At 42.3% G+C, this 68,332-nt stretch overlaps 8 protein-coding genes, 2 non-coding genes and 1 pseudogene across 19 annotated transcripts; 8 read left to right on the forward strand and 3 right to left on the reverse strand.

Moving 5' to 3' along the window:
- Positions 1–11,089: 11,089 nt before the first annotated feature.
- LOC133924812 (uncharacterized) lies at positions 11,090–16,515 on the forward strand. 2 transcript variants are annotated; one of them, XM_062370529.1, is made up of 10 exons: positions 11,090–11,358; positions 12,384–12,424; positions 13,170–13,247; positions 13,358–13,382; positions 13,478–13,510; positions 13,636–13,757; positions 13,859–13,989; positions 14,093–14,319; positions 14,878–15,134; positions 16,229–16,515. In XM_062370529.1, the coding sequence occupies exons 2-10, from the start codon at positions 12,422–12,424 to the stop codon at positions 16,313–16,315; spliced, it is 963 nt and encodes a 320-aa protein (XP_062226513.1). In that variant the 5' UTR covers positions 11,090–11,358; positions 12,384–12,421; the 3' UTR covers positions 16,316–16,515. The 2 variants fall into 2 exon arrangements, with proteins under 2 accessions (XP_062226513.1, XP_062226512.1); XM_062370528.1 differs by having other exon boundaries at positions 12,387–12,424.
- A 3,552-nt stretch (positions 16,516–20,067) lies between these two features.
- LOC133924814 (rho GTPase-activating protein 5-like) lies at positions 20,068–24,080 on the forward strand. 2 transcript variants are annotated; one of them, XM_062370530.1, is made up of 5 exons: positions 20,068–20,709; positions 22,120–22,258; positions 22,346–22,465; positions 22,787–23,017; positions 23,095–24,080. In XM_062370530.1, exons 1-5 carry the CDS (start codon positions 20,333–20,335, stop codon positions 23,701–23,703), a joined length of 1,476 nt encoding a protein of 491 aa, XP_062226514.1. In that variant the 5' UTR covers positions 20,068–20,332; the 3' UTR covers positions 23,704–24,080. The 2 variants fall into 2 exon arrangements, with proteins under 2 accessions (XP_062226514.1, XP_062226515.1); XM_062370531.1 differs by having other exon boundaries at positions 20,071–20,709; positions 22,138–22,258.
- A 144-nt stretch (positions 24,081–24,224) lies between these two features.
- Positions 24,225–26,029, forward strand: LOC133924815 (GDSL esterase/lipase At5g41890-like; annotated as a pseudogene).
- Positions 26,030–28,087: 2,058 nt separating this feature from the next.
- On the reverse strand, positions 28,088–30,849 carry LOC133924816 (uncharacterized). 5 transcript variants are annotated; one of them, XM_062370534.1, is made up of 9 exons: positions 30,364–30,848; positions 30,198–30,273; positions 30,050–30,129; positions 29,789–29,861; positions 29,527–29,636; positions 29,300–29,400; positions 28,876–29,029; positions 28,610–28,798; positions 28,088–28,519 (listed from the first exon to the last, which is right to left on the reverse strand). In XM_062370534.1, exons 1-9 carry the CDS (start codon positions 30,520–30,522, stop codon positions 28,469–28,471), a joined length of 993 nt encoding a protein of 330 aa, XP_062226518.1. In that variant the 5' UTR covers positions 30,523–30,848; the 3' UTR covers positions 28,088–28,468. The 5 variants fall into 5 exon arrangements, with proteins under 5 accessions (XP_062226518.1, XP_062226519.1, XP_062226517.1 ...); XM_062370535.1 differs by having other exon boundaries at positions 28,088–28,798; positions 29,586–29,641; positions 30,364–30,849; XM_062370533.1 differs by having other exon boundaries at positions 28,088–28,798; positions 30,364–30,847.
- A 4,304-nt stretch (positions 30,850–35,153) lies between these two features.
- LOC133924817 (uncharacterized) lies at positions 35,154–36,829 on the forward strand. Of its 2 annotated transcripts, none has more exons than XM_062370538.1 (2): positions 35,154–35,719; positions 36,072–36,829. In XM_062370538.1, exons 1-2 carry the CDS (start codon positions 35,274–35,276, stop codon positions 36,205–36,207), a joined length of 582 nt encoding a protein of 193 aa, XP_062226522.1. In that variant the 5' UTR covers positions 35,154–35,273; the 3' UTR covers positions 36,208–36,829. The 2 variants fall into 2 exon arrangements, with proteins under 2 accessions (XP_062226522.1, XP_062226523.1); XM_062370539.1 differs by having other exon boundaries at positions 36,079–36,829.
- Positions 36,830–39,663: 2,834 nt separating this feature from the next.
- On the forward strand, positions 39,664–41,000 carry LOC133924818 (transcription repressor OFP1-like). Its single transcript, XM_062370540.1, has one exon. The coding sequence runs from the start codon at positions 39,780–39,782 to the stop codon at positions 40,878–40,880; it is 1,101 nt and encodes a 366-aa protein (XP_062226524.1). The 5' UTR covers positions 39,664–39,779; the 3' UTR covers positions 40,881–41,000.
- A 4,940-nt stretch (positions 41,001–45,940) lies between these two features.
- Positions 45,941–48,092, reverse strand: LOC133924819 (protein FATTY ACID EXPORT 4, chloroplastic-like). The gene is made up of 4 exons (XM_062370541.1): positions 47,792–48,092; positions 47,622–47,686; positions 46,360–46,447; positions 45,941–46,284 (listed from the first exon to the last, which is right to left on the reverse strand). Exons 1-4 carry the CDS (start codon positions 48,009–48,011, stop codon positions 46,175–46,177), a joined length of 483 nt encoding a protein of 160 aa, XP_062226525.1. The 5' UTR covers positions 48,012–48,092; the 3' UTR covers positions 45,941–46,174.
- Positions 48,093–51,870: 3,778 nt separating this feature from the next.
- LOC133924821 (1-aminocyclopropane-1-carboxylate synthase 2-like) lies at positions 51,871–55,343 on the reverse strand. Its single transcript, XM_062370542.1, has 4 exons — positions 55,035–55,343; positions 54,711–54,842; positions 54,469–54,629; positions 51,871–53,252 (listed from the first exon to the last, which is right to left on the reverse strand). Exons 1-4 carry the CDS (start codon positions 55,191–55,193, stop codon positions 52,250–52,252), a joined length of 1,455 nt encoding a protein of 484 aa, XP_062226526.1. The 5' UTR covers positions 55,194–55,343; the 3' UTR covers positions 51,871–52,249.
- A 7,988-nt stretch (positions 55,344–63,331) lies between these two features.
- Positions 63,332–64,790, forward strand: LOC133924822 (uncharacterized). 3 transcript variants are annotated; one of them, XM_062370543.1, is made up of 5 exons: positions 63,333–63,764; positions 63,864–64,018; positions 64,123–64,189; positions 64,322–64,373; positions 64,504–64,790. In XM_062370543.1, exons 1-5 carry the CDS (start codon positions 63,392–63,394, stop codon positions 64,586–64,588), a joined length of 732 nt encoding a protein of 243 aa, XP_062226527.1. In that variant the 5' UTR covers positions 63,333–63,391; the 3' UTR covers positions 64,589–64,790. The 3 variants fall into 3 exon arrangements, with proteins under 3 accessions (XP_062226528.1, XP_062226530.1, XP_062226527.1); XM_062370544.1 differs by lacking the exon at positions 64,322–64,373 and having other exon boundaries at positions 63,332–63,764; positions 64,374–64,790; XM_062370546.1 differs by lacking the exon at positions 64,322–64,373 and having other exon boundaries at positions 63,332–63,764; positions 64,409–64,790.
- Positions 64,791–66,087: 1,297 nt separating this feature from the next.
- LOC133925739 (small nucleolar RNA Z199) lies at positions 66,088–66,162 on the forward strand. The gene has a single exon (XR_009911006.1). It is a non-coding gene; the product is annotated as a small nucleolar RNA Z199 (small nucleolar RNA).
- Positions 66,163–66,391: 229 nt separating this feature from the next.
- LOC133925742 (small nucleolar RNA R64/Z200 family) lies at positions 66,392–66,487 on the forward strand. Its single transcript, XR_009911009.1, has one exon. It is a non-coding gene; the product is annotated as a small nucleolar RNA R64/Z200 family (small nucleolar RNA).
- The last annotated feature ends 1,845 nt before the right edge of the window (positions 66,488–68,332 follow it).

The following is a 68,332-nucleotide window of genomic DNA, read 5'->3' on the forward strand; positions in this document are numbered from 1 at the left end:
CGCCCCTCAAATGGGTTCACCGTCGTCTCCTCTCTGAGTTTCGTTGCTCATCGTCGAAGACCGGCCATCGGAGCTCAACTCCAGTGATTTTTCGGCCGAACGCCGCCGCACCAAGCCCTGCGCCATCGTTTGTGTCGCCGAGAGGAAGATGACCCAAGGTGAGCCGCCTGATTTGATTTCAACAGCTAGGATTAGATCTCACGTACCCCTTCATTTGGTCACAGTCAGCACTTCGTAATCCGACATGGTGCGTCTAGTCAGGGCCACGCAAGCCGCCATGTCATCGTTTTGTATGACGTGGTCGTCCAGTTAGCAAATCAGAGCTGAGTCAACAGTCCCGTCAGCTAGTAACCCAGCACAACAACGCAACCACGAGACTTACATGAATACGGTCTGGCTATTTAATTAGATATCCTCCTTATTCTGTATGCACCAGTTGGTTGTTTAGTGGCATAAGATGGGGCATCTACAGTGGATAGAATCCCTGTTAGCGGTGAAACCTCAGCGAGTGTACACAAATTAGTAGGCGCAATGTAAAGTTATTGTAGTGAGATCTCGGCTCTACAACCTGAAAGTACGAAGCAACACGGAAATCACGACTCATAGGTAAAATATGCAACCACTACAGAGTATGTAAAACTGATATATCAACTATACTCACAGTCAAAAGCGGGCTTAAATTTCTTCATAATTAGTGAGGATCTGGGATGTTTAGTCATGTTAGGTGGTGGTAACCCGATGAGTTGTTAGCCAGGTTGTGAGATACCTCGTGAGTTTGGTAGTCGGATGAAATTCGATGAGCTGTTTTTCTTAATGCTGATGTCATCACACATAATAAACATGACTGCTATATTTTTTTTAGTCATAGGTTATGATGGCATAGCTGTAATAAACTCGAGTCGCACTTTTTTATTTTAAGTTCTCATGTCATACTTTATCATACTTAATTGAGTATGATATATACTCACACTTGCTATTACAATAATAAATATTGTTCAGTTAAAGAAGATTGTATGAAGATTAATGAAGCTGAATACTACAAGAAAGACGAAGCGTCTTAGATCGCGTTGCTCCTAATCGATTACATGTAGTGTGCTTTGAAGCTTTTATCGTAGTTTTCTCTTTTTTTCACTACTGTTTAAAACTCTAATATTTATTTCAATAAAATTATTTTTATACAATATAATACTATTTATCACTAATAATGTCTATAATAAAACTGATTCTATCACGCACTGAATACACTGAATGTGCATGGCGTCTCCGTACTAAAGATCACCAGTGCAATACCCGCGCGATCAGTTCAAAGGGTAGGGCACGACGACTGGCACGCACTACGATTCCGCTGCTCCTTTCGATCCGACCCCCACTGTCTTCAAGCCGGTAGACCTGCTTGCAGCTCGGGATGCCACACCCTGCGCGTCTTTTAAGCATTTCTGACGCGAGCTTTTCGAAGTCAGGACCTGAAAGAGTGACACCATCAGTAGGGAGAGATTGCAACCCATGGCACCTTGTCTGCCTGATTGGCTACCATGTGATGTGTAGTCTATAAACAAACTGAAGGCATGGCACCAAGCCACCAACTACTCAATCATACAACTACCTCCTTGGAGTAGATGCCCTCCATGGCTCCATGGCTCCATTTGCTTATCGCCGAGTAGGAAGAGCACCACGAGAGCTACTGCTACTAGTAGAATGTACTTGCCATGTGGCTGGCTGCAGGAACGGGCGGAGAGGGGAGGCCGTCGACAACAGGCATAAATTTGCTCTGCGCTCTGCAGAACGCAGTAAATTTGGCTGTCAGAATTGGAAAGGTTGGCTACTGAATTATTGGGGGAGACAGCAGTTTATGGAACGGAATGTGGTGTGCAGTACCCGCTCAGTTTTTTTATGGCGTATTATAATTTTAAAAAGTATTCAAAAATATACTTTAACTATTATTTTCTCTTTACAATATATTATCATTTGCTGCAAATTTAATATCATATTAAAAGATATATGAAATACAAATCTATGGATATAACTTCTGTATACTAAATATCTATTATACTAATTGAATGTTCATACGTTGCAACGGAAGACGAAAATTTGCTCTGCGCTCTGCAGAACGCAGTAAATTTGGCTGTCAGAATTGGAAAGGATGGCTACTGAATTATTGGGGGAGACAGCAGTTTATGGAACGGAATGTGATGTGCAGTACCCGCTCAGTTTTTTTATATGGCGTATTATAATTTTAAAAAGTATTAAAATATACTTTAACTATTAATTTCTCTTTAAAATATATTATCACTTGCTGCAAATTTAATATCATATTAAAAGATATATGAAATACAAATTTATTGATATAACTTTTGTACACTAAATATCTATTATACTAGTTGAATGCTTATGTGTTGTAACGAGAGATGAAAATTTTCACAAGATAATATTATTAATTAGGTGAAATATATACACAAATATCTGTCATATCCCGACATATGTTATAACAAATAGTCAAATGCCCGTGCATCGTAATGAGAGCTAAAAAATTTCAACATACTCACCGTACTTCACAAATTTGTCACATATTAACAAAAATAATTTTGCTTGCACAACTAAATTAGCATGTTATTTTGCCAAATCTCATGTTTCCTCTTGTTGTGGTGTCAATCTAGGTATTTACTTTCATCGGAGTTTAGTATGGTGCAGTTAATTTGTTTTACATTTGGGGAGTGCTAACTTGAAAAGCAAAGCAAACTCTACTTAGGAGATGCTAACAACTCAACGTATCATCCTTTTATACAAGTTAATGTCTCAACTCAAATTTCTCATGAAAGGGCAAGATTATCAAACCATCATTTCCAAAAATATCCAATAACATCGACATTGAAAATTGCAGGTTTACTTTGACATAAACTCCTTGATAACATCTATCGGAGGGTGAACTCCTGTCGCAGGGATCCCGAGAGACCCCTTTTTAGAGATTCGGCCGGGGGGATGATCCTGGAAAAGCTTGTTTGGGAAATAAGCGGGAACGGAAACAAATGCGATGGCTGGCGGGAGATGATCGCCCTAATGCGAGAAAAAAGTGGGTGCACCGGGGTTTAGACAGGTTCGGGCCGCACGGAGGCGTAACACCCTACTCCTGTGTGAGCGCTATATTTATCCTTGAAGGGAATTCTTCAAGGATGTATCTGGTTCTAAGGGGAGAGCCGTTTACAAAGAGCTTGAGGCTCTCGTGTTCTAGCTTGGCTTGAGCTGGTTCGAGCATCTGCGTCCTCTTTTTCACACACTTTCGGTTCCTTCGGTCTTGTTCGTCGGGGGGTCCTCTCTTTTTTAGTGTTCTCCATCCTTTCCTTTTATAGGCGCGCCGATCTCAACATATCCTGAATGGGAAAGAGGGGATGCGAATGCCAAGGTGCCACGGAGAAAGGCGTAATCATTTCATCTCGACGAAGTGACAGGGGCGGTGGAGAAATGCGGCGCGCATCCGACCACCCGCCACTGTGGAAGCCCTCGGGCGCCATAAAGGGGGCCCGCCGGGCAGCCTCAGATGTGTCCGGGGCGCCCACCCTATCTTGTTCTTCCGCCATGGCAGGGTGGCAGATGGAGCACTTCGATCTTGGCAACGTTATCCCGAGGCACCCGGATGAAACGGGACGGGACCCGTGCATTTAATGGACCCACGCCCCCCCTCCTGCCAGTGCATGGCAGGGTCTGACACTGGGGCGTGGGCAGCTGAGAATGTCAGGATGTCAGGATGTCAGGCCGCGCGTGCCTATTAAATGCGGCATTGGGCCTTTGACTGGATGACACCCTGACGACGGGACCCTTCGGGTAGTCGAATGATCTTGCGCGAACCTTCGGGGAACCGAGTCCTCGGGGGCTGCCACGTGCAGCCCCGAGCACTCTCCCCCGAGTACTTGAGTGAGTCCTTCGGGGAACCGAGTCCTCTGGGGCTGCCACGTGCAGCCCCGAGCACTCTCTCCCGAGCACTTCGGGGGACCTTCGGGGCACCGAGTCCTCGGGGGCTGCCACGTGCAGCCCCGAGCACTCTCTCCCGAGCACTTCGGTGGGACCTTCGGGGCACCGAGTCCTCGGGGCTGCCACGTGCAGCCCCGAGCACTCTCTCCCGAGCACTTCGGTGGGACCTTCGGGGCACCGAGTCCTCAGGGGCTGCCACGTGCAGCCTCGAGCACTCTCTCCCGAGCACTTCGGTGGGACCTTCGGGGCACCGAGTCCTCGGGGGCTGCCACGTGCAGCCCCGAGTATTCTCTCCCGAGCACTTCCTTCTTGGTATTTGGGCTCTGCGGATCATCGGGGAACTAGGGTGCTCGGGAACCAGAGGCGGCGGCCTCGAGCACCTTCTCCCGGGACTTAGCTTCTTCTTACCTTGCAGGGTGGTGACATGTGGTGGATGACCGGCCTGGTCTCGGAACTTAGGGACCCCTGGTTCTGAATACACCGACAACATCACTGTAACTTGCTCTATCCAGCTCACTCTGCTTGATTGACCATTCCCACACTTACGTGTTGTTGCTCCTTGTGATCCTCTAGCAGCATTCCTGCATAATAGAATATGAGGAATGCATTTTAATAATTAATATAAAAAAGTCTTGCATTTTTTAGATAAAGATTACAAATAAAATAAAATAAATAGTAATTGAAATTAAAGTTAGAATAGGAAAAAGAATGATCCATTTCAAATATAGTCTTAGAAAAAAATCAAATTGCCAATTTTTAATCAAAGGTTACAGTGACAAAATATTGAAGTGAGGCTAGCCACACTATTAATATGGGTCATCTTACTAGTTCATATAATTTAACTAATTATTGGTCAAACCTTACAAAGCTTAACTTTTTAAATTCTAATATGCTATATGAAAAGAAAGAGAAGAAGTAGTAAAAACTTTTCTGGAGCTATGTTGTATGGCTGACTAGTGGAATCACTTGGCAACATGTTGTTTTCTGCAAGTTGTTCGCTTTCTGCGTGGATGCAGAAGTGCTACTAATATATAAAGTTATGGATGAGCTACACATGGAGCTACATTGTCCACGTGCTTTATTGTCACATTTTTACACCTTTACTTTTACTCTCCTTTTGTTAAGGAGAAGGAAATTCTAGAGAACGGATCCGCCTGGATGAAACCTCCATGGAACCTTGAAACTCAAAGTTTCAAACTCGAAGTCTCATTTACCACCCACGTTGCCCAGTACTTCCCCCGCCTATCACCACCCAGCAAGCTTGAATCTCAGCCACCAGTCATATCCGGCTCGAATCTCAAACAGCCCGAAGCACTTTTCGAGCCGCTACCTAAGATTGGCTCAAAAGGCCCAACCTGCAGTTCAGGCCGGGACAGCCTGAACTTCAACCGAGCTAAGCCGGATTCAAAGAGTCAAATTTGAGCGGCGGACAGCCCAAAAACCAGGGCTGTATCCAACCCGATATCCTTGGCCCACCCAGGTTCGCATAATCTCTATCTCTAATTCTATTTCTACGAGTTTTTTGTAATTTCTAAAAAATAATTAAAAACATATTCGAACGAGAAGAATTACGAGACTGGACACCTAACACACTCTAAAAGGGCTGTTGCAACCCTTTAAGAGGACGGTTAGCCTTCTGAGGGTGCCACCGTAGCGGGTCCGTAGGCCTTATTGTCGTCCTATAAGGGGTGGGTAGTCCTCACCCATGAGTAGCGGTAAGTTCAAGTATATATTTTTATATAAAAATAAAAAAATTCTAGAAATTATTTAAGATAAAAATAATAAAAATCTTAGAGAATATTTAAGTGAAGATATAATAAACGCATGTCAATGAAATGATAAAACTACATTTAATGTAAGATAGAATATGTATATGAGAAGTATATATGGAGTTTAAAAATTGTTAATGGCATGTAGGTTACATTTGAGACACATACATGCTTCGGGTAATAGATTAAAAATGATTAAAACCACTTTAAATTCAACAACTTTAACTATTAGTAGTATAAACATTACATATAAAATAACCCTTGAAGTTGTTTATGCCTTGTCTCCTGGTCCATCTATCGGTAGTCGTATTCTATGGATTTTGGTCAATATAGTGTCGGTGTATTAAAAAAATAATTAAAGTTAGGATCTCAATTATCTGCCTCATCGTCAGAGAATTTGCAACGACGTGAAATTATTTGAGGAGTTGGTATGAAGTCATCATCGCTGGAACCAACTCATTCAGTTGTGGTGAAAGTGGTAGAAGCATATCCTCTTGTGGTGGTTGTAGAACGATCATCTCTTTTGCGGCGGCTCGAACCACCACCTCTTTCAAAGGCGTCGAGGTCTCGAACGACCACATCTGCGTCTCCAGTTATATCTGGGTAGGCAACCGTCACCAAAGAGCAGATGCAAAAGAATAAAGTTCTTGATGGGTTTGTTCAGCAACTCTTCATCATGAGGAAACATATAGTACAGAAAAAGAGCATATGAAAATATAAATGTATCTTAGAAGTGTAACCTAACAAATAACGGGGACATATAATAATGGTGAACGTACTTGTGCTCCTCGTACTACTTGAAAGAACAATAATGTCATCTAGAGGGAGTTGAATATGCGTTTTTATAAAAGTTTGCCCCTTTTACCATTGGTCTAAATTTGCAGCGAAAAATAAATAAAGGATTTTTCACAAGTAAAAACTTAAACATGTTATGCTTAACTAGTGCACAATTATCCTAAATAAGTGTAAAAGTTGCAATCCTAGAGTGACAAAGATTATTCAAAATTAGCAAAAGATATGCAAGAAAACTCTAGTTGAAAATCCTGAAAATACTCTTCACTAGATAATCCAGGTTGACCCAGAACCTCCAGGTTCATAGCTGATTGTACAGTATATAGGTTAAATCTAGAAACTTCCAAGTTCAGTAGAGAAAGAACTCGAAACTAAAATTAAAGTACGTCTAAAGAGTTCTAATTCAAACCAAATAAAATTGTGTGTTCCAAGTGATGATTCCAAGTAGATTCACGAAGTACCTGGAATCAATTTCACACGAACAAGTAGATCAAGCAATATGTATAAATATTAAGCAATGACACAATAACAAGAAAATAAGAGAGGAGATATAAAATTTGTTTTATGAAGTTTAGACACCTCCTCTAAAGGTTCCTACATCTTCGTTGAAGCGCTCGATCATATTTGAGACAAGTCTCTCTCAATCATTTTTCTCTCCAAGCTTGGTCATACTTAGCTTGACTTCCACTCTTGATTTCTTCCCTTACGGAGATAAAATCGAAACCTTCATAAACTTCCATTGCACACCACAACCTTGGGTGCTCGCTGGTGCCACCTAGCTACCTAGGAGCTATAAGCTCCAGGAGAAACAAACGCTACACAAATTTCTCGTCGATGAACTCAAGTGCTCAAGAATAGAGTTTAGCTTACTTGCACTCAATCTTTCGATCTCTCAATCCAACTCACTTTTCTTCTCAAATCACACATTAGATCAGAGTGGGAGGGAGTTCTTTTGGCTGTAAAGATGTTCTTTTTCGTGATCTTGCATGAACAACAAAGGATGAGAGTGAGAGGGTATATGTACTCAATCCTAAAAACTAACCGTTACACAGCTTTTTTACTAACTCGGAGTATCTGGGTTGACACTAGAATGCTTAACCGAGAACCCTGACCGGATCTCATCCTGGAGACTCCGGATAGAACACCGAACCTTGGAGTATCCGGGTGAACCTAGAGACTCCAAGTGAACTAAAGAAGGCCCAAATCGATACTCAACCCGGAGCCTCATCCGGAGGGTCTGGAACCCGAAAAATCCAGATTCCACTCGGAACCTCCGAGTTCAACATAACTACCCCTGAAAAACAACGATAACTTTTGATCCCGAAATCCAATTTTGATGATTTTGGACTCTATGGAAAGCTTATTCAGAGGGCTGCATATCCCAATTGAATTGATGATCTCAACCACATTGGATTAAACTAGAAACACTCTAAAACCCAATTCAGATACTTTCACACTTTCTGCACCGGGTTACTTAAGCTAACTCTCACTTTGGGTTGGTTGGAAAACTCTTAAGCACTGAGATATGATGATTAGCTCTATGTTGCATCCATCTTAATAGTACGACATACCTATACTCAAATTTAATTGTAAAATTTGTTTGAACCAATTTGAACCTTTGAATATTTTCAAGTACCACTTCTTTCTTTCATACCTTGAAAGTTGCCAACTTCTATATAATCTTCACTCTATCTCTTTTTTATTCTTCATATGATTGATGCGAGTCACCCATAGCTTCCCATGGCCTCACACGGTGTATTGGTATAAAACCTTCACTCGCTCTTCAACACCGCTTTGGTCCTTCAGCGTCAAGCCATTTACTTGCCCTTCACTAACGGATGATCCATCGCAGCCAAGTCTTGCTTGCCCTTCACCGTCTTGCCATAGAAAATCATTTTGTATCCGACATCTTCAATAAATTCATTTTATCATATATTAAGTGTAATCTTGTTTTTCACTCTGCTAACTCTAACTCACTCTCAAGCACAAAACATATGAATTAGTCCATAAAACTCTATTGACAATAACATATCTTTATTTACTTGATCTCCACAAGTAACTTAGTCTTCATTCTTCAAACTTTTTCTTCTTCTTATGAACATAACTAAGATCTCAATGACTTTGATGCAATTATTTTAACTCGTTGCATTTTTCAATGAATCCATATTTCATTTCTTATGCATATTCTATGGAATAACCTAATAACAATTCTTAACATCATTGTTAGTCCATAGGTATTGTTATCACTTACTTGAGTATCACCTAGAGCTCATTGATTTTGATGCATATCTCTCCTCTATACATAACTTATGAAATATCATACTAACAATTCTTAACGACATAGTTAATCCATATGTATTGTTATTAATTACCAACACCACATATAAAAGCTAGATGCACTTTCACCACCGAGGGTGCATAAATATGGTGTGCGCTCGCTTGCTAAAATACTTTGCTATGTCGGCTAGTTCGCATACCTTGATATATCTCTGACGACACTCTAACAAGTGCGTCTTTAGATCCTTGGAGGTCACAAAGTTTAGCGTTCATCGTCATTCCTCTATGGTGAAACATGGACAATAGGTCATTGTCTGCCCATTTTGATATCACTTTGTTCAAGTTCTTCTCCTTGAACACATCCCTATCTTTTGCATGGGTCTCTTTCATAGTCTGTACGACTATCATTGAGGATTTAGATGTCCATGAGAAATGTCTACTTGAGGAGCCACCTATGGTGTTGTATAAGGTATCAGATGGTAGTGGTATTTTGAAAAATTGCGATGTCATGACGTTCGTATTACCCCAGCCTCCTATTTTATAAGCAAGGACCGGTGGTGTATGGACTAAGTGTAGTTATGTAATTTGCAGACAGTGTATATTAAACATGGCCAAATGGGCCGTTCGTGCCGGCCCGGCACAGGCCCGACTCGGCACGGCCCGGCTACGGCACGGTCCAAACGGCCCATCTACAGTACAGGCCATGCCGTGCCGGCCCGCGTGCCTTCCCTTCGGCCCACGGCACGGCCCGTCGGTGACCGTGCCGTGCCGGGCCGGCCCGGGCACGATTTCGGCCCGACGGCCCGGTCGGCCCGACGGGCTGAAATAGATAAAAAATATATATAAAAAATGAAAAAATACATAAAAAAATATATAGAAAATAGATAAAAATATAAAAAATAGATAAAAATATTTAAAAATAGATAAAAAAAATATATTTAAAAATAGCTAAAAAGTTAAAAATATAAATAAAAAAATAAAAAATAGTGCTGGGCCGGACCGTGCCGGCCCGGGCTGGGCCGTGCCCGTGCCGGCCCGACTTGACCGGGCCGTGCCGTGCCGGCCCGTCGTGCCGCGCGCTCGGCCCAGGCACGGCCCGTGGTGTCGTGCCGTGCTGGCCTGGCCCATCGGTAATCGGGCCGTGCCGTGCCTGGGCCGTGCCTACAGTGCCGTGCCTCGGGCCGGCCCAGTAGACACGGCCCATTTGGACGTCTTTAGTGTATATATCGAATGCCTTCTTGCAGTTATCGGTCACTGGACTTTGAGTAGTTGGTAGCGTGCGATCAAATCGCTCTGAAAATATGGCTACATGCAGTTTCATTAATCTAAAAAGTTGACAGCTAGAGGTGACAGACATTTTGACTAAATTTCAACCTTTTTATAGTGGAGGAGGAAGCCGGAGGGGGCCTAACCGCCCTTTAAAAGAACGAAAGGGGGCTAACCGCTCTCTGAGAGTGTGGCAGAGCTACCCGCCTCCTCAGAGGGCAATACGGCCTATGGACCTGCTACACAGGCGCCCTCGGCGCCATGGTGGCACCTCGGGTGGATTACCGCTCTCTCACCATTTGAGAGGGCAGTAGGTGTCTAGTCCCGTAATTCTGAGATGGCAGTAGACGTCTAGTCCCGTAATTCTTCTTGTATTAGATATATATTTGTATCTTTTAGAAAATATAAAAATAAAAAACCCCTATTTTTAGGATATATAAAATACGAGTTCGTTATTACGTCACCTTTTCTCTCTATTCTCCTCTAATATAATAAAACCTCTAAAATTTGAATAGTTTATCTACTTTTGACATTTACCCTTGTCTTCCAGCCTCTCTATCTTATTATCAGCTACGAATATATGACTAATTTTACTAATAAAGATAAATAAATAAATAAAAATTAGCATATAATTTCATCCTATCTAAAATAAAACTACGACATTCTATCAACGTATTCGTTTAGAAGGCACCTATATCTCCATATGTATGTAGGCTTGTTCAAACGTCGGGTCGAGCTTTGAATTCCGATAGAAAACTCCCAGGCCCGAGCCCAACATCTCGCCAGATTGCTAAGCCTGTGCCGGACGCGACATTAGATTTTTGGGCTCGGGTTTTTTCGAGTTAGATTTTTCAGGTTTTTTTATTTAAACCTGTTTTGAGGGCCGAGTCCGTTCAGCTGGAACTGTAGATCAGGTTAAGTTACTCGGGCTGATTATCCATAAACAGGCCTATATGTACGGCATCGTTCCGGCAAACTATTCGATTCCCCCTCCAATCGGATGGCAACATCGATTCCCGATCTGGTCCCGGTTTCACTTCCACCACGACTCGGCATCGGGTGGGTCGGGATATATGCGCACCGGGCCCCCGGTTCGCACCGCCGCCCATCACCCGCGCCCGCGCCATCGATCACTCGAACTCGCCTCCAGCCTCCTTCCATCGACGCGCGCCTGCTTGCTCGAAGGAACTCTTCCCTCGTAGTGGGTCGTCCTCCTCCCCTCCACTGGTGTTGGATTGCCGTGGAGTGGAGATCCGTCCGGACTCCGGACCTGAGGTTGATTATTCTGCTGGTAAGGAACCCTAACTCGCTTTTACTTGGATGTTTTTTTAACTGCTTGCGAGCAACCAAATCAAGTTCAAATCTTTACTTTCTCTGCATCTGCTTGTAGTGGATGTATTAGCTATCTAGTCCATCCATCCATGTTTATGGTTCGGTTCGATTAGGGCCTTCTTCTAAAGCTCGCACGAGCGATCTCAGTTGACGCCGTAGGACTTGGATCTCACTAGGTGCGGGTGCAGTTTGTTTTCCCCACGCAAAGTCCGCACCTGGATTATCATAAGTTTGGTGTAGACTTGTAGTTGCCTCCTCCCACTGGCAGCAAAATGCAGATATCTCCGTTCCCACCCATCATATTTGTTTCGGGTCGAGTTAGTTTGGGATTACCTGAGGACATTACTTGGACCCGATGTTGGTGGACTACTAGATAATGCAACAATGTGGTTCTAGGTTTTGGTGACTTGTTCAGTTCATTGTGAATGCCAGTATTGTTGTCGGTGTTTGGCTGGTGTTTACTGGGAAAAGTTTTGAGCTGGCTGATGATTTTTGGACAATTTGGTTGGGTCCTTGGGGATAACTGTGATAAAGGTGTTATCTTGCATATCAAATCGGTTCTCTATTGTGATCAAAGCAGTGATTTTGGCAGTATTTAGTGGGCATGATGTGTGGGTTTGATTGTAGAATTCAGATACATGATATGTTGGTGCTTAACAGAACTGATTTGGGTACTGGTGGTGGTTTTTGATTCACGGTTGCCATTTTTCCTGTATGTCATTTTACTTTGAAACAACATTTATTCTACTAATAATGCATAATAACTGATATCAGTAATTCTGTTCATGGTCACCCTGCAGCAATGCAGAGATACTATTTGTGGCTTATGCTAATTTTTCATATCGCGTTTGCTTATTGATCTCATGAAGTTTGTTACACAAACTTTTTTGTTGTGGCACCCTGTTAATAGGTATTTACATCAATGCCTGCTCTATTGCAAGCTCAGTAGTTATATTCTTACACCTTTATGTTATATGCTGATAGCAGGTTGAGAGAAGTTGGAGCAAAAGTCCACGGCAAAAATGGTACGCATCACATAATACCACCAGTTTCAATTCTTTGTTTTATGTTGTGCAACTTGTTGTCATACACATTATGTCTAACCATCTGGTTGCTTAAGCAGGTTTATCTGTCCCATCTGGATACGTTCACCTAACATTTGGGATTTCCACACTGTTAGATAGTTCACCTAGTCTATGTTCAAATTTATTATTGATGACCTGTAGCAGGTCCATAGGTGTACAGCAAACAAGCCCATCCATGCTGCCTCAACGGAACAAATTTGGCATTATGAAAACTGATTATTCGTAGTCTGAAAAGCACATGCCCTTTTGAAATCCAGATGTATAAGTCTTTGCTAGTCCTACCAAAATATTAAACCACTTGGTTAGATAGCTACAGGCTAAACTAAGAATGGTCAGCCCCATAGAACTTTTCATATTGAACACGTTATAGTACACAATATCTCCTTGATGTTACTCCTGAGTGATCAAGAAGTTATGTTTATTCTTTGTATTTCTTGTGTTGCAGTCCTGTTTCATTCTTAGTTTCCAACTGCTATTTTTTTCTTATTAAACAATATAGACAGAAATTCCTTTATGGGCTAATTCCGAGCATGGTTTGAGGAACGTCTTGAGATTGAGGCAATTGCACAGATTCCAATATTGAAAACATTAGTTGCATTTCTTCTCGTACGCGTTATCTTTTGATTGTCAAGCTGATTTCTGTAAGTGCTGTATGCTTAATTAACCTGATTTTTTATTCCTGTAGTTTTACGGGGGATATGCTTACCATGGCAGTAACTTTGAGCAAACTTACCGTTGTTATCCAGCATCCTTTTTTGATAAGGTATGCTGCTCCTTGGTGCTATCAATTTCATCTGCTCATAGCTCGTACCTAGCACTTCATAGTGCTTATACACGTTGAGTTGGATTTAACCTTCTTTCTACTTTTTTCAGCCACACCTGGAAGGTGGTGACAAAGGTTAGTTTGGAGGCTTGTTTTGTTTGTCTTTCTTAAAAAGAAAACACAATTAATATGTCATACCTCTGATGTTGTATTATTGTTGTCAAATACAGTAATAATGCCACCATCTTCCCTTGATCGGCTGGGTAAGCTTAGTCATTTTTATTTCATTTCTCCTTGGACCTTAAGACTGAATTTCGTAACTTCCTCTTGCTGACTTGATTATTCATAGAGAATAGTGTCATCTAATTGTTTGGGCTCTTTGTAATAGCTTCCCTGCACATTGAGTACCCTATGCTATTTGAGCTGCACAACGATGCCACTGAACGGATTTCACACTGCGGTGTTTTGGAGTTTGTGGCAGAAGAAGGCATGATCATCATGCCCTATTGGGTATGTACAAAAAGTGAACTTTCTTTACTGCTACGTTCAGACACATAGCCAAAGAAGCATGTTTCGACTGATTTATTTTATGTGTCTTCTCACATGTGTAGATGATGCAAAACATGCTTCTTCAAGAGGGTGACACTGTCCGTGTAAAAAACGCGACCCTTCCCAAGGGAAAATATGTGAAGTTGCAACCACACACAACTGATTTTCTGGACATCTCAAATCCAAAAGCCATGTCAGTAACCAATAAAATTGTTCTGTACTTATTTATTAAAATCCCTTCATTCCTTTTGGCATGTGGCATCATCATTCTCATTACTTGCTGTGCAACTTTGCAGCTTGGAGAAAACTCTAAGAAATTTTTCGTGCTTAACCACGGGAGACAGCATCATGGTAGCTTATAACAACAAACAGTATTATATAGATATTGTTGAAACAAAGCCTGCCTCAGCAGTTAGCATCATTGAGACGGACTGTGAAGTGGACTTTGCACCTCCCCTTGATTATAAAGAGCCTGAGAAACCACAGCAACCTACAGTTCCTGCAAGGAAGGCACCTGCAGAAGGTTTGTATTTAGCTTCTTTGAAAAATCATAGCCTATGAATGCAGTTTACTTTTTAGATCTGCTTGTGTTACAGGGCTGATCTTATCATTTGTGTTTATAGCCTAGATTGTAGTAACTACCTTTCTGTTTCTGGCAATGCCATATCTGGGTAGTCTACAACCAGAATTAGTAGCTACACTTCTATTCTATATAGGTTTAACTGTGATATAATATGAAAGAGAAACATAATCGGAAGAAATACTAGACCCCAAAACATTAGGCACTCTGATCAAGTTGCTAATTGCTGCATACATTTTCCGTGCTTCTGTATTTTTTCTTTATTAGAACTCTTCAAATTAGTGTTGGCCATATTACTGCTTCTCTGTAGCATGCTGTAGCTATGGTTTCATAATCTCAAGTTTCTTTAATTCTGAATTGCTAGCATTTGATTCCTAAAGTCTGTCCACCTTGATGGTTACATCTGTCAAATTGTTTAAGTGCATGAAACACTAGCTGTGTATGGTGTTATTGGGATTTTTCTTTTCTTTTTTAAAGATTGCTTGCTGTGGCAACACACAGGTAGAGTCACTGTAGTTGAAGATGAACCAAAATTTAAACCATTTATTGGTTCCGGCAAACGGTTGGATGGGAAAACCTCAAAACTACAATCATCTGAGGTTCCTTCTATTGCACGTTCTGCACCTTCAGATTCAAACAAAAGAGCAAATCAGCAAACCTCAGCACCGGCAACTTCAGGAGCTAGCAATTCCACTCGTCCGAAAACAGGAAAGCTTGTTTTTGGTTCAAGTGCAAGCAACAATAAAGAACCACAGAAGGTATTTCCTAGAGCAATGACACCTTGTTATTTTCAAATTTTCATGCTCCTTTTTCTTCATTTTCAAATTTTCATGCTCATTTTTTTTTCATTGAAAGTTTGGTTTTTGTTTGTTTGCTTTGCATCAAATCTTGTGAATATGGTCAACAAATTATCGATGTTAATCTTGACAAGTCAGATAATTAAAGAGTTAACCTTTTCAAGTTTAGCGTACTGTTTGAGCATGCTGAACAATTCAATATTCATATGTGTTCATGAACTCAAAATCCATTTGAACTGTCTAATTCTGTCAGACATTTTCCTAATGAAAATATGCTTGATTTTTTAGTGAGAAGAGTTTTGACTCATTGGAACCAACATTTTCTTTTACCTCCTATGAAATAGTGGCTTGCATTGATCTCGTGCATTTCTGCAAAATCTTTTTTTTAAATGTGCGTGACTGAGAAATTATCAAGAATCAATAATTGTGAAGAGTATACATTAGGAACTTAGCCTAGTTCAGTTGGTTAAGGGTGTGGATGTACGCTTAGATCACTCAGATTCGAGTTCTCTTCGACGCGAATTTGGGTACCTATTTCTTCTTATATTTATAATGCCATCTAGTTCCTCCTAGGTCGGTCGAGTTTTTTATAAATTAGGAGTAAATGTTTCACATGCATCATGTATTGTTTATTTGACAAATGCAGTTCATATTGTAAGTATGTTACGCTCTAGATTCTAGAATTTTCTGCTGTGCATTTTTGCCATTTTTCTAGATTTTCTACTATGTGTGGCTGTGTGCATTGATGGCCATTGGATGGAAATACTCTGCTTTGCTATAGAGTATATGCTATTATATATGGAATTATGCATTTCTTGGTACATGATAATTTAATTAGTAATAATTCTCAGCATTATTTAAATTCCTTTTTTTTAGATGCTTTGGGCGGGGTTTGGGTGTAGATAATTGATCTATATGGTTGACAGCGTGCTAAGTCACCAATGTTACTTTCTGTTTCTATTTCCGTGTACTAGGAACAATACATCAGACATATCATGTTCTCATGATTAACATAATATGGGCAGTTGCTGATTTCTGTTAAATGACTGTAACAGGTTCCTGTTAAAGATGATGAACCCTCGAAAAAGGACAAGCCCAAGTTCCAAGCGTTTACTGGGAATAGCTACTCCTTGAAACGTTAGCTACAGTTAACCTTACAAATCAGCCATTATCATCTCGTGCATGGTGTTCTGGTTACTGTGGTTGCTGTAGACGACTGTCTTAATAATCCGCCCTTTCCATACCGTTCATTCACCGGCATGTAGATATAACTTGAATTATATAAATGCTTATCTCGATGGAAATATGGCCACCTATCTATTCAAGTACAAATGTTTCTAAATAGTCTGCTATCATCGTTTGCACTCCTGTAGTCTCGCTATACTTTCGAATCTACCGTGAATTTTCAGTCATGATTTCCAGATTGTAACTACGAAGCAGCTGCAGGAGTAGGCCCTCCCTGCCCAAGTCAAGCAAATCGAACATGGAAGTGATGGAACGTACTAAACTATTGGTCTCAGTGGCAGGCCAGATGGCGGTGAATTAATGTTGGTCCCTGGGAGGCTGGGAGTTTGGTTATCTACCTATAATATGAACCCCACTTGCATATCGATTGCTGAATACTGAACTTGTGGTACGCTATGTGGAGGAGCAACTAAACATGTTCTTTCAAGCCCCACGTGCCATTTTTTATTACGCACCAACTTTACACATTGCATCTGCTACTCTTATTCAATTTTATTCACTCATCCGTTGCGATCTCGCAACTCCCAGCAAATGGGCACTCCATGTGTTATGCTGAGTAGCCAATGTCAAATAATGGGCTCTTTGACTGTAAATATGAAAGCACCGACGAATCAAGTTTAGGATGATGCTCACTTGCTCAGTACTGGAACTGATATCGTCTTATCTCTTAACCAACAGAAGTAATGGGCAGATGACTAGTGTCCAGCCGCTTTTGTGTTTGCTAAGTTACCAATTCTCACCTAACCAACACAGCAATACCCTACTCCACCACGATAAAGTCAAAAATCCATAACGCGTATTTGTCAGTGTTGCTCTCATGGGAGTGCGAACTTGTCATGTCGCCACAGTGCCACAGTCACACCCACACATAAAAAGAGAGAGAGAAGGAAAACCTCACATTACTCCAAGTGTTCCACTGCAGGAAAACACCATCTTGATCTCACATCAAGCTAACACCAAGCAACGTCTCTGGGACGTCGTCGCGGCAGCATGTGTTATACACTTGCTGCTTCTGCAGTTCTGCATCGGTCCAGTTGTTAATTCTGGCTTCGATCGATCTGCCGTTGCGAGTGGCCACCAGATCGACAAGTCCAAAGCTCCTCACCAGTCACGACCTGTCAAAATCGAAGAAAGCACCGTGCACCAAGAACCGAAATCGATATGTTTGGGGGCGAAGCAACGTGCACTAGCTAGCTTTTGCCTCGCGCGTTTGCTTGTCTCTTTTAGGTTCACATCGTCTCCAGCTGGTAGCACGCACTTAGGCATAGGTGCGTTGCTTCTTTCCCTCTCTTCTGTTTTTCTTCTTCCCTTTTTCGGCGGTCTTGTCCACTTGGTTCTGGAAATGGTGGGTTCGTTCCTAACGCATCATTTGGAGCAGGGTTTTCTTTCCTATCTCATGAGCACTGCATGCTTACGATTGCATTGTGATAACACGACGACGGTTTTCTGACTTACCAGACGTCAAGCGAAAGAGTTATCTTGCCTCCTGATTTGTCTAGTCGTGCGTACGTGCACACATGTATCGTCAGGTGCCCAGACAATTTTGGTGCAACCAACTGCTTACTGAGGACACTGATCATACGACTCATAGACACAGTACTTACTTGTTTGTCCATATGACGTTTGCATGGCATTTGACCTAGTGCATTTCGTCTCTGCACCCATCAAACCTAAAGATTTCCTCACGGAGATTTTTGGAAGATAGTTGGCTGGAACATGATGTCATGATGCATGGATTTATCTCAATGACACACGCACGGTTCCAGTTTTCTTTTACAGACATATGCCCTTTGCCTGCGTTGAATTATGTACAGCTCGAACTACTGCTATCAGTGTTACAGTGTATCACTGTCGATATGGCAAACACTTGACAACAGATCGAGGAGGCACATCAGAAAACAGCAAACCAAACACGTAGCCCGTATCGATCGCCTCCTTTCCTTTGCCCAAAAGCGATGCCCTAACGGACGACGTGTAGGTGATAGCTCGCAGAAAAGCTTGGTATCCTTGAGATCGATCGATCGACCGGCAAGCCATGCTTAAAACCCAAGTAAAATGAGAGCAGTCCTTAATAAATAAAGGAAAAAAAAGGTAAATTAGGATTCATCTACATTCTGCTGGTGCCATGAATTCTATGATATCTTTAGCTGTCTTGTCGAGGTGGCACGGCATAACAGAAAGCAATTGACACGCCACCTTCACGTACGACGATACACACGGCCTAGCAGCATATATGCATGCACATGTGCATGGCAAGTTCAAATGTCAATCTCGGTAAAAGGGAAAGAAAATTAGAAAATGTAAATAACCTGTCCTTGTTAACTCGCCTGTATTTAGACCGAAAAGATGAAGCTGTTAGCTAACTTTTTTTTTGAGAGCGCGATGCTACCAAAATTTATGGTGTTTGAATATCTTAGGAGGAATAATGGTCCATCACATGAGCGCGAGTGCACCTGCTTTCCGTCATGCATCCTCTACTTAGCATGAATGATGATTACATGTTGGCTAGTGATATATCAGTACTACGCTCACTAATTAACAAGCCGCTGCAGATTTGGGGGCGATATTGCTTGTGGCAAATATGCTGACGACGACCGTGCGAAGTAATGTTGGTCCATGGTGCAGTGTTCATGCGCTAGCCACTGGCCAGATAGACCAGATTAGGCAAGGCAACAACTGCAAGCGCGAGTACGCAAAACCATAAGCACGAGCTGCCGGAGAAATTAATAAGGGTGGTCCTGGATTTGCCTTTTACACAAAGCAACACACAATTACTCCACACACGTAGCCTATGGATCGATCAACGACATGCATGTCTCCTAGCTGTAGCTGGGTATCCCGACGATTCGATCTCTCCGTCGTAGAGTGGCTGGTGCGTGTCCAACAGGTTGGCTAGCCGCTATCTAGACCGATCATACACACAGTAGTGTCACTGTATCAGAATCGTTACGCGCGTCGCGTACGTACTACTAGCGAGTAGTACCGAGTTCGTCATCATGTGTGTTGCAACTCGCAATTGATGTCCCTTTGTACGGAAGCGCGCGGACGGGACGGGTCCGGCACCGGAAAGCTTTGCCCTGCCCTGCCCTTCCCCGGGCACGGAAGGAAGCGAAAAAAGGGGTCGAAACGCTGCCGCGCGCACGGCGTCCTCCCGAGCGGCCGACCCGACCACCGCATTTACCCGTGGCAACCGCACCGTACCACCAAACCGTACGCGATCCCACCGCGCGCTCTCTGCCACTCCTGCTCGGGCGCGCGGCCGCTGCTTCACGGCTCCACCTCTCCACCCCACCCACCGCAGGGAGCCGGAGCGCACGACGGGCACGTGGTAACCGGTAAGCCTGCGGCTGGCCGTAACTGCAACTGGCTCCGCGCAACCAGGCTGTAAAGATCTCCTCGCGCACCGCACGGCAGGCACCACGGCGCACAAGCAGATCACCCGCCCGCGGCCCTCCAAAGCAAATTTGATGAGAATTTATCCAGAAAGAGTGAGATTTTATTTATATCATTTATCTTATATTATTATAGGAGAAGAAAGAATATATATATATATATCATCATAAGAAAGAGAATTTTTTTAAATCAGATGTATAAAATTTGCTTCCATCCGGCTCCGATGCTTCACCAACCGACGCCGGGGTTTAACTAATCCGCCATAATCCAACCACTCTGCCCGCTTTACTCCGCGCATTTGAAAACCAGGGACAGCAAAGCAGCAGTGGACAGTAACAACGTGGGATTAACCAATCAACCAGGCAGGTTGGACGAGGTAAAGCTGGGGGATTAGCGTGGAGTCGTTTGAAGCCAGGTATAAAAATTGCGAGGCAAAGGCGACGGGGAGGAAGACCACCGCGGCAGCCCGCCCGCCCGCCTCCCGAACCTGAAGCCCGGGCGGAACCACCCGCCGCGCCGCCATGGCGCCGTTCCAGATGCGGTTCGGGCTCCAGATCTCGCCCGCGCGCTCCGACGAGGAGGAGGAGGACGACGAGGTGGAGAGCGAGGGGACGGTCTCGCCGCCGATGATGCTGCGGGCCGGGAGGGGAGGAGGGGGCGGGCTGCTGGGCGCGGTGGTGGGGGCGCTGCGGAGGTCGCTGGTGATGTGCAGTGTGGGCGCCGTGGGGGACGAGGAGGAGGAGGAGGAGGACAGCGAGGGGGAGGAAGAGGGGATTGGGATTGGGCGGCCCACGGACGTGCGGCACGTCTCCCACGTCACCTTCGACCGCTTCGGCGGGTTCCTCGGCCTCCCCGCCGACCTCGAGCCCGAGGTGCCGCGGCCCACGCCTAGCGCCAGGTGAGGTCGCTACGAACTGCCGTGTGAATGAATGACTAAACGTTGATTCCTTGTTTTTTACCTCTTCGTTTTTCCCTTCGGTTGTAGTTTTTCTGTCGTGTGATTTGTCAACGGCATCTGTGAAGGAATTGTAGTTTTCGTGCATTGGGCAATGAAACATGCTGCGTGCAATGCTAATATACTGTTTGGACTGGATACGGTTTGAGTCAATGGTAAAAGGTACAGTATACTTAGATGAAAAATGTTTTTCAGTTGTTCTTGTTCCCAAATTCTGTTGGTGTGCAGCACTATTTCATTGAAGTTTAGGCACCAGTATTGAGTTCAGAGAAGGCTCCTAAGCAAGTTGATGGAAGTGAGCTGTATTTTGTTCTTCAGTGCATTTAGAAATGATCAAGTGTTAGAATTAGAAATGAGGGAATTAGTTAACGGCTTTGAATTAACTAGTAGTAATTGAACAAGTTGATTTCGAAAAAAGAAAGGACAAGTGGTACTTTTAAAGTACTAAGTTGCTTTCTGTTTCATGAAGTACAAATGAGAATTTAGGTCATGTTTGTTTCCTGCTTTTGGTTCTGTTTCTGCTGCTGTTAGAAGCCAGAAGCCAGAACAAGCAGAGTTATGAAAAAATGGTTTCTGGAGAAGCTAGAAGGCTGTTTTTAAGGAAAATGAACTAAAACTGAGAAGCTCGCTGAGAGACACTTTTCTGAGAAGTTATGTGTTGAGAAGCTAAAAATTTATTTTAGAAGCCAACAGGCTATTTCCAAAAGTAACTTTTCAGACAAGCTAAAAACACAGTTTTTTAGAAAAGCCAAAAAGTAGAAGTCTAAACAGACAGGCTAGTCATTCTGGATGATTTGCTCTGCTCTGAACTGGGCTTAGGTGCCCCGCAACAAGAAATGAACAGACTGAAGAGTGAAGACATGTTAGGGCATATGACAACCTCACATGGTGTTTAGCAAGCCCTCCAATGGATTTTGTTGCCGAACTTGATTTACTTCTGTGCTTGAGCTTGAAGCAACAATCCGACTGTTTGACGTAGTTGGCCTGTTGGCCAGCATGGGCAACTAATAGAGAATCTTCTAACATATCTTTATTTTGAAGTAAGTTCATTTGTACTTGCATCAGATATAGTCTGTCCTTTTTGCATTTACAAATGACATTCACATCGTCTTTTTAGGTTGATGACATCAAATCAGGATGTCAATAATTCTTTTATTAACCTAGTTGGCTGAGCTAAGGAATATGGACATTCTCCTTGTCGTGTTGCTGTTAGATCCTTTTTCCTTACTGATATAGCATCTGCTGATCCAGTATTTTGCTGTTATGCTGACCTCAGCTCTACATCATAGTACCTTAAACATGATCTTCTCGTTTACCATTCCATATTTAGTCCTAGTTTCTGACCTTTTCTAGGTTTAATTCTACATGCAGTTTGAGTGTATTTGGGGTTTCACCTATCTCTATGCAATGCTCGTATGATCAAAGAGGAAACAGTGTGCCCACAATACTGTTGATGATGCAGAGGAAGTTATACCTATGTGAGGGACTTAAGGTATGACCAACCTAGCCAACAAATTAACAATTGTAATGTGAGTATTCAATCCGCTGGAACACTTATATATATCCACTACTGTCATAGATCGAAGGGATCTTCAGGATTAACGCAGAAAATAGCCAAGAAGTCTATGTCAGGGACCAATTAAACAGTGGAGTGGTTCCAGACGAAGTTGACTTACACTGCCTTGCTGGGTTGATAAAGGTATTGTATAATTCCCCAGTAATTCCTTTTTTTAATTTTCCAGATTGAGAAAGACCTGAGACTGACAGACAAATTCAACCTTCAGTGTTTGAAGGAGAGCTCCCCTTCACTGCAACTTTGATATATTTAGAGCCTAAACTATCAAGCAGTTAGGAAAGAATAAGCATTAAGTTAGCACTTAGCACGAGGAGAAAATCAAAGGGACGTTAGAATGAGGCAGATCTAGTTTATGAGGGATGGATTGTCAGATATTAATGCTATTCCCATATTTTCTTGTACATGCTTCCATGATCACTGTGGCATTGTGGTGCATTTTTGTAGGCATGGTTTCGAGAACTTCCTACAGGAGTATTGGACACACTTACACCAGAACAAGTAATGCACTGCAACACAGAAGAGGAGTGTGCTCTCCTTGCTTCTATGCTACCACCAGTAGAAGCAGCATTACTTGATTGGGCCATTAATCTGATGGCTGATGTTGTAGAGCACGAAAACCACAACAAGATGAATGCCCGGAACATCGCAATGGTTTTTGCACCCAACATGACTCAGGTTAGCAGAAACGCCTCTTATTTTTATCTGCAGATTTCATCAAACGCATACACTAATGTGGTGTGTTTCTCTTCCAGATGGCCGATCCGTTAACTGCCCTGATTCATGCAGTCCAGGTGATGAATTTCCTCAAGACTTTAATCATAAAGACTTTAAACAAAAGAAAGGAGGCAGCTGGAGCAGTTAAGGCATTGCAATCATGCTCTGATTCCCCAAATAACCAATATGAGCCTCAGATGTCAGAGCAATTGGAGAAACCTTTAGCTTTTTCAAGTCAGAAAGGCGTCGATTTTCCCATGACTGACAGGACTATTTCTGATCATCTTCTTGGAGCTGAGAAAGCTCTCCATCATAATGCACAAAGCGATTCTGATGAACCGAAGAAGTGTGGAATTGATATGGACCACAAAAAAAGCCACAGTGATGCTTCCCCTCTTGGTATTGATTCGAATAACCAAGTCAACATTTCTGGAAAAGAATTCGGTATTGATTCGAATAACCAAGTCAACATTTCTGGAAAAGAATTTGGTAATAGAAATGCGGAAGGCTTGTTCGGCAGATTTAGTTTTAGGAAAGGGGTCGAGAGGCTTTGCAGGCATCCCGTGTTTCAATTGAGTAGATCCATGAAGAAGTCTGCAGACGTTGTCTTTGATGCCCCCAGAGAAGCAAGACAAGCTTGGGTATGATATGACATTTGTATTGTGTGTACTTTGTAGTTGGTAATGCCATTGTTTTGGCCTTTGTGCTTAGCTGATCAGCCATTCTCCTAGTCTGTGTGAGTAGAACCGGTTAGGATGCTAGGTATTATACAAATTTGCGGTTCTCTGGGTGTATATTATAGCCGTTTACTTCAGACGAAAGTGTCTGGAGACGTAGCATGTGGTTTCTACTGAGTAAACGAAAGCCACTGTGAACTCAGACTCCTTGCTGTATACCTCACATGTTAATGATCTCTTGATGGTCTCTTACAAACTTGCTGATATGCTGTAACATTATCAGCCTGTGTAGCAACTGTCAGTATATTGTCATGTAAATGCATTTGTCCTTTTTGAGGAGGCATGCACTCACCGTGTACCAAACATGATAAGCATAATTATGTTCTGACTGCTTTCCTGTATTACAGTGAGCTGAAAATCTTCTCGTCGAGAATTTTAGGTGTCACCCCAGTTGTCTCTAAACCGTTTGCATGTCTGTCATTGAAGGGTCACAAGGTAGTCATTGAAGCAGTCAAGCCAATGACCATGCCAAAGGTACATCAGCCAGTGCAGTCAGCGTATGCTGAGTTGCAGACACAGCAAGCATGCGAATGCCTAGTTCATGGGAATATATGCATCCTCAGAGATGTGTCAAGTTTGCAACGTGAATAAACATAAGAGGGCTCTGTCCCGTGTCCTCTATTGCTCTTCTCTCCTCATTGCAGAGCTACTGCTCATTTCCCCTTCATCTGCAGCATTGCCTAATGCCTTCTTTATATTTGGAGACTCCCTTGTCGATGCAGGCAACAATGACTACCTTGTGACCCTTTCCAAGGTCAATGCTCCACCATACGGTGTTGATTTTGCGTTTTCTGGTGGCAAACCAACCGGAAGGTTCACGAATGGGAGGACCATTGCAGATCCTTGGTAATGTCAGAGTTTGATGAGAAACTGTGAATTTATCCATACACGATATAACATTTTCAGTCACTGCGCTCTCAGATGAAGCCTTAAGGCAGAAATATTTTCCTCCGCCCTACTTAGCTCCAAATTCAAGTGCTGAAATGACGAACACGACTACGCCTCTGGTTCTTCCGGCATATTCGATGAGACGGGTTCTTTTTATTTTTTTGGAAAATCAGACGGGTTCTTTTTATGTATTTGATCTCCTTAATTGCTTAGCAGTTATTTATGTTTCCACTAGATTTCTTTGATTATGAAACGTCATTGTAGATTGGAAGAATTCCTCTATCACAGCAAATCAGCTACTTCGAAAAGACCAGAACTCAGATACTGGACCATGGGGGAGGAAGCTGCAACAGCGTTCTTCAAGAAGGTACTCTTCATTGTAGCAGCAGGATCCAACGACATTTTGGAGTATCTTTCACCCTTCATACCGTTCTTTGGATGAGAGAAGCCCGATCCTTCATATTTTAGGGATGTGTTGGTTTCCAACCTGACATTTTATCTGAAGGTTCTACCAACTTCTCACTCGCAGTTAAACGTCTACTGTAATTTTCTGTCGCTTGCTGTTTTTTCAAGCTGATCTCTATTTTCTTTTCCTCAATTAAGAGACTAAATGAACTGGGAGCTAGAAAGTTTGTTGTGTCTGATGTCGGGCCACTCGGTTGTATACCGTACATTCGTTCACTGGAGTTCATGCCTACAGGGGAGTGTTCAGCGTCTGCGAATCGAGTCACTGAAGGTTACAACAAGAAACTGCAGAGGATGATCGGAAAGATGAACCAGGAGATGGGCCCAGAGAATAAATTTCTGTACGCAAATGCGTACGAGATCGTGACGGAAATCATCCAGCACTATCGTCACTATGGTAAACTTTTCTTCCTTGCTGCAGCTACTCCCTGCAAATGCAGTGCATCAAAACACAAAATGGAACACCTCCTGCTGCTATCTGAATAATGAGGAAAATTTCGGTTTTTTGACATCGCCAGGTTTTGATTATGCGCTGGACCCGTGCTGCGGGGGCAGTTGGCCTCCGTTTCTCTGCATCGGCATTGCCAACTCCAGCTTCTCGCTGTGCAAGGACCGCTCGAACTACGTCTTCTGGGATGCGTTCCACCCGACGGAAGCCGCCAACTTCACCGTCGCCGATAAACTTTTCGACGGAGACGCAGCTGCGGCTTCCCCCATCAATGTCCGGGAGTTGTACCAGTATGAATACAAGTGAGACATTGACGGTCCGGCTCGCCGGCTCCGGCACGCGACGTGCAGTGTCTTCCGCCCCGTGGTCTGGCATGTCCTTGCTGTAGTTTCGTCGTCCTTTCTTTCGTTTTTTCGTAGGCTTGGACTGGGTGCAAGCGGGTCGATTAATCCCACGTCATTAACGTGCAGAATGTAACCGTTATTTTTTTCCCTAAGCGCAATATCTTTTGCCTTTCTCTCGTCTCTGAAGGTTGGGAAGATGAATCACTGTAAGCAGGGGAAGACAGGAGCAGCGCCCTCTCGGGCTACTCGCTCTCGTTGAATGGTCCGGTGCTCGACCGGTGCAACGCAGTCGCAAGATCAACGAATGGTGCTACAGCAGCGCGCGATGCTCAAAAGAAAGTTGAAGAGCAACGAGTGCAAAGCAGTGCACATCTAAAATTGTCGGCCTGAGCTACAGCACGACAGCCGCCGGTGCAACTCACGGGGGACGGGGCTATATATCATGCACACAGAACTCGGACCCCCGCCGCGTGTCAGGTCTCCTCCCGGCTCCACCATGGAGCCAGCGGCGGCCGGGGCCCCTCGGAAGCCGAACCACACCACAGCCACCCGCACCGACGCGGCCGCAGAGACGGCCGTGCGGAGGCCGGCGCCATGGTCGTGGCTGTCTGCCACGGCCGCGAGCCTCGTCGCGGTGGGGCTCGGCGGCGCCGCGCTGCTGGTGTGGTGGGCGCTGGCGTTCCACCCAGCGCACGCGCGCCTCTGGATGGTGCCCGCGGGGCTCGTCCTCCTCGGCACTCCCGTCCTGGCCTGGCTCTCCCTCTTCGCATCCGACCCGTGCGGCCGCCAGGCGCCGCCGCCTCCGCCCGGCGCCGGCGCGTGTACATCAGCTTAGCTAGCTGCACGCGCCTGTCACGTACGATGCTTGGTTTCTTTTGGAGTACGTGTTTACATTAGAGCACTTGCAGATTTCGTTTGCTGCTTCATGAATCCTCATCATTTCGGAATCAGATGTACATATATGTTGCAGGACATGTTCTTGCTAGCTCGATCGAGAGAGCATAGCTAGATATGGTGTGCTTTTTTGGCTTCTTCTTGTTCACTTTTCCCCCCTCGGTTGATCCGGTGAGCGCGACCTTTCGGCAAATTTGTTTGTTCACGCTGCTTCTAAAGTCTAAGGCGGGCATGTGCTGCCGAATCGTACTCCATTGGTCGGCGTCTCGTCGAGAAGTGGACGTGCATTATGTGTGCATGGGCCCCGGCGGTTGATATTTCTCACCGGACAGCTTTTGAAGTTTTAGAATGGGCATTGCGTGGTACTCCAGCTAGTACCAGTAGATTAACGATAAGATAAAGCTATTGGAAGTTTGGAGCTGGGAACTGGGAGGATTAATTGGCTCAGATCTGAGCTTATCCTACATGATAAAAGGATGCATCCTTCTGATAGTGTCATCTACTCGAAGCACATGCATAGCTAGTGCAGTCTGAACCAACTCATCCAGTAAGCATGGCATCGTACAGAAATGAACGGCCACAGGCTCGGTGGATGCTTCAGTGGTACTCATTTGTAAGGACTGAGGCTGCGAAAGGAACGGGTTGGTACGAGACGATCAAGGATCAAGCAACGGATATCCAGACAGTACTTTGCTTTTTTTTTTCTTGATACGAAAATAGTACATCGTCGATATGCCACAATCCTAGTGACGTGTTTTCTTGCCGGTCAAATTGTACGTGCTAACCAAAGTCATTTAGTGCAAGCTGCATGACAGCAATCAGCACCATACAACGGGACCAAATTCTGTTGCCATCTCTCACTCTGTTTTGCCACCATCAGACCCATGTCATGACATCCCTGAAGAAATAGTGATCTGCATCATAGCCTCGTTGGGCTATGAAGTGTTCCTTTCAGAATTCTGATGTTGCCACTGCAACGTACATTTTGATCATGCTTTCAGTCCATTAGTATCAACTGATTCACATTCTGCATATTGTTCTCAAGTTCCTATTTGTGGAAAAAATTACTGTATCTATCTGTTCCAGCTTTCTGGGCTATGATATGCTGGACCAGTAGGTACAAGAACATTGGCGCTGGTTGCTAGTGGTGATGGATTATACAGTTCATAATGACAACATAACAACCACTGGCTACCACTGATTTGGATGTCTTGCTGCTTACTTGTCAACATATATAAAATCACAACGAGAAAAATATTCGCAAGATAGCAGTAGCACTGCTTTAACTAAGTATTCGCCTTCTTTCTTTAATATTAACAGTGAAGTCTAATCATTTCTCTATTGTTTCCGGGAGTCACTACAATCCGATACACAGAAAACACTCAGAAGAACAAAATACCAGGAAGCAGAAAAACAGTGTTCGCTTTGGCTGACCAGTGAGTAAGGCAGTGATGAACCCCATCAGACGGCTTCAGCTTCGGGGTGAACTTTGGAGCTAGGATAAGAAAAATAGCTTGGTAGCATTCTTGTAACTCACCTCAGCAAGTTCTGCCTTTGGCATTTTAAGCAGTGACACAAGATTTTAGAAGCATTTTCCCAGCCCATTATTGCTCAATACAAAGTAAACAAGCCTTTTTCATAGATGGAATACACAAGGAAACAGGGGGCTGACGCTGGATTGCTTAAGCTATTTAAACAAAAGGACTTCAGTATACTAATAGAGTAATAGACAATTGTGTAATATTAAAACCGAAGATCCAAGCAAAAAAAATCTTACAATATGTATACTAGCTGGGTGGTTCATGGGCTCGTTCAATGCAGTGGAAGCCTGTGGATATGAATCTTTGTGATGCTTTTCAGTATCTGAATCTGAACTATGCACAGGGGTCGGTAATACAGAAATATTGTCCAACTTTGGCAATGCATCAGGTGCATCTGTCTCCAGAAGAATTCTATCCAAGGGTATCTAAAACAAATACCAAAGCTGTTTACTGGTAAACCCTTCTGAGATGAAATGTAAATAGTATAGATCAATCTACTTACTGATTTCAGCATTTTCTTTGCCTTAGTGGATTTCATGCCTGTCAAGAAGCCAGACAATGAAAAGTAACAGACTAAATTTGCAAGGCCGGACACCATTTCTGCAGATCCCAGATACGAATGCAACAACACACCTGCTGGGAAAGGTCCAGATTGCCTAGCAACCACAATGTTAACACAACAAATTTAGTAGGCAACAGTTATTTGTAGGTAAAATCATTAAAGTGATAAGGCGCTACATGGCATCTAACTCAATAAGTAATTTGTTGTCTAAGACAAGCACGTTTATCATGGTTTTGGTTTTCTATGTAACGGAATTATCCATACATTACATAGAAATTGGTGTGCTCCATATATATGTGAGCAATCTATTTTGAGAATTTCAAACTTGAAGTACAAGATAACAAAGAATAAATAAGATGCCTACTTCAGTATTTTCAGAAGATCACCAAAGGCCCGCACGCAATGAACAGAAACAGGTCTCTCCAATTCCTTAGCTAGTTCAAGCTGTCGCTGGAACACTTCAACCTGTGATAAAGATTATTTTGCTGTTATTATGGACTTGTGGATATGAAAATATACACTTTTGTACAAACAACTAAAAGCAGGGTGATTATAGCTGACATAGCTGTGTTCATCAGGCAACTGAACCACCTGAAAAATCCATAAGCAAGCACGCAACATGAAGTGCAGGGCCCATGCTAAGTACAGACCTGTTCTCCAAAGTCGATGGTTTTTCCTTGTGAACCTTTGTCCAAACCAATCTGCACTAATAGTGAACATATGACAAGATATAATCACATTACAAGAGTAGAACAAAACATCTTAGAGCAGATAAGGTGTACAGAAGAAAAGACTATGACTTGTGACAAATTCTATTGTTATTCAAGATGTCAATTCATAAAGGACCACCTACCTTTAGAATTAAAGTACGAAGAGGGCCTAGAGACGGCAGAACAATGTATCCAAGGCATGGCTATAATTAATTCCTGCATCATGAAAATCACCTGAGTATAATACAACAAAATGCTTGCCTACGGAAGCCTTACTCTGCAGTTTAGAACACCCCAAAAGTCAAGATAATTATCGCAGTTGAATTGCTGGCTAGACACTGAACAGTTTAACAACTTCTATTGCCAATGTAAGATATAGAATTTTGGACAGAGGAAGAGCTCACCTCCCCAACAGCCACCTCCGGGGTCTCCGCAAAGAATTGCCGGAGCGAATCCATCCAATCCGGTGACCTCTCCGGAACCCACCGACCAAAGTCACGAAACGACATAGCATAATCAGCAGAGCAGCGCGAGAGGCAGGCAACGAACCTTACCATGGGTGGAGGCCGAAGCAGGGGACGACGGCTGATTGATCCTCGGCCATCTGCTTCACCAATTGCCAGTCTTTCTGCGCGCATCGAGCGGTGGAAGACTCAGCGAGGAGCAGAGGGCGCATCGAAGAGCCGGAGGCATAGAGTAGTTGGAGCAGAGGGCGTACCTCGGAGGTACCGTTGACCGCGAAGCGCGCCACACCGGAGGCGGCGGCGGCGGCGCGTATGTGGGCGGGCGCGACGGCCGCGACATGGGGATCCTGCAGGTGGCAGTGCGCATCGAAGAGCCGAACAGCGGAGGCGGCGCGCGCCGGGGTCTGGGCCATGGCATGGCCGGCAGAAGGAGCGGGGACTTCGGTAGTTGGAGCGGTGGGCGGTGGCCGCTGTCCGGGTCCTGCAATTCCGGGAACACAGAGCTGGCCATGAGCGAAGAGGTTTTTTTTTAGAGCGATGCTGTATTACACATGACTGAAAACAGTTGCGATTGCAGTCGACGAATCTTGGCCGTTGGATGGTGATATGAAGGCTGCGGCTGTTTCTTCAACCTCCGTGCACCGAACAGTGCAGTCTGCCGCGAACACCTGACGCTGTTAACCTCGCTGCCCCGCCACGCCCGACCGCCTCCGTCTCTGGCGATGCTCACGCCACGGTTGTCACCCCCGCAACGCTAACCCGATGTCTCTGAGATTTTATCCAATTGTACTCGACCCGACACAATCTATCTAACATCCTCCGCTAGATGGATATAAATACATATAAATAATAAATATATATAAAAATAAAGTATTATAAGGGAATTTATTTTTTATCATATAACTTAATGCTTAAAATAATTAGTCCATCACATAAGAAGAATATTAGAGATTTTTTTCAGATTTTTGGAAAATTATTTGAGCTCTAAAAATTATTAAAACTTTAAAAATTAGTAATTTTTTGAGAATTTTAGTTTAAATTCTATATAGGTTTTTTGGATGAATCTAATTAAAATGAGTTGCAATGGATTATAAAACATGTTAAAAAAATTTATAATTTTTAGAGTAAAAGAAGAGTAATGTTTTAAATAGAGAAGATGAGAGAATTAGAGGCATAAACCATACTCAGTACTGTTCATACTGTCCATTCAATGCGATAAGAGCTATACACGTATGGATGAGAGCTTATCATTCTCTTAGGAGTGATAAAGGTCTAACAGCTCTCATGGGGCGAAAGAGTTTATTTTTTAAATCTTTTCATCATGCGGCTATTTATTTAATTATTTATGTTAAAAATATAAAAATAAAAAACTCATGTTTTAGGGCCACTGGGCTTTGTGGCTTGGGTCTAATTCTCCGCTGACTGATGGGGCCTCTAGAACAGGAGCAGAGGCCCGCCGTTTCCCTCTCCGAGATTGGGGCCTGGAGCGAGATGCGGCCTGATGGATACCGTGTGGCCCAGAAGGAAACAGCTTTGGTAGCCCAAGAATAGATCGTGCTGGCCCAATCGTGTTTGCTACATACTATTACGGTCGGCAGAGGTAGCTGGTTCATGCTTGAAACCGGAGGAGGAATGCACCTTCAGAATTTGGACTTTGCAGATCAAAACGGATTGCCCATGTCGCATATTTCCAAGACTCACCGTGGAGATGGGCGTTGGTGCTCATCAGTCGTCACGCCGGCTGGCTAACGGCCTCATATAGCGTGCTATACGTCCAGAGCACTAGCAGGCACATATCAGTGCGACCAACAAAACCAAAGCTAGGATGCTACACGAACAAAGAAAACAAAATCCTCGCTATTGCTCGCAAACAAAGCTACCCAGGTAGCATGAACAAAGGAACATGCAACCGTGTCGATCCCTGCAGCCACAGAGACGCTGCACATACACAGGCACATCATGCATGCATGCCGGCCACTTGCGACTGAAGATTACACGCAACTCGCCGCTGATTCCCCGAAACGAAACAGGCTCAGATTCACCAACCTGGAACCGTCCTTCCTGTTCCGGCATCGCATCAACGGTTGGACGCCATGATATGCAGGACACCAGCTGCCTGGCCCCCGGAATAATTATGCCCACGACGACAGGCCAATGCTCCCTCTTGTTTACATCGTCCTCCCGCATCATGCTCATCCTCTTCTCCCAGGAATCCAGGGCACAGGGTACGGGAGAAAAACGAAGATACGGACGTACACAAGCACAAGTGTAGGACAGGAATAACCGGATGAGCAGTCCTTTGTTACCGGAACCGATCGCTTCAGGATTCCCTTCCTTGCATTTTACCGTCGAGAAGACGAAATTAGCGGCAACTGAAACTGCATGGTCGTCGATGCTATCATGGTGGTTTTTGGCACTGTAACTCTGTAAGTTGTAGCCAGATGACATACTGTCAGATTCACCATGTTACCACATACTCGAATGGTACGAGTGGCCACACTCATCTTGTCGATAGTTAGACTGTTGTGGATCTCAGTCTCCGTTACTAGAGAATTGTCAGTTTGCGAGGCCCACTCACAAGTTTATATCTGCTCGGGGATGAAAAAATATGTGTACGAGCTATATACAGGATTTCGCTCCAGCGAAATACACACAAAAGTCACCGATGTCGTAAGACCAATCTCTCTCGTCACGAGAACGATGCTAAGTCAAGCACCGATCGGATGATCCGAGATTTTTTGAAATAATATTATTTTATTAAAAAATTGTAAAAATATTATTTAAAATAAGAAATTTACATAAATAGTGTCTGTCAGCACTCTAATTGCCGAGTAGCCACCTATCTTTAATCCAAGTACTGACATCTTATTTGGCACACACATGTACGTCTGTTGGCACTCTAATTACCAACATGTCATATACCTTACAGATGATATTCAAAGAAAAATTCATAAATTTTTCATATAATCTCGTACGAGGACGATCTTTATATGAAAATTATATCTATCGATGATATCTACAATTTTGTATTTAAATATTTTTACAATTGAATCTATTTAGATATCTAAAAAATTGAACTAAATTTCAGATCTAGTTTTTCAGATCTAAAACTTATAATTACCTTTTGAGCATAAAAGATATTTAAATGGGCAATTAGAGTGCTGATAGATAACTAGAAAATTATATATTGACTATCCGGTTGCTGAAAAGGAACTAATATTTCAGCAACCAATCGATATTTCGATTATCGATACATGACTAGTGCCGACTAGTACACATTTCTAAGACCTTTCTATTTTGAATATTATTTTATAACTTTCTAATAAAATAATACTATTTAAACAATTCGCGAGTAGGATCCGTGGTACGGGACTTAAAAATGATTAGTTGCTACAGGTCGCAGCAGTTTAACACTCGATTCAGGTTTACAACTACTGCTCTCGCACATTGCGACTGATTAATGGACTCGTGACAACTTGTTTTCTAAAGTATATACTAGCTACTCCCATGTGAGCCTTTGGTATCAAGGCTCTGTTTGGTATTACGGTGGCTTTTCGAAAGTATCTATTTATTTTTATTTTTAATGTAATTATTAGTTAGAAACATCCTTTTATGATTGTAACAACAAAAATCATACTAGAAGTGGCAAATATTCCTCATACTAACTACATTCCAAGCCACAGCGCAACAATCAGAAACAGACCAATCCACGGCTGAATGATTTTATCACGCATACTACACATCACTACATGAGAATGCCCCGACACTACCGTAGAATAACCGATAATGATAAAATATCACTGTTTATTATAAAAAATCGACAGTAATAGTTTATTCGGCAAAAACTAGCATTGATAATCAAGTATCACCATCGGTTCAATTAAAAAACTGACATTGATATTTGATTATCACTGTCGATTTGTTATATTAACCGATAGTGCAAGCATCTTCGGAAATTAATAAAATTTTGAAGTAAGATGGAGACAAATTTTATATAAAAATTGTAGCTCTCAATAAGATTTACTACTTTATAGTTAGTAACTTTTTCATTTAAAATCATTTTAATATCTAAATAATCGTCATAACTTATAAACAATAAAAGTCATTTGAAAAATATATCAGTGATAATATTATCATTGCCGGTTAGGGATCGACAGTGATGGTATTCTTGTCGGTCCGTAATACAAACTGATGGTGAAGCCTATTTTCCTAAATTTATAATTTTTTATATGAAATTAGATGGAGACAAACTTTATATGAAAATTATAGCTCTAAATGCGGTCTATAATTGATAACTTTTTTATTTAAAGTCATTTTGGTGTCTAAATAATTGTCACAACTTTCAATCAATAAGGGTTAAAAGGAAAAGATATCACATTGCCCTCAAACATCAGTGATATATGAGATGTGAAGAAGGCTACTTACAAGGTGAGATTTCTTAGGTTTGACTCTCACAAACCGTACAGGTGCGTAATTTGTGTAAAAAAAAATTGTGACTTGTCTAACTCAAGTTGCGACCGTGTGTACTTTAGAGGGGCAGGTCAAGGGTCAAATTATTTTCTTATATATTTTCGGCTTGAATTCATTAGTCAAGTAGAAGCGTCAATGATAATATAAACTATTGCTAGTTCTAAAATAAATAGTAATATATTCCTGTTAGATTAATAACCAAACGTGATACTAATTTTAAACCAACAGTGATAATAGCCAAAGAAATTCAGTAAGAATGCATGGCCATGGCTCCTAATGTGAACAAGCACCCTGCGGGGATGGCCAAATGTGCGTGCCCGATCTCCTGCCGTTGCAGGGACCATCTCAAACCCCACATTGCCTAGTGATTGCACATGAAGACGGGGAAGGCATGCAACGAGCATTATTCTCTAGTAGTTCACCTGTAGCTGTCGAACAATTGCACCGAAGTATACGGTCCACTGGCTAGCTTGTTAATGGAGACAAATCGTATTGACAATGGCCAATACATTTGCTCTACACTTCCATTCTACTGTTCACGGTTCACGCCAACACAGTTTGTCACTTGGTTGAGACCTCCCTGTCTTGAAGCAAACGGACGAACGGTGTCAGTGTTTGTTTAATGGGATATTTCATTATGCCATATGACGATTCAGTTTTTAAATGTGTTTAGTTGGAGAATAATCTGGGTGGGATGCTCACCATGAAGGCGCTGGCCGCTGGTGGAGTCGAGCCCGGAGGTGGGCTGGGCTCGTCAAGGAACATCACGATGGGGTCGTTGATGATGTCCACGCCGATGGACAGGCGCCGGCGCTCCCCGCCTGATACGCCGCGGTGCCCCTCGTCGCCGATTATGGTGTTGGCTGCGTTGCGCAGGCCGAGCTGGTCGATGAGCGCCTGCACGCGCTTCTTCTTCTCCTTGGTGGGCAGGGAGCGCGCGAGGCGGAACTCGGCGGCGAACATGAGCGTCTCCTCGACGGCGAGCATCGGGCACAGGAGGCCGTCCTGCATGATGTACGCGAAGATGACCTTGAGCAGGTTGCTGTCGAGCGACTCACCGGAGATGTTGTCAAGCGGCGTCTTCATCCGGGGCACCTCGGGCTCCGGCGCCATGATTCAGCACATAAACGTGACATATATGTGAGCAAAAGATGAAGCAATTATTAAATTAAAGGGGGAGTTCCAATTATTTCTGTTCTGTGTTTTCATCTAGAACTAGCTTATGTTTCTGGTTCTTGCTACAATGTTGGAGCTCAAGGGTGAGCTTGTTTTTCTTGTGCAGGAATGTGCCTTAGTGTTTTGAAGTCCGTAATGGAACTGTTGGATGTCATAGTAATCTCTCTGTAATTGGCAAAATTGATTGTAATGCACGTTCACAATCCTGTGCATATGCCTAATTAGTTCCAAGCCCTTTTATACTAATTTTTCACATATTCTGCTTGTTTTTTTTTTTTCTATTGTCGATTGACCGACCCTTCACCCTTTGGAAAAGGATGCAGGGTGAAACACAGGATATACTAAAAGGTGTCAAAGGAGCAAGCTTCACTTCAGTTACTCACTGTTCTGTTATCAGAGTTTGGAAAAGAGGTATGTACATGCAGCAAGGGTATATGCAGATGATCAAATAAGAATATTTAGTTACATTAATATGAAGAATGTACTGGTTCTGTCATGTTCGTTTGGTGATTAGTGACTCCAAAAGGTAGTATATGTGTGTATATACATAAATCTTCGATCCCAAGAAGATCGCAAGCAAGAAAAACGAAAGGTGCATGCGGATGCTTCCATATGCAAGCTATAACCGGCAATCAAATAATTTCTCAATTGTGACTGTCCTGTTATCGTAAGTACACTCCTACAAGGAACAACAAGGACATACCTTAAGTACACCTGCAATCAAATCATTTCTCAATTGCTACCGAACTCACCCTCAAACAAGAACATGACGGCTTCTGAAAAACATGCTAATATCATCGGGAAATCAGTTTATGCAATTGGTTTTAGAATGAAGTTTACGAAAAGGTCATCACAATCAAATCAACTTATTATATCCATCCAACTAAATATAAAAGAAATTAGTCCATTTTCGGTCTCTCAACTATAGCCACCTTTCGATTTTCGTAGAAATCTTACATCTCTGATCTATCAAAACTATTTACAACTCGTCTTTGGACACTCTGGATGACTGTTTTGCACATGTGGTTGGACTGACTAGACGCTGACTCAACACTATTTAATACGCCTCCCCCCCCCCCCTCTCTCACTCCTCGGTCTTTCCCCGCTGTCCGCCTCAAATCTGCCGCTACTCTTCCGTTGAAAACCCTAGCGTGATCCTCATCAGACCCAAGATCTGTCACCCCCGGCCTCATCCTACTCATCCGCGTTCAAGGTGGAGCATGGGAGGAAGACGCCATGACGCGTGAGGATCAACATTGCCCGTGCGGATCGAGATTGGAAGGTTAGTTCTTTTTCCATGTAATTAGTGTTTCTTGAGTCGTTTTTCTAGTCACAGTAGTATTTTTTGCAGAAGATTAATTCCTCAATTTGTTTACAAACAGTGTAGAGTAGTTGATTTAGTACATGCTTTGATCTTGTAAACTTGCCCGTATGCATGTAGGTGCTGGTGAGGCATGGCAAATGGATTTTTTAGACAAACCTACAGTTAGATTTCACTACAATGGAGAGTTTTACAATGATGGGAAGAGAGTTGTGTATTGTGGTGGTTTGGAGGGCATGCCATATATGGATAAAGATAAGATGTCACTGCTAGAGATCCGTGGACACCTTGAAGACTACTGTAAGGGATTAGATATGGTGAAGATGCACTGGTTGTTTCCGGACAAGCGGCTTTTTAATGGATTGTGGATGCTTAGTGATGACAAGGTATGTTAGACAATGGCTAATTGCATAAATGATGGTGGGGTGGTTAATATATACGTGGAAGAAATTGCTATTGATGTTGGGTGTGATGGTGAAGCCGAGGGTGATGGTGAGAAACAAAGTGATAGTGATGGGGAGAATGAGAGTGATGCTCTTTAAGCCACAGAAGAAGATGCTGACATTATTGTTGCAACATCAATGTCTCCGGCAGAAGTAGAAAAGATTGTATCCTTTGTGAAGTCTTGGTATTCCTCTGCATTAGGATCTAAAGGCAAGAAGGTATCTTCTTCAAAAAGGTCAAAGGGCAAGATAGTGAATGAGTAAGATAAATCAAGCATAGATAGTGACTGGCTCCCTGGAGATGCTGACATCTCTGAAGATGATGAGGAAGCTAAAGAAAACATAGCATCCTACAAGGAGTTCAAGAAAAAGTTTATCTAGAGAGAATATCATATCCATGTTAATGAATCTAACAAGGTTATCACAAAGAAAGATATGGAGCAACTCCAACGAGATGTTGTGGCTGAAAAACTGGATGATGGTAGTAAAACTTCATATTTTTTCAACAGTGAAGAGGAGGACAACTATGATGAAGCAGGAAGTGATGGTGAACTGATAAGAAGGAAGCCAAAGTTTCCCAGATTTGACAAAAAGGTAGCCAATCCTACTTTTAGGCTAGGAATAATATTTATATGTAAATATCAGTTCATAAAGGCAGTCAAAAAAAATAGCCTTACTACATTCAAGGTCATCAAGTTTGCTAGTGATGCCTCTTCTGATATGTGCAATATATGTGCAGACCATGGCGTTCTAGTATGATTGTGTGCTAAATTGTGACTTTACTGTACTCTGAATTATGCTAGGTGGTTCTCTTTAAAACCTAGGTTTAATGTTGCTAATTTAATAGTCAAACCGTGGTCCGCTTGTGTGCAATACTGCCAACTTGTTGTGCAAAACTATGTATTCCTTTTATTTCTTACATAGAGAAATTAGATACCAATATAAGCATGCAAAAACATTGATTCTTGCATTGGTAACAGACTACAAATTGGAGAAAATGGTAAGCATGTATACGTTCATTCCTTGCTCACTGGTTACATGTATCAGGGATTACAAACCGAAATTTCTTACAACCATCACTACATAAGCAATAACAACATATATCAACATTTTTCTCTATTTCTCTAGTTTCTGAATCCTATCAATATTTTCAGCATCACATTCATTCTTCAAACTTAGCCACCTTACAAGAGCAGCAACCTCTTCTTCACTCAACTTCAACTCCTAGATCTCTACATCTGCAGCATCCACAACAGCTCTAAGTTTTTGGTTCTCCTTTCGTAAAGATCTGATCGTATCTCACATGTCAACCAACACTTATCTGAGAAATTCAGATGTCCTACCATCATACTATCTCTACAACTTGCAACCTCTAATCTTGTTTGCACACGGATACTACATTAAATCAGATCAAATCCATAGAGAGAAGGGAATGAATTGAACTAAAAATCAAATGAATTGAACTTACCTGAGCTCGAGCACATTTCAAGTACCTCCTTGTTGGATTGTCTTTGCTTTAAGATAATCTATTGTGCGGCCTTAGCATCACACTCACAGTAGACCATCGACAAATAATCGAATGACCTCTCTCTATATGAGACCAGTGAGGAGAACTAACCACCACCTCCGCCAGTACTCGCTGTCAAGCGCACCGATTTAGAGCTCATTGAGCTTACCATGGCGGTCGAGCGGGGACGACAGGAGAACGACAGCGGATTTGGGGTGAGCGGCGGGGAAATATTAAGGAGTGAGAGAGGGGGGGGGGGGAGGCGTATTAAACGGTCAGCGTCTAGTCAGCTCGACCATATGTACAAAATAGCCGTCATAGTGCTCAGGAGCGAGTTTAAACAGTTTTGTAGGCCGGGGATATAAGATTTAGGGTTTTGAAGTTGAGACGAAAATCGAATGGAGGCATAGCTGAGGGATTGAAAATGGACTAATTTTGATATAAAATTGGTACTTACTACAGTATACATTATGATTCATCCAACTAAACAGAAAAATAACTAGTTCTATTTATCTAATATAATAAAAAACTAGACCATCTTATTAAAAAATAAATATAACACTATCCCTCCCACCAAACTCACCCTACTTTACACAGCTTAGGTCACCTGCATCTTCGTTGCTTTATATTCAGCCGCTCACGAGTACTACCAGCCAGACGCCGACCCAGCATACAAGGTACGTCCTTGGCCGGTGAGCACCGTCCAAGATTCCTGTGAGCAGTGAGTGCGACACGGCACGACCATACACGCACATGCGAGGAATGAGCCCCGGCATTGGTGCCAATAAGCGTCTCGGCGTCGGCGGCGGCGGAGGGTTCGCGCTCGGGTGCGGCTGCAAGGACGCCAAGGCCGTGGCGGTGGCGGTGATGGCGGCGTCCGCGTCGCCGTACTCCGCCACGGTCACGGAGACGGCCACGGCGAATTCGGCGACGTGGCGCAGGGCTAGGGCGGCGCAGGCGTCGGGGTCGACGGGCACGCTGACCGCGCCCTCCGCGTCGTCGTCGTCCTTCCTGTGGGAGAACGCCGTCGAGGCTGCGGGTGAGGAGGAGGAGGTCAACTGCAAGCGGGAGAGCTCGGCGACGACCACGCCGAGCTTCTCTGGCCTGCTGCGCCAGCTCAACGAGCTCGAGCAGAGCGTCGTGTCGTGGGGGCGGAAGAGCACCAGCAAGAGTTACTTCTCGCGACCTCCGCCGCCACCGCCGTTACCACCACGGCCAGTGAAGCACAGAGTTGTGCGCAGCGGCGACACCCGCGACAGCAAAGAAGGGCACGGCAGCTTCTCTCCGCCACCGCCACCGCCGCTGCCTTATTTCCAGTTTCAGACGAAGCAGCATTGGAAGGCAAAGAGCATGGACAAAGGCGACAGGCAGGAAGAAGAGGTCCACTACATGCAACCACCGCCTCCGCCGTATCCATTGCCGTCTGAGCATCCCCGTAACATGAAGAGCACGGACAAACTCGTCAACAAAAAAGACGTCGACAACTTCCCGCCACCGCAAGCGCCGAAGCACCGGAAAGCGAAGAGCTGCGACGGCGGCACCGGCAGGATCGACGGGAGCGTGGCGGTGGTGAAGGAGTCCGACGACCCGCTCAGCGACTTCCGGCGGTCGATGATGAACATGATCGTGGAGAACAAGATCCTGACTGGCGACGAGCTCCGCAAGCTGCTCCGCCACTTCCTCGCGCTCAACGCGCCACATCACCACGATGCCATCCTCCGGGCCTTCACGGAGATCTGGGACGAGGCTTTCACCACTAAGGCCCCCCACCGCAAGGCTGCCAGGCCAACGCCGCCCCGGCAGAGGGCGCCACCGCCACCGCGCCGCCGGAACCCTCCGCGGGCGTGGCACTAACGCAGTACGGTGCCACTGCTTACTACAACGCCAGTATATATCACCTGACTGTACCACAAATCTACTGCAGATGTCCTCCCGATTTGTTTGTTAATGCTCTTTAATTTCAGTTCTGTTCTACTCCCATGTTCTCCAACCATACGAGATAAGCAATCTCGTGAAAGCTAGTGCCGTTTATTCCGCGTGCGCAAGGGGCAGGAGACTAGGCGACACGCCCGAGAGGTCTTGCCGTGAAATCCGTGTCTGCTTGCGCGAACAGATGGTGAAGGGACGCGCAGAGCTGCAAACAGGCCGGAGGAGAGACGAAAAGGCGCTTCGGCTGTAAGCCGCAACAGGGAAGGAGAGGAACGGTTGTTGGATGGCTGGGAATGTAGGGCCCGTGCATTGAGTTTTTTTCCCTTCTGATACCAGGAGCTTCTCGTAACAGTGATTTTTCTAAAAACTAGGTATAAAAACTTAAAAATTTCTCGTAAAAAAACTTTTGATATAAATCATTAGCAACTTTCAATAAAAATCATTTTTCAGCAAAAACTCGTAAGTTTTAGCTATACCGTCAGCTCCCTGCTGAATTGCAAACTGCAGTCCGTCCCTGCACGCGAGAACTTCCATGGAGAGAGCGCTCATACCTGATAGATCTTGCAACTAAGAAAATGCCATTGTCATCTCGTAAGACTGAACCAGCTACTCCTTTACTGACATCGTGAAACAAAGCCTCATCAGTGATACATTTGGACCATATCTTTTGGGATTCCTCTACCTTCTTCTGTTTTTGCGGATGTAACTGACACGTCGACAATCCTTTACTGGTAGCTCCTTTAACGACACGTACACCTTTGGATAAATGCACTGGGCCAACCGACTTCAGTAAACACGACAATCCTTCTGCACAGAGCAGGAAGAGATCAGGAGAGGTAGGGTCTCCCTGATGTTTACCTCTGGTTGGTTTAAAATCATCGGAAAAATTACCATTAACACGGATAGAGAATAAAACCGAAGTAACACAGCTCATAATCAAGGATACAAACTGAGCTGAAAAACCAAGTTTCAGAAGGATGCCTTGAAGATAGCATCATTCCATTCTATCATAGGCCTGGGCCATGTCCAACTTAACCGCACAAGCTCCTGTCTTTCCCTCTTTTCTCTTCAGATAATGAGTGCACTCATATGCCGTCCGTTGTCCGTGATAAGTCTACCCGAGCACTTTCCTCCTCGGCAATGATTTCAGGCGATTTGCCAGTACTTTGCTCCTCGGCTCAGCAAAATTCAGAGCTGAATGAGGTCCGTGTTAGATTCTAATTGCGATCGTTGGCCCTAATTATGAACAGCAAAACTTAAGTGGAAGCGTATGCGTCTAACATGATCCCCGATGAGGCCATAGGTGTTGATGCACGGGCTGTAGATTAGTCGGTGAAGATGGCATCCAACGCGTGATCGTCGGTGTCGAGCGTGATATAGATGTAGACGTGTGGTTGTGGGCGACGTTGGCGACGATCTTCACCTTGCTACGAAGCCCTAAGTGATCAGCGGATCATGTGTATGTGTGGAAGAAGCAAAACCTCAGAAGTAGCCTTTTTAGTTGATACGACCAATTCTTACTGTAGAATCAACTGCTTTTTCAGAACCGATTTTTGTAGACTTAATCTATGCACCAACACGAATCTGCTGTATAAATAGATGATCTTCTGACCACATGTAGAATCAAAACACTAGCCTCAACCTCTACAACTCTGATAAAAATGGTATTTGATCCTTTCCCCCAAGAAATACATGTTGGATGCTACGCCTAACGAGGTCGAAGTGCTCATGTGCTTGTAACATACTGAGTTTTAGCATGTAAATTTATTACAAATTTCACATCAAATTAAAATTTTCTAATTATATAAACCAATATAAAACCAAGAAATATATATTTGAAGTATATATACTCGTATGTATATACTCGAATATATTATTCTGGCTAAGTATTCCAAATAGCACCAAGACAATTTCTGAATTAATCCCTGCTTTAAATTGGTTCATATGCTTTTATTTAAGATCTTTATGGTTCTTTGTGTGGAGATTTAAATTTGACTATCTCTCAAATTCAAATATATTCATAGATTCTATTCGGCTCAAATCTAATTCTAATTCAAATTCCTTGATTCAAATGATCTTAGGAAGCTCAAGGTTCAAGTCCAAATCATAATTCAAATATATTTAATTGAAATGATCCAAATTCAAAGTCAAATTCAAATTCAAATCTACAAATAGGTTAATAGTGCATTGTCAAATGTGAGCACTGAAATTCTGCTAGGAACTATAGGCATAGTAGTATTCACCGTAAAAAAAAGATGATCACTCGGATTGAGAGCGAGATGCTCGTGCTTCTGACTTATAGAAGAGTAAATGTGATGTAAAGAAATCTAGCAAAACTAGCTTTCAAAATAGTTTTTAAAGTCAATTTATAATGAGATTTAATATTTGGTCAATATAACTTTCATGTTAGTTTAATTAGTATTTTAATTCAATATTTAATATTAATTATTTCATTTGAATTAAATATTAATAATTTAATTAAGTTTGTTAATTACTTAAATATTTACCATTGTTAAGTATAGTACTATTTAATTTGCATTATTAATTTATTTATTATTTATCGAGAGGTGTAATTAGTTATGTATCGTATATACATCTAAGTAATTATTTTATTAGATATACTTTGTTTAGTAGATACGGTATGACTTTTCATATTTATTACAGAGAACGTTTCGTAGTTTTGCACGAGAGGTTTGTAACAATTCAGAACTGCCAGCACACAGAGAGTTCAGTTGAGGTACCTAATAATCTGAATAGCTTGAAATCACATATAATGATCCTTTTAGGTGTGAACCAACGATCTCATACTGTTGTTCTGTAGTGTGTGCGGTTATGGCTTGTTCCAAATAGCTCAATCGTTGTCCATACGTTGTTCGAGATGAGAAGAAACAACGCATGAGCTTTGTACTCACACAAGGCATTGGAGGAGAACTTTGATATGAGGGTGTATGTAAACATAGTGTCATGATTGGTGCAAGATGATGCAATGACTACTGTGGAAACATCAGGCCAGCAGGTGATACATGAAGAGGACGGAGGGTATGTCGGGGAGGGCAGGTCCGATAGAGAGGGAGCTAGAGTGGATCCTTCTGAGGTAGATGCATGATGCATGGATCATGAAGTTGGTGGTAGCGGGGATGAAAAAACTGCTAACAACGATGACTCAGTATCTGCGATCCAATACTTTTGTGATGCTGGGATGCTGGATTGTGCCATCGTTGAGTATAACATCTTATCTAACTGAGGGTACTGGAATAGCGATATCCAGACCAGGCAACAGTTTTGTAACAGAGGGGAGATCATCCACTTTATTAGCAACTATGATGTAATGACAAGAAGAGACCACAAGTGCGTCCGGTCTAACCCTACGGAGTATGAGGTCAGGTATACCGAAATATGGAAACTATTTTATAATCAGTAGACACACCCTATATACATATAACGAAGAGACTATTAGGAATGTGAGCAACGCTGTTGATGCGAAGTTCATGGCCTAACTCCTCACCACTCTTGTTGGCATGAACATTTGATTGTCACCAAAATCTATTATGCAGGAGGTGCAAACTAAGACGGATATACTGATTAATTACCACACTGCGTGGCGAGCGAAGCAGAAGACGTTGAAGATATTGTTTGAAAGCTTTAAGGAGTTTTATAACTATGCTCCGAGACTACTGCAGAAGATTGTCTTGACAAATTCAAGGACTCAGTGGGCTATGGCGAATGAGCCGATCAAGCTAGATGATCGGTCATACATCACCACTAACTAATACCTCATTATGTTATTCTGTTCATTTGGACAATGCATCAAAGCTTTCAGATATTGCAGACTGATTGTATGTGTGGATACACATTTCTAAGCGATAAATATTATTTTATAGCGAAACACGACAGCGTATGGGTTAAAAAGGCGACAAAAGCAAAATGACGTGACGCGACGCAACCGACCACACCAAAAGCATCGACCCGACGCGACGTGAGCGGGGCCAACCTGTATTAGGTGTCGAATACAATACTGTTCATCGTATTCGACACCTCAAATGCCGAATACAGGGACTTTTCAACACATAAAGTGTCAAATACGGTGAACAGTGACATATTCGGCACCTCAAGTGCCGAATACAGGAGTTCTCGGTACCTTAGGTATCAAAATTAATTTTTCAGTGTTTAAGGTATTAAATACATGTGCTAGATTTATAAATACACCAATATATTATCTAGTCAGCAAATATAATAAAGTTTGTTGTCTATTTTTTGATTTTTACGCTTGTTTGACTGCATGTCGATCAAACAGCCAATTAGTATGTATGTTGTCCTGTATGTACAAGTTAGTTTCTATACAATTCTGGTAAAAATTCAAAATTAGATAACATATATGAACGTATTTATCAAAATAGATAGCATGTAGTCGTATTTATTAATTTAGCATCCGTATTCGACGGATGATGTATCGAAAATGAATTTTCAGTACACCGTATAAAAAAAGCTATTTTCGGCACACGATGTGCTGAATACAGCACTGCTGCTCGCATTCGGCACATCGTGTGTCGAAAATGGACTGTATTCGGCACATCATGTGTCAAAAAACACTTTGGTAACGAAAAAGCTATTTTTGGCACACGGTGTACCGAATACGACACTGTTGTCCGTATTCTGCACACAGTGTGCTGAATACAGTTCATTTTCTGCACACGATGTGCCAAATACGGGAAACAATACCATATTCTGCATACCGTGTGCCGAAAATGACTTTTTCGGTACACGATGTACCGAAAATCACTGTGCGTCAAATACAAATACTAAATTAATAAATACGACTACATATTATCTATTTCAGTAAATACGTTCATATATATTATCTAATTTTGAATTTTTGCCTCCAACTCCCAGATTTTGGTAGCGATCAATGATGCATCAGTACATGATAGTTGCTGCATGATTCATGACTACCCACCACCGTCAACAACATATCTGTACTTGTACTCTGTTCGGCGGTGAGTGCAAATAACAACTCAATCAAACGTTTCTGTACTTTGCACCGACGTCCTTGGGAACGACAGGCTGAAAATTCGTAAGATCCTCAAACATTCAGACCACGACAAACACTGAAAGAAATCAGCACATTGCCGACTGAAAACTTGGCCATACTTATCATGCAACCAAACCTTCAAGGAAGCTTCAGATGGTACAAAATTCTAAACCTACCAAACCAAACTGGTTTACACCTTGTCTTGCAAGTAAGCAGAGTAGAAGACACCCAAGGCACCAAGAGAAAGGGCTAGAAGAAGACCAGATGGCACCAGTTTCCGGGTATTGTACAACCTGATACCTGGAAATTAGGAGGATTGGATAATTAGACTTTCTCAATATCAGATCTGAATTTCATTAAGAGGGCGAAACATACCAAATACACAGGCAAATAAAAAGGCAGATCCAAATCCAACAGCATCGCCTGCTGCCTTCGTCTCAGGTGATTGCATCAGATAATAGGCCTGCAAAAATGTTAACCATATGATCCCGATAAAAGTAGCCATGAAATTCTGTGAACATTTGTTTGCAAACAGAAGAAATAGAGTAGAGAGCTTCTTTTATTCAAACAAAACAGGGCAGTTACAAGTTAGGTCTCAGATTCTCAATTGAGAAACTAAGCTCATAGCTCCAGCGATTTACATAGAATTGCATGCATGAGCAATGCATTGCTTTAGAAGATGACATTTACTGAAACCAAAAGGTAAAATTGGCAGACTCGTTGTTTTGCTAAGAGTACATGTTGTCAAACATATCTCATTCACAATTTACTGGTTTTTCAATATTGATCCAAAGTATCTCAATATTACAGAACTGGGGTAGGAAAGACTCCACCAAGTCAATGGTGTGCTTGGTAGCATGTTAGGATTTAGAACTGGAATAAATGATAAAAATTGCCAATGAATCTGATTCAACATCCCAATTAGGTGGACTAGTAGCACTATGAATAGAATGATAAATAACAGTTCACTCAAAAGTAACGATTACAATACTTTTTTACGAATTTCATCCCATAATTCCACAAGCATCAGAGTACTAATTTGTATCAACAAAGGAATGTTGAATTTGGCAACACATTTCCACAGGAATCCTGGCTACTGTTCCCAGGAAAGATATGCCGTCTGAAGAACTGCCTGCTGTTAAGGTTTGACACAGTTCTTTCAGGATCTATTCCTAAGAAAAAAAAAGCGGGGTCCTTATTCCTCTAGCCATGATCAGACAAAAGGGGGAAATTTCTTCTAGTAATGTTCATGTTCATTTGAGTAGTAGCTATCATTTCATTAGATTTCCTAAACCCATCTGCGCTACCAGACTGCCTACACTAGTGCTGGTCATGGAATTAACCACTTGCCGCAAGGGAAAAGCCGAAAGCGAGCCAATTTGACAACCTGCTACCCACGAATAAACTAGAGGGCTTTGAAGTCCTTCCGCACCTAACAATTAGATTCTCAGTGAGGGCTTCCAAGTTCCAACAAACCCAGAAGCATATTTCTGTCCGCAATTTGATCTAAGCATAATTGTCATAGCTGACTCAAAATAAATGCTTTAGTTTTGATATCTAATCTACAAACTAGGCTCTTCCAAAGAAATGAACAGGAAATAGTCAGGAAATGTGGAGAATATTCGACATCCACTCACAATGCCCATAAGCGCAGATCCAGCCATCCCTCCATAGATGGAGCCTTTACTCCCCGACCTCGCATCTGAACACCAGAAAGTAAGAGACTCAGTGGACAGAGAATGAAGTCCTGATCAACCCAACAGACCAGAGCAGCCACACTAGCAAATGCGCTCGCGACGGCGCGTACATGCGAAGGCGCCGCCGCCCAGGAGGAGGACGCCGTAGGCGGCCGAGGCAGCCGGGGCGAGCTCGGACACCGCGGCGCAGCGGAGTAGCGCGCGGCGTCGGGAGTGGAGGCGAAGGCTAGCAACGGGAGGTCGAGGCAGCGGCCTGGGGCTGGGGAAGGAAGGGAGGGCGGCGGAGAGGCGCAGATGGAGGGTGGAGGTGGCGGTCACCAGCGCCGTCATTTTCTTTCAGCGCCGGCTCGCGCGTTCCGGTGGTTCCTGTCCGTGGTCTCGTGAGGATGCAGGGGGGTGCCACCTGGGACTCTTATCGCTATCCCAGTGTCAGCGAGTAGCGTGAGCGAAGGACTTGCCGAGCGAAGGGCCTTTTTTTCCTCTTGATTTTGTTGTGACGCACGTTTAAGTGATGATGGGTTTTGCACGGTCCAACAGTGAATTAGGATTCCGTTCTCGTATATGTCCATTTTGGATTTAATGGCAAAAATCTAAAATTAGTCAGTATACGAGCGTATTTATCGAAATAGATAATATATTATTGTATTTATAAATTTGACATCCGTATTCGATGCATCATTTACCGAAAGTGAATTTTCGGTACACCGTATGCCGAAAAACACATATTCGACACACGGTGTGCCGAATATGATATTAGTCTGTTATGCGGTCTCTGATGGCGTGCAAAATCCATATTCGGCACACCGAATATAACCGGGCACGTGGTTTTTCGGTGTACGATGTACCGAAATTTTATTTTCGGTAAATAATGTGCCGAATACGAATACTAAAATATAAATACGATAATATGTTGTCTATTTCGGCAAATATACTCATGTATGTTGTCTAATTTTGAATTTTTACCCTTTCTTAATATATCATTTATAGCTAAATGTAGTGAATTTAGTCCCAAAAATCATCTTCAGTAGCTCCTCTAATTCATCTCTTATTTTTTATATCCGTTTAACCAGGCTCCTCATCCCCAAATATAAGGGATATTTTCCATACCCTATTTATTTACATTTTTTACTGTGCATGCTATACTTTTACACAATATCAATAGAATAAAAGAGAGTGAGATATAGGGGTTGAGATTTAGAAGATATGCTGGAGAGTGAAGACATATAGAGGATTAATCTTTTAGAAAATACCCTGAATAAAGATGCAGAAGATGAGTTTTAGACGGAGCTCTTAACTCAAACACCCAAGTTACTGAAAGCTACTTCTAAATAACATGTGTGAGAGCAGGAGGCACAGGTCTTGGTTAGTTCCTTAGTAACAGGTCCAGTGCGTTGGCGTCGATGTGGAGATCAGATCACACTACATTTTCTCTTAATGAAATATATGCCATGTATGTTCGCGAAAAAAGAGAGTATGGGGCTCATATCTTATCATCTAGTTGGATTTATTTTTATTTTTAGCGGATGTTTTAAAACTCACTCCTCCTAGGCGTCGCTTATGCACTAGTTGATGGCCAGCCGATGCGGTTTTAGCATAATATGTGAGGTTAGAAGGCAAGGCACCATCGGCAACGCTTGGACAAGAATATTGATCCAGCCTTTGCAACCAGTGAATGTCGTCCCATGCCATCGATCCTGCCTCTAAATCCAACTCTCTCACGACATACTCTCTTTGTCGAGGCCTCCTCTCACAAGGGCAGACCCACATGTGAGCAAGGGTGTGTAAATACACACCCTTGTTTCTGGAAAATAATGATAATTTAATAAGCATAATATATATGTACATGTTAGTTGGTCAGAACAGCCATATTTAGCTCAAATTATACTATACACCTTTAGTTTTTCTACAGAACATTTATCGATAGATTAGGACACCTAATTTTTAAATATTGGGTTCGCCACTGCGCTCCTATCACATGATCGTCGATTCTCCTTGCCGTCGAGCCCCTCTTTGTTGTCAATGCTTGCTTGGTGACAATTGATGCTATAGAGAGGAAGAAAGGTCGCAATGAACTTGAGAAGTCACAGGGCAAAGATGAGAGGTTGGTATCGGTGGAGGAAAGGTGGCAATAATGTTTAGGGTTTTGTGTCTTGCTTCTATGAGGTCTGCTCCCCTCTCACCAACATGAAAGACTAGCTCTAATGTCAAACAGGTATCAATGCGGAAGAGTGAACATATATCAGAGCTCAGAGATGCCATTATGTTCTCGATTTGTCAATGTAGTGGACGTCGACATAAGGAAGCTGTTGCTGGCTTGATATAGCTGATCGACGTGAAGCAGCTGATCGTCGACACGTAGTCATGGACAAAGTGACAGCGGCGGTCTTCACGCCGTGGTCGCTCTTAGGATCGGTTAGGGTTTTGGGGGAGGGGGACTAAGGGTCACGTGAATAGATTGATGCTAATGCCAGACTCCCATTCTTTTTTATAACGGTCATACGGAATGGGACCGTAAATAAGTTAAGGTTGGTTGCACCCTTGATTAAGAGGCATATATAGGTGGGACATGCTCCCTCTCTTCTCTCGGTCTTTTAGTTGAGGTACATTAGGGGGGGGGGGGAATCTGCCACTACAAGAAAAATTAGCTTTTGCCACGAAACATATAGCAATAATATATGAATTGTGGCAATACATTGCTGATATTGCCATGATTAGAAACGTTGTGGCACTAAGTTGACTAAATTGCCATGAATTTCTAGTGTTACCATATTTCCGACTTTCGTTGCAATAGGTTGCTATGTATTGCAAATGAAAAATTTATTGTTGCTTAAGTTGATTATTTTGCCACAATTTGAAATTATTGTGATAGTTTTGTTTGTGTGGCAATATATCGTTTTTATTGCCACACTTTGTTTTGTCGTGGTAATAAGAACTTTTATATTGCTACCATATATTAATGTGGCAATACTTCATGAATTGGTTGCAATATAGATATGTTATTGCTATGAGTCAAGAATCGTTGCAATATAAAGGTACTATTGCCACATTTTCTATGCATTCTCACTTTTAAGAGAGGGGTCAAAATGATATTATCTACATTTTATATATAAATAATAGCTTTGACATGGTGGTAAAGTATTCCGTGTGCAACTACAAGGTTTCAGGTTCAACTCATGTTCATAGCAGCGAAACCAACCATAAAATTATCATAATTTTAATTTATAATGATTTTTTTGTCACAAACTAATATCGTTGCGATAGTGACTTTATTGCCACAATAATATGCATTTTAAATGGAGACTACTGACATGCTAATTTTGCGGTAACATAAGCAATTAACACAATAAAATAAAAAGTACTGTAAAAATTTTAGAGCACGCTACTACTTGCAACGGTTGGCAACGATTTTAAAGTTAGTACGATATGCACATATTGCAACGATTTTGATCCTATTGCAATGATTGTTCACCTTGGCAAAAGCAAGTGAGGTCAATATCCAACCGCTTCCTTGCCACTTGATTCACATCGTGGCCACTTATTTATGTGCATGGTGTGTCCTGATTCCGTGCATGGCTTTCTTTTTTGTGCTTGTGTTTTTCAGTATGACCCACTAAGCATGATTACTTACCGTTTGAATAAGTATGTGGCCAGGAACTTATGCGAGGTGTCAAAAAGCATGCATTATCTTCAGTCAGGCGGGAAATGGATGGTTCGAACAAAAATGCAAAATACGTCAAAGTCAAAGTCTACGAGTATATGTCCATGGACCACTCGTGCGCAACTTTCAAAACTTTGAAGTTTGACCTGCAGATAAGATCGGGCATCGCTCTTTTATTTTTGCTTTGTGTCGTTTTGAATTGTCCACGAACCATGAGAGCGACCTGTCTTTTTTTTCTATTTTTCAAGAATCAGCTATGGGATCATCCTACACACCATGTCACCATCGTTAAAAAAAAAGAGAGATCATTCTACGCCAACTACGCACTATATGTTTAAGAGGTGCTTATTAATTAGGTGGAGCTAGGAAGGAGATAAATAGGGTTTCAATGTTACATCTAGTTTTATATTTTTCATTGGTTACATTTTTGCACGTACGTCAGCGATCCGAAATCGTATTCTGTAGCAGAATTTATTGCAGTGAATCTGGTAAATTCAAGTGTATGTACCCCCCACAATATGTTCAAATGTATGGAGTAACTCGATGGATAGTTTATAATTGGTAAATGAATGTATTATACATGTGTTGTGGTACAGCTTCAATTCTAAACCTTTGTCACAGTTTTACGACAACTGATCGAGAGGCCTCAATTACCATATCCGATCATTATTCTGTCATTTGTACGAAAAAATCGAGGACGAATATGTCCTGCTTACCTACACCTGATGCCTATACAACGTCTGCGTCCGTAAAGTGTCAAGCTAGCTACGTGCCGCGCATGCGTGTCGAATCTTTTCCACAAACGATCACATGGACTTGCGGCAACACGTCTATGTGCGACCATGCGATCGAAAAAAGGACGTGCGACTATGTACAGCACACCCTATCAGCTTCACTAACTTGTCCGTGATTAGCTGGCGGCGTGAACCATCGGCGACTGCGGCGACAGCAACGCCATGGGGCTGGAGAGCGCGAGGTGCGAAGCGGCGGCGCCTCCCCGGCGCGGCATGCTGAGGCGGAGCTGCCCCATGGCGGCCCAGCGCTCTGCCTTGGCCTTCTGGTGCTGGTGCTGGCGCACGAAGCGGCGGATGCGGTCGAGCGCGACCTCCATGGTCTCGTCGTCCATGTTGGCGTGGCAGACGCGGAACCACCCGGGCTCGCTGCAGTGGAACGACGTGCCGGGCGACACGTTCAGCTTCACCTTGTGTATGATCACCCGCCACAGCTCCAGCTCCGCCTGCGGCGTCTTCTCATGGAGCATGCCCCGCAGATCCATCCACGAGAACAGCCCCGCGTTGCCGCGCAGGCACCCGATGCCGACCTCGCGGAGGCCCGAGGTGAACCGCTCGTGCCGCGCCGCCAGCCGCCGCGCGCTCTCCCTGAGGAAGCGGCCCATGAACTCCTCGTCCGAGAGCATCTTAGCTAGGAAGTACTGCGTCTGCGACGACACGAGCCCGAAGCTGGACATCTTGCGCGCGCAGGCCACGACGGCGTCGTTGTACGAGTAGATGACGCCGACGCGGAATCCGGGGAAGCCGAAGTCCTTGGAGAGGCTGTACACGATGTGGATCAGGTCCTTGTTGCAGCCGGGGACGTCGCGCTCGATGACCTCGGCGATGCTTACGAACTCTGGCTGCGCGAACACGGTGCCCGCGTAGATCTCGTCACAGATAAGGTGGACGCGGTGGTCCGTGGCGAACGTGGCGAGCATCGCCAGCGTGCCGCGGTCCATGATCGTTCCGAGCGGGTTGGAGGGGTTGGTGATGAGGATGCCCTTGACGCGGATGCCCTTGCTCCGAGCGTCGTCGTACGCCGCCACGAGCGCCTCCTTAGTTAGCGTGAAGTCGTTGGAGCTGTGGCATTCGATCGGCAGTAGTTTGACTCCTGATCTCCAGCAACAGTCACGGTCGAAACTGTTATCACACAACGAAAACGCATATCGTCAAACAACTGTGCCGTCATGGATGCATGCATACTTACGTTGCGTTGCGTTTCCCGATACAATTGACATGAAGAAGGTGAACGATGTAAACGCGCATGGAAAGTCGCATGTTCTAGACTGTGTGTGAACAACGTGCATGCGTTTCTTTGCATGACCCGACAACTTGAAGAAAATTTAGGGATTACTAGCGCATCAACCTGTGCAACTGCACAGGCTAGAAATTTAGCTTACAGCTGAATTTTAGATATTTGTGTTAATAATAATTGTATATTATGATATATCAGCTATTTATATTTAAATATTATAATGTAAAATATAAATGTAATTTTTATTCATAATATTGGAATCATATTTATTATTTGTGAATAGATCTAATTTATAATTTTCATTTTATGTGTTATGCAAATTGATTTTTATTTGTTTCTTGATTTTTTTGAAATTATTATTATTCTTAATGTCGTATCTCATATTATTTTTTTGAAATACATTATAAATTCTTTGATATTACTTTTATGTGATAATCCGTACTATGTTTGCGTTCTGTTGTTTTAATTTTGTAATGTTTGATTACACGCATATTTAATTGGTATATTTTAATTGATTTGAAAAAGTGTGTTTATTGCTAACGTAACTAAGTTGGAGTTTGCTAACGTAACCAAGTTGGAGTTTGCTAACGTAATCTTGTTGGACAAAGGGTATCTATAAAAAAAAGGAAAGATAAGGAAAGAAGTAGTCTTAGAGTTGGACTCTATGATTTATTTTTTAATCTTTTATTTCTTCTGGTTGTTAATCTATGGTTACAATTAGTCAATCAATTAATTCGACGGTTGGATGTTTTGCTTTTTTATGAGAATTTCTAGGATTTTTCTAGGATTAATGTGGAGGCACCAAAAGGAGCCTCCAATTAGTAAATATAAGAAGCCGTGCTTTGATTTCATTTCGGGGAAAAAAGTTACTTTGGTGGTTTCCTAAGTCAATTTTTTAAAAGGTTACCCAATCAAGAAAAACTGAGAAGGCTAGATATTGCATGTTGGCATTCGAATGGTCTGGCGAGAAAAAGAAAACCAGTTACATAAATTACTAGCCTAACTTTTCTACGTTTGACAAATATTTCGGTCTATGCATGACTTCGACGTGAGGGATTGTGAGCAAATTCAATTGTCGTAATCAAGATGACAAGGACATACGCTGGGTAGTATGGCGTGGGCACGAGGTAAGCCTCCCCGGGGTTGGCGAGGCAGAAGGCGAGTGTATCCTGCGCGCCGGTGGCACCTCCGCTCATCAAGATTCGGTCAGGATCAAACGTGGCCTTCCCTCCCCTCACCTGCCCCATAAACTTTGCCATCGCCTGCGAAAAAACGTCAGGATCACATTGTGGTTAGCATGAAGTTTGTGTTAAAGTATATGTTGTTAGCTTAACGAAGGTTACCTGTCTGAACTCCGGCAGGCCATGGTAGTCCTGGAAATTGGCTATCCTCTTGAAGTGCGAGGCGCCATGCACCGTGCAGATGGACGCCTCTGGGTGGTTCATGCTCCATTCCTCGATCAGGTCCAGCGACATCTGTAGCATCAATTTGCAACACCCGTCGATGAGCATTCGATCAAAAACGATGCTTAATCGCGCATTACTGTAAAGTTAATACGTCATTTTCGACCTATTTTAAAAATATATATATATACATCTTGTACCTATCACCCTCTTGCAAAAATATCTATGTACTTTTATTATTAATGAAACTGCATGTGTACGTACTTGGTTCTCGGCGAGGCCCATCTGGATGACGCCCTTGGGGTTGTGATGCAGGTCGAAAGAGTCCATGTCGTAGGCCTTCCACCCGTCGAAGTAGGACGAGTTCTCGCCGTGACCGTCCCCGGCGGCGATCTTTGAAAGAAGCTCCACATTGCAAGCCATTTGCTCTCGGTTTTCCGAGGATCAGAAGGCTGTCAACTACGGGTGAGCAGAGAAACAGGGGTGAGCGCACGAACTGCTCGCACTGCCCAGATGATTATATTGTTGTAGCCTGTAGGCAGCGTCGTAGAAGAACTAACTGAACTTAGAGCTGTTGGCGATCTCCTATGATCGGCGAGCCCGCCCATTTATAGCGATTCGGGGCGCGGAGGTCTCAACTTTTTTTGGGTCATTTCCGCGTGGTCGGGAAACTTCCCTGAGGCCCGGTAGGAGCGCGACCGGCTTGGAAATATGTCGGAGGGCCTCGTTGACCTTTGATTTTTCGTTCACCACCAGCCTCCTCCGTGTCCTCCTGCTGCTGCTGCTGCAGGGGCTAATTTGCCGTGTAAGTTGAGTTCGGATATATTGCGCTGTATCGTTGGGTTCACTGCTACTTTACTGCATCACACCTGTTGAGGTGGATGTGAAACAAATGTGCAGCCCACACAAGCTAGGCGTGGTCTGCATGCAGGATCCGGTCCTTCTCGTGGCTACGATGCGCAAGTGCGTTCTGGATGAATAACCGGTGTTCCTGTCTCTGGCTCTCTGCTCATCGCCATAGGTTGGATCGTGGGACTGAAACCGGTGTTCTTGTCAGAGTTTGAGAATGACCTTGTGCAAAAAAGTCGAGTCTCGTGGCTCACTATTTCAGGTGTGCGCGGTCAACGTACATGGCAGCACACAAATTGTCGTTGGCTGCTATAAGCAATTCGCAATCAACTTGGCCACTACATTGGCTACATTCTTTCCCCGAATTAACGTGTTGGAGCATTAAAGTGTGCGGTGCGTAATGGTAATGTGAGCATTTTTTTATTTTTTATTTACCACTATCCAAAATAAAAACTGACGGTATACTATACAGGAAGCACACTGAATTCAAAGCTGTTATTTTCGTTGCATCAAAATTCTATAAACCGAGTTAAAGCTGGCTCTTAACCCTTGCCTTGATCGATTTGTCCATATGGTTACATTAGTGTTCATTCTTTCTGTATGTGGTTAAACATTAAACTAATTGTAGTCAATGGGTTGAAAATTTCATATACTCCATCTGTTTAGTAATATTTGACACTTACGACCATATCACACATATCAATTAATAAAAGTTAGCAAAGGTGTGACCAAAATGCCCCTCAATCTCTCATTCATATTTCAAACACATATAAAGAGGTGGAAAAAAGACGGCGATAGTAAGGGAATTTGGGAAATTACGTGCATTGGGGCTTTGGTACAATGTCAAGTATTCAGGAAATAATTTTCTTATCAAAAGTGCTAATTATTTGGAAAACAGAGAGAGTAATATCTGCAAACTAGTACAAAACCTATGGGCAGTCACATGGAAGGAACGATAAGTTTATTCATGTTGAGTTGCAGAGCGAGCAGTTGGTAACTCTTGACAGGTCTAAGAACCTCCGTGCGTGCAGTTGAAGAATTGAAATCTCCTACCACGGAATTCTTTAAATTATAAATTGATAGTATTACACCATACAGCCTACCACCAGTATTTAGGATGTGTTTAATTTTGACCCACACCTACCCCGCTAAACTTGGACACGCCAAAAAAATTGGTGGAGGAATCAGCCTTCGGCGTTTTCGCCCCCGGTTCCAAACCAAACAACCCCTTAAAACACGTTTCTACAGAGGGTCTCAACAACTGTGTGAGCAGCACGAGACGATGCAACCGCAGCAGCTTCCACCGCCGCGCCGCGGCTTCCTGCCGCCGCCGGTCGGGCGTCCATCACACAACCATGTCCCGACAGCAACCTTGGCTTTGCTTTCAGCTAGCAGTCACGGTTTCTCACTGTAGACTGTAGTGGTGCTGTACTGCTCTGTGCATTAGTTTCACTTGTTTCCCATGCAGTCCTATTGGGCGGTCCAAGTGTAAACCGTGTGATGGACTTGACTTGGGGACGGTAACGCCAGAGCCCACGGGGAGGGCAGGGCTAGCGTGGATCTCTTCTTGATACGCAGCGAGCATGGCACAGGCATTCATGGTCTCGAAGAACAGAAGCTTGCGTTCACCGGCAGGTAGACCATCGCTCGGTTGCAAACTGCTTGATTGGTCGAGTGTACACGTGCCTTCTAGATTGCGACTAAAAAAAAAGAGAAATTCTGAATTGGCACTTCAGCGAGACAGCGACCAATGAGCGACCAAAGGCTGACTTTAAGAGGAGCATACTGGTGCACGGAAAGGAACAAAAATGGATGGGGGCATGAAAGCCAGTGCTTCAGACTTCAGAGACTACGAATCAGAAGTGGAGTCAACATCTTCAGGGCCACGAAATACCTCTAGTAGAACACTTTGACAAGGAAACGAGGCAGTGGTCATCAAGCACGTCATTGTTTGGAACATCGTGCATCACTGCAATACTGCATATGGGAAAAGGGCGAGAAAACAAATACGCCTCGTTTTGCGGTGTTTGTTCTCTCACCTGGACGGTCATCGGTCTCAGTTGCGGCCTGGAATTGCCGCTGTACTCGTTTCATTGGTCACCGCACATGCCTGTACGCATGCCGCCACTTGCTTCATGTTTGGAACATGCTTAATTGAGTCCTTGATAGTTCCGCGACATTCTTGTGCAGGCAAGAACATGCGTCAGGCCTAGCGTTTGCGCGCTGTTGCTCGAATGGAAATGACATGAAGCAGTGATTGTATTGAGCTTCCGAAGTCAGAGCTCCTGTGCTATACTGCACAACCGAGGAAGAAGCTAACTTCGTTCCTTCCGACTGGGCCGCTTCAACTTTCAAGCAGACAGTTCGCCATATCTGTTTTCTTCCCACGATGATTCGATTACCTGCCTAACTGGTAATGTATCATCTGTATTGGTATTGCCACAAGTATGCATGTTCTGGAAAAGAATGCAATGGTTCTACAAAGAATTAGCAATGTGGTTTATGCAAATAGTACGGTTAGACCTGTTACTATCTTCAATCTCTTTTATTTGTCGTTTATGACGTCAACACAGTCTACAATCAGCACGTTTAACTATTACTTTTGACAGGTACCTCTTGGTAAAATTGATAAAAATTAGATTATGTTAAAGTATTTTTTATGATAAATTAACTACTATTATTTTCATATATCAAATCCTAATAGTTTTGTGTATATTAATAGTCAAAGTTTATAAAATTTGATTGCACGTATTTTAGAATGACATATATTTGAGAACGAAGATAGTACAATATAATTTTTTTATCATAATCTCTTTGATCAGAAATATAAGTATCTAATCCGATTTGGTGTCAACTGGTTTGTGGTTACTCATCTCGCTCGTTTCTTTCTGTATCGTTCCTTTATGCTCTTTGTGCTCTTCACATCTTTGCCGCCTTAGATCATGGGGCGGATCCACCATTCTGGCGAGTCCTAGCTCCCGCTAGATTTTCTCGACCGCGGGAACCCCATCCCCTCATGGTCATGGATTCATCATCGATGATTAAGGTAGTTTGAGGTATTCAATGCTCACCAAGAAGAAGAAGGGAAGAAGCGTAGAGCAAACCCACTGCTCACACTGAGCCACGCCCGCATGCAAGATGGTTGCCATTATAGCTCAGTCCACTTACAGCCCAGTCCACACCTAATCGTTGCCTGTTACCATTACCATGCCATCTTCTAGAGGCTCCAGGCCTCCACTCCATGCCCATGCTCGTGCGCCTGCCACCCAACCAGTAGACCAAACTCCGTTGAAGTGCCGATTGCAGTGCTCATGTGCCCGACCAATGAGCGCCCAAATTAAAATTGACGGCTCCCTAATCGGCCAGTCCCCAATCCGATCGTCTAATGCTCACGGCCCGCCGCCTTGCCTAGATCTTGGAGAGCTGCTAGGGTGCCGCTTGATGTCGTGCTCTCCCTGTGGCATGCACCCTGGGTCTAGTGTTGCCGTCTATTCTCCTCAACTCTCTGCACAGCTCCTTTGTGCAGCTCCTTTGCCCCTCCTCCATCGCAGTGAGTGCCCCTTAAATTTGTGTTCATGTTTAGTTTAGGGTTCTTCATTTTTTCTGAATTTTTTATCCAAATAGTAGGTGAGCCAAGGCAAGACAACTGTTTAATCAAGAATCGAGTGGTATTCAGTAACCACATGTGCTCTTTCTAGTAGGGAGAGAGTAAGGAAGAGCTCCGTTGTTTGATTTCAGAAATAGCATATCTCTTTTTTAAACATCAATATGTTAGTAAACTTGGAAGCGTGATAATAGCTCATTAACTTATTGAAATTACTTTGCAGTCTTTCCACCATTATTGATGTAACTATTACGACAGTTTGCTTACTAACAAAATCTTCAGTCAAATAATGAGCTACATCTTCCCATAATGTTATCCTAACTTTATGATCCCTGAAATTTTTGTGCCAGACTATACAATTTTTATTCGAAAGTAAGAAAAAATTATTTCCATCGTTTCAAGCAAATTAAATTTAAGACAAACAAACATGCTTACTTTGCTATCAGAAGTTCAATCTCGCGGTTGTCCCTTTGTCGTGGGTTGACGGTGTTTTTCATTATCATTCCAGTTTATATTTTCTTAATCTTTGTGAGTAATCCAATAACATCTGCAGATTTAGTTAGTATTATTTACATTACAAAATTTAAAATATAATATAAATAGATATAAATTTAGATTATATAGAACATAATGGTAAACTTACCTGAGCATTGCTTATTACTATTTTTCCGTTCTAGCAGTATGTCTCTACAAGCAAACTCAAAGTAATAGTTCTGAAACTTATTTGACTACTCTTTCACTTCCTGATATTTGTATTATAAATGAAAACAATTTTTAGTGCATTTTTCACTGAACGGTATCTGGTATCTTCTTCGACCTTAAAATTGCTAAATATATAGATAGAACTCTCATTGATCTTTGATTTTATTTCACCCTGTCAAATAAATATTAATTTTGCAATCAGTAGTAAACATAGCCAAAAGTCGGTTCAGACTATTGGTTGTTTCAACTACCTGTTAATGTTATCAGCTTAAAAGAAAATGCCATGGCATGGTGTAATAGATATAAGGTGAAAAGCAATATTTGTTCGTCCATAAGAATCGTATCTAAGCTCATAAATTTATCAGTTGCAAAATTAATTGGCTCTCATATTCTAATCACTTTCACTTTAATGTTCCATGCATGTCTGTATTTTATCAACTACTTATATTTTTGTATGCCATAGTGTTGTTGTCTGTAAAAAAGTTGCAAACATAAGTTAATTGTAATGTAACAATAATCAAATATGTTGTTATTCTGATTTTTCTACAGTATACCTGTTCTCATATGTATAGTACATGACAGAGGTGAAGAGAAATTATACTTATTTTAATGAGGTTATCAACATGCAGATTTAAAGTTGTTAACATGATCAATAATATTAACAATTGCCTTAGTAAATATACCGTTTCATTGCACCTAACATATAAAATGGTGCAAAAAAGTGATTCTTTGGAGCTTATATTATCAAGTATACTACATTGTTTATTAGCTAATCAGATAGCATCAAACCCTTATTTTGATTACCTAATCACTATGGTGTGTATACCACATCAAAAAGATAAAGCCTCGGTCTTAGCCTCATTGTATCACTCCTCATGGGTGTTGCTCGCTTCAATGGTAAGATGAGAATGGAAAGACTCCTCTGGTACTATGAAAGACTCTCTGTTCTGTGATAATACATATGTACTCCCTCTAATTACAAACGTATATCGTTTTAGTCTCCTCAACTATTCTCTAAATATAAGTTATTCTCGAACTTCTATGCATTTTTTTTTCTCTTTTGTTCCCTTCTTACCCTTGTTTAATAAATGTTACCACTCTCATAAATAAATGAGTTATCTTTTCCAATACAGAATAAATAAAGGACAATAAGGTTATTTGATCTATTTTCTTAATCTCTGTGCACAAATCTAAAACGATTTACATTTGCAATCGGATGGAGTATTCACTTCTCTGCTCTTCAGTCTAGCTATTAAATTACAACATAAATTGTATAGATAAGATCTCACAAAAATACTTCTGGATAGAATATTATAAAATTTACTTCCCCTCCGATCGTGTCCGTGAAGTACATCTCCTCAAACTCTGCGACGGCTTGCAGCTGAAACAATCTAACAAAAAAGTACGAGCTCTTGTCGTCGGTTCCACAGTCGAAACAATCTATAGAGCGCCCTGAGGTAGAGATCGGTGGACGGATAGCTATTTGATATGGGCTCGTATTTGATGTAGTATTTTCTTGTTGAGCTGTGGACCGACACGAAGAAAGCACCGACGTATACATTTGTTTCATCGTCGGCCGGCACAGGGCGTATACGTGCAGCTGGATCCTGTTGCTCGGCTCGTCGCCTGTGGCCTGGCAATGGGAATCTCCGGCCGGCCATCCACAGATCATCTTCTCCCGCCTGCCTGCTGTAGAGCCGGACTCCATCTTATATAACGAGCCTGTAAAATTGAGATCTATAATAGAATTTGATATAGTTTCTTTGATTTAATATATACAGTTAGATATTCATAATAATCAATGGTGTAGATTCTTTTCTTTTTTCGATTAGCATGATAATTTCATGATCTTAGAAACAAACGTAGAGGCTCCTTTTACACTTCAAATATTAAAATAATAGATGGATAGATATTGACGATTGCGAATCCAATACTGCGAGCTTATTCTTCCAAATCGACCATACGTACACATGTGCCTTCGTGGGACTCTCTGGTTTGAATCTGTTCTCTTGTTTGCTTCGGTTGGACTGTAATACTCCAATATGTGCCTTCGTGGAGTATGTATGCGGACCGTCGCGGTGGTCCAAGTCTTCGGTGTAGTAGCCCAATTTGCGATCTCTGGTTTCCACGTGATCACATCAGTCGGGCTCACACATCTACGACTCGATCAAGCCATTTTTTTAATCTAGGATACAATTATAACGCAGACGGCTCATATATACCACACTCATACTCCATACATAAACACGCATGTGCATTTAACAATACACTAAAAATACATTAAAGGGTTAGATTATCAGTGTGCGAATACACATCCTACTAAATACATGTACGTGTGTAAACTCTAATCTAGGAGCAAAGCCCTGGTGAGACATGAGTGTTCGAGCAAATGCTCGTGGGCACGGAGCGATTCCACGCTTGTACCACCGGGCTAGCAGCCCGTTCTCAGTTCTCACTCGATTAAGCCATCTGGTCTGTATTTTCCAAACTCATGGGCCTACATGGTAGAGGCTTCTATCGAGGCCCAACACAACACCATGGTACTTTATTTTCGTCTGAACTAGTAAGGTAGCTGGTAGCATAAGCTAATAGTGTGTAATATTTTATTATGATAATATTTGATTAAAAATAGTCTATTTAGCTTTTTAATGAGGTTGTTTTTAATTATAAAACGCATAATATTATAAGAAAGGATAAAAATTATGTTAGTGGAAGGAAAAAATATTTATACTTCAAATTTGTACCCAAGTCATATACATGTATTAGTTCAATTCGTATATATTTTGATCAACTGTTATAATTGTACGTCAGATGTAGGCATCTTAACAAAATCATAATAGATTTTTCTAGCCTCTGTGTTGTGCATTGTCTGTTGCTTGCCTGATACGATGACCTTAAGTTATACGACGCTTTTTAATCTATTATCTTAGTAAAAATTTGATTTTTTTATTTTTCTTATGAATTTTAGCTATTAATTAATTGTATTTTACACGGGCTCTTTATTTAGATATTTAATTTTTATAATAATTTGATTTTTAAGACTATATTTATATGGATTCTTTTTTGTTTTTTTCTAACTGTAATTTTAATTATTATTAATTTTGTTTTATTTAGGCTCTTTATTTAGATGTTTTGCTTTTCAAACCGTATAAAAATAGAACCACTATTTTTTCATATCTTTTAATTCTAAATTTACCTATTTATTTAGCGTATTTAATATGGATTCATTGTTTAATCTATGTTCATAAAAACAAGTGATCTAGATCATTTTTTAATTAATATGGTAATTTTGTGGCTTTAAGAGTGAATATAGTGGATTGTTTTTCCATGAAATATTAAGATAATAGATGGATTAATCCCAGCCGCACGTAACATGATACTAGTCTTGTTCCCGTAGAAACCAAAGCGAAACTAGTGGCTTTGCTCTTCTGCCGACGCGGAGCACGGGCGAGACGAGAAAAATCACATGGCCTTGCATCACACAAGTCCTGCCAGTTCTGCACTGACCACCGGCCGTCACGGCCGGAGCGCTGCCGTCGTCCTCCGCCGGCCAATGGCCGATTGTCGCAGCCGTTTCAGGGTGCACGCACAAAAGCCTGCCAGATCCCCTGGCGCGGGCGCCGAGACCGAGACGTCCTCCCGCTCGGAGAACGCCGTCCTCAAGGCCGCCTGGTACGGCTCCGAGCTCCTCGGCATCGCCGCGTCCTTCTTCCGGCCCTCGCCGTCTCCGGAGGGGGGCGCTGACGGTGATGTAGAGGGAGGCGCGGCGGGGTCCCTGGACCGCACGGGAGTGGTCGAGGCCATCAAGGAGGACTTCGCGCGGTCGTACTTCGTCACAGGTCGGGGACGGTTGAAGAAATCTTCTCCGACGAACTGATGAACAGTCGCTGATAGACCTGACTTGAACAATCGCATCTTCTTCTTGGTTCCTTTCGCAGGGAATCTCACGCTGAAAGCTTACGAGGAGGACTGCGAGTTCGCCGATCCAGCGGGTTCGTTCAGAGGCCTGCGGCGCTTCAAACGCAACTGCACGAACTTTGGGTCTCTGTTGGACAAGTCTAACATGAAGCTCACCAAATGGGAGGACCTGGAGGTACGTAGCGCATCTCCAGGAACTCAATATTACGAGTTAACTTTGTTGTTGGATCTTGGCGACACCACTGATCTGTGCGGCTCCTCGTTGCTTCTGGATTGCAGGACAAATCAATTGGGCACTGGCGTTTCAGCTGCGTCATGTCGTTCCCTTGGAGGCCTATTCTGTCAGGTAAGTTCATGCCCTCTCTGTGTTGTACGTAAGAGCAAGTCACCGACTTGTTTCGTCGGTATGATTGTATGAATTGGATCATGTCCTGTGCATTATTATTTCTGTTACGTGCTTAACGACTGCTTATTTCAGCGACCGGTTACACAGAATACTACTTCGATGCTGAATCAGGGAAGGTGCGCAGGTACTAAATAAGAACTTGCGTGATTGTCGATGCAGCTCAGTGATTCGGGAGCATCCAAGCAATGTTTGCAGCTCGCTGTACGATGTTTCCCTGCTTGTGTGTGACGACTGACAGCTCCCGTGTCATCCAGGCATGTCGAAAACTGGAACGTTCCCAAGATGGCGCTCCTACGGCAGATCTTCAGGCCGAGCCGGTGGATTTGGGAGAAGCGCTAAAGGCGTACAAGGACCGGGGGCATCGGTGCATCAGCAGTAGTATGCTTATGCCCCAAATGTACTTGCGTGGAGTTGTAAAATGCATACAGTAGCTAGGATCACATGGGGTATGTTTGATTCTTCGGAACCCTGCTTCTTAGATTTGTATTATATAGTCTGGTTAAATAAAGTTATATTTGTTAAAAATAAGATTATTTGATTAGTTGTATCTGTTTAGAAAAGCTGAGTTGAGTTTCTGTTTGGTTCATCAAATCTGATATCGTATGAGCGGATGTCAGAGTTAGATTGTGATTGATTGCTCGTATAAAAATGATTTTATGATATTGATAAGTGAACTCGTATGTATTAGTAGATGCGGGAATCTGCATCTGTCAGGCTAGGCTATAGAGTGAAGCTCAATTCGAGTTTGTACTCCAAGGCCAAACTGAAGGCATATATTTGTATCCGTTGGATTAGACTGGGACTGTTGGGTTAGTTGTATTTGTCTAGATAAGTTTGAGCTGATTAAGATCGTATGAGTGGAGGTCAGAGTTAAGATTATGATTGCTCGTATAAAGATGATTTTATAACATTAATAAGTGAGCTCGTCTGTATCAGTGGATGCAAGAGCCTGCATCTGTCAGGGTAAACTGCAGAGTGAAACTCAATTCTAATTTGTACTACTAAAAAAAACTCAAAGCGTGTATTTGTATCTGCTAGACTAGGCTGGAACTGTTTGGTTAGTTGTATTTGTCTAGATAAGTTGAGCTGAATTTCTGTTTGGTTGATCGAATCTGAGACTGTATAGGTGGATGTCAAAGTTAAGATTGTGATTGATTGCTTGTGTAAAGATGATTTTATGACATTAATAAATGAGCTCGTCTGTATTAACGGATGTAGAAGCCTGCATCTATCAGGCCAAGTTGTAGAGTAAAGCTCAATTTGAGTTTGTACTTCTAGGACAAACTAAAGTCACATATTTATATCCGCTAAACCAGGTTGAAATAATAAATATGAGAAAACAAACATATTTATTCTTGAGATTATATGTATCTGCTGGACGAGAGTAGAATAAATTTGGACAACCAAACATATCACGGTAAAATCGTAAGTTCCGTGTAGGCCCGCTGGGCCAGCTATCGAACAGTATATCATTCAGGATTTAGACCCCACCTCGATCTACATTCCAGAACCTTCTTGAATTCTGATCCGATAATATTTCATCTTGGGCCTGGCCCATGTTAGCCAGACCGGGCCTTCTAGGGTTTCTTCTCTCGTCGTCTTTATAATGAGAGGATCTGTTGAGGAGAGGCGTGGGCATTGCGGCGTTGGCTGCGGATTGCAATGGCAGCCATGCTTCTCTGTTCGTGCTCCGTTTTTTTCCGCCCATATGGACTAGGGTTTATTCTTCTTTTGTTTCACGCGATGTGCGATTCCTTCTTGCAGTCTCTGTTTTCCCTTTCCTTCGGCAATTTTTGCGATTCGTTTGCGTCTCTCTCTTCAGCGTGCAATGGCGTTTAGGGTCAAATGATGAGAGAAAAACTGCAACAATATGATGCATGATCTGATTCTTAGTATTTAAGTCTCTGATGATCTCTTTCTTGCCATTGCTAATGCTTTTGTTGTTTTGTTATTCGTTTTCTCTGTTTTTTTTCGTTTGTAGATTTGTGTCTTCGCTGGATGTGATGAAGAAAAGATTGGTCCGTGTTACTGATTTTTTTAGTGACTGATAACCATCTCTATTTTCTTTCTGATCCTACGCAAAGTAATTCTCGTCAGTTGAATCTTGATTTATTTCGGTATCATTCATTGTTCGAATTTAATTCATTGCAATGATGAATTATGAATAAACTTCGCATGTCAGACTTCGGAGATGCTTCGGGCATCCATGAGAAGATGTATCATACGACTGAGCAATGTCTGGTGATTTCAAGGTTTTCTTGGATCTTAGTTGAAGATATATGATCTGAGTGTGACATTGATGGATATACAACTGCAAAGTATTTGCACTCAATTGTATTACTATCGAGAAATTGGACTAGATTTATGATGTGTGAGTGTGTGACCAGTAAAGATATTTGAGGATGTTTAAGAGGGATAATAGTGAATTAAAAAAATATCACAAGGAATAATAAAAATACAAATAAATTAAGCATTATACATAAATTTATTTTTTCATTAAATAACATAAGATTAGAAATATTTTTATAAATTAGTATGAGAAAAATATTAATAATTTTTTTAGATTTTTGGAAATTTATTTGTAACAATTTTGGTATTAAATTGCTATAATTTATAAAAATAGGTTTATTTGAATTTTTTTAATTAAATATTAACTTAGGTTTTTTGGATTAAATTAATTAAAACGGATTGTTAGTAAAATTTAGTTTACTAAAAAATGTTTAGTATTTTTGACTATTTTTATACTTTTAAATAAAATCAAGTTTTGATTTTATTTAAAAGTATAAAAATAGTAAAAACACATAGTGTACAATTGCTTACTTATTTTTTTGCACGCGAGCGCGGCATAAGAACGGATGGGCTATTTTCGATAACTGAGCTATTGAATATAACACTGTGTATCGAATTTGGTATTTCAAATGTTGAATATATTTGTTTTCATCATATTAGTGCTGAAAAATACGTTTTTGATGAATGAGGTGTATCATTAAATTTGTAATATATTATTTATTTTAATAAATATGGTTATGTCTGTTGATTATTATTGGTTTTTTTTTTGCTGTACTTTAAAAGTGGGCTTCGGAGAGGCAGTTGACCTGACCGGACTTTTTTTTTATTTTAGTTTTTTTTACATTAATATTTTAATAATAACCTGTCGAAATCTAAATTTTCAGAAACTAGCTTTTTTTTGTCACGTTATATTCATGAGCGTGACTAAAATACGTTATATTCATGAGCGTCACTAAAATACGTTATATTCATGAGCGTCACTAAAATTGCAACGCTGACGGAAACTCAAGCCGTGACGCGGGTGAAAAATATTTTTTTGGATGAACAGTGTTTTCTGGTGTTTCCATCGTCCTTTTTTTCTATATTTTAACGGTGAGGTTGCCGTACTCTAAAATTAATGAAACTTTTTCTGTATGTTCTATAATTCATGATGAATCCATTTTAAAAGGATTCACCTCAATACCCCATCTAGGTTTCAAAATAAAAAATTCCAAAAATGGTTACTTTTAGAAATTCTAGTAATTTTTAAGGCCTCAAATAAATTCCCAAAAATTTAAGAAAAATCATTAATATTCCTATCATATGGCGTAATAATTTCTAAAATTATTTCCAATTCTAATTTACTTGGTGAAAAAGTAAGTTCCTTTGCAATGCTCCATTTATATGCATTTCTATTATTTCATACTATCTAGCCTTATAAACGTCCTCTAAATAATTAGCAATTATATTCGATTTTCCTCAAAATTTTGCCAGCGCTTAACGCAACATGTACATGTCCTATTTGCAAACATGCACATCCAATAGAGTCGTAGAATTTAAATTATTCAATTTCGAATGTTGATATATGTTACAATTTATTCTATAATAATAATACTTAGATGACTTGTGGAGCTAAAAATGATTGCCATTTGGAGTCTAAACCATAACAAATTTATTGTATGAATAGTTCAGAATATGTTTTAGCCGAACCACATACATGATTTTTAAAAAGACTAATAAACTTTAAATAAGTAGACTAAAGAAAAAGAATAAATGAAAAGGAGTAAAGATTGGTATATAAATTACAATAAGTTA

This window comes from Phragmites australis, chromosome 7 (genome assembly GCF_958298935.1).
Source record: "Phragmites australis chromosome 7, lpPhrAust1.1, whole genome shotgun sequence".
NCBI lineage: Eukaryota > Viridiplantae > Streptophyta > Magnoliopsida > Poales > Poaceae > Phragmites > Phragmites australis.

What these genes read in the sequence shown, in the direction of transcription:
- LOC133924812 (XM_062370529.1), top strand. An exon ending in CCTGGAAGGTGGTGACAAAG is followed by an intron (nt 13,383 to 13,477) that starts GTTAGTTTGGAG and finishes TGTCAAATACAG; the next exon opens with TAATAATGCCACCATCTTCC. An exon ending in ACAATAAAGAACCACAGAAG is followed by an intron (nt 15,135 to 16,228) that starts GTATTTCCTAGA and finishes TGACTGTAACAG; the next exon opens with GTTCCTGTTAAAGATGATGA.
- LOC133924814 (XM_062370530.1), top strand. Translation starts at nt 20,333, where the DNA reads ATGGCGCCGTTCCAGATGCGGTTCGGGCTCCAGATCTCGCCCGCGCGC. An exon ending in GCCTTGCTGGGTTGATAAAG is followed by an intron (nt 22,466 to 22,786) that starts GTATTGTATAAT and finishes GCATTTTTGTAG; the next exon opens with GCATGGTTTCGAGAACTTCC. An exon ending in TTGCACCCAACATGACTCAG is followed by an intron (nt 23,018 to 23,094) that starts GTTAGCAGAAAC and finishes TTTCTCTTCCAG; the next exon opens with ATGGCCGATCCGTTAACTGC.
- LOC133924816 (XM_062370533.1), bottom strand. Translation starts at nt 30,522, where the DNA reads ATGGCCCAGACCCCGGCGCGCGCCGCCTCCGCTGTTCGGCTCTTCGAT. An exon ending in CGGAGGTGGCTGTTGGGGAG is followed by an intron (nt 29,862 to 30,049) that starts GTGAGCTCTTCC and finishes TTCATGATGCAG; the next exon opens with GAATTAATTATAGCCATGCC. An exon ending in CAAAGAAAATGCTGAAATCA is followed by an intron (nt 28,799 to 28,875) that starts GTAAGTAGATTG and finishes TATTTGTTTTAG; the next exon opens with ATACCCTTGGATAGAATTCT.
- LOC133924817 (XM_062370538.1), top strand. Translation starts at nt 35,274, where the DNA reads ATGCTCACCATGAAGGCGCTGGCCGCTGGTGGAGTCGAGCCCGGAGGT. An exon ending in CACATAAACGTGACATATAT is followed by an intron (nt 35,720 to 36,071) that starts GTGAGCAAAAGA and finishes CCTTTGGAAAAG; the next exon opens with GATGCAGGGTGAAACACAGG.
- LOC133924818 (XM_062370540.1), top strand. Translation starts at nt 39,780, where the DNA reads ATGCGAGGAATGAGCCCCGGCATTGGTGCCAATAAGCGTCTCGGCGTC.
- LOC133924819 (XM_062370541.1), bottom strand. Translation starts at nt 48,011, where the DNA reads ATGACGGCGCTGGTGACCGCCACCTCCACCCTCCATCTGCGCCTCTCC. An exon ending in GGGCGGCGGCGCCTTCGCAT is followed by an intron (nt 47,687 to 47,791) that starts GTACGCGCCGTC and finishes TCTGGTGTTCAG; the next exon opens with ATGCGAGGTCGGGGAGTAAA. An exon ending in TTTATTTGCCTGTGTATTTG is followed by an intron (nt 46,285 to 46,359) that starts GTATGTTTCGCC and finishes CCTAATTTCCAG; the next exon opens with GTATCAGGTTGTACAATACC.
- LOC133924821 (XM_062370542.1), bottom strand. Translation starts at nt 55,193, where the DNA reads ATGGCTTGCAATGTGGAGCTTCTTTCAAAGATCGCCGCCGGGGACGGT. An exon ending in TGGGCCTCGCCGAGAACCAA is followed by an intron (nt 54,843 to 55,034) that starts GTACGTACACAT and finishes TTGATGCTACAG; the next exon opens with ATGTCGCTGGACCTGATCGA. An exon ending in GCCTGCCGGAGTTCAGACAG is followed by an intron (nt 54,630 to 54,710) that starts GTAACCTTCGTT and finishes GTTTTTTCGCAG; the next exon opens with GCGATGGCAAAGTTTATGGG.
- LOC133924822 (XM_062370543.1), top strand. Translation starts at nt 63,392, where the DNA reads ATGGCCTTGCATCACACAAGTCCTGCCAGTTCTGCACTGACCACCGGC. An exon ending in GCGGTCGTACTTCGTCACAG is followed by an intron (nt 63,765 to 63,863) that starts GTCGGGGACGGT and finishes TTCCTTTCGCAG; the next exon opens with GGAATCTCACGCTGAAAGCT. An exon ending in CCAAATGGGAGGACCTGGAG is followed by an intron (nt 64,019 to 64,122) that starts GTACGTAGCGCA and finishes TCTGGATTGCAG; the next exon opens with GACAAATCAATTGGGCACTG.